Consider the following 53,774-nt stretch of genomic DNA (forward strand, 5'->3'; position numbering starts at 1 on the left):
AGGTGTGGAAGTAAATGGAAGGTTACAGTGTTTTCATGGGGCATTCATAAGTAGTAAGCTACATGACTGACATACTATTAGCCTACAACCTTCAATTTACTCCCACAAAAGGTTCAGTCTAGGACACCAGTGGAACACAGTTGAAAAGGGAATCTTTATTTGTTTAAGTACAAATGTTACAATTTCACAAAGGGGTCAAGGAATGAATAAATACAAATGTTTTGATCTTGGTTTTACAGTAGTTGCCATAACATACAGCATAGAGCCAATAAGCACACAGCGCGACTGTCAGCTGACTGTGCTTTTGGGGCCGAGTTCCTCCCTGTGGAAACAGACACAACACATCATCAAATGACATCCATTACAATAAATAACAATACTGACTCTAGGAAGCATGACTTTACAGTAACAGACATGTTTAGTGTCACACTGCAGCCACCCTTATCTTAAAGGAGAAAGGCTTAGTTTGTGTGCCACCTGGAAAGAAACCAGTCAAATGTGAGATGAACTCTGAATTTCAGGAAAGTTCAATCTAATCGAATTGTATCTCGTTCTCTCTATGTCTTGTTCTGTTTCTTGTTCTCTCTGCCTCCTCTTGCCTCTGTGCTCCAGGAGAACGTCGCCCTCATACTGCGCCAAGCCCAGGGCGTGTCTCTGCCCGCTGTCCAGCTCCGCCCACTGCTCCTCGGTCACCGCCCACGCCTGCTCCACACTCAGCCACGCCAGCTGGGCCTCACTGAACACAACCTGGCACACACACACTAAGCACTGAACACAACCTGGCACACACACACTAAGCACTGAACACATCCTGGTACACACACACTAAGCACTGAACACATCCTGGTACACACACACTAAGCACTGAACACAACCTGGCACACACACACTAAGCACTGAACATATCCTGGTACACACACACTAAGCACTGAACACAACCTGGCACACACACACTAAGCACTGAACACATCCTGGTACACACACACTAAGCACTGAACACAACCTGGCACACACACACTAAGCACTGAACACATCCTGGTACACACACACTAAGCACTGAACACATCCTGGTACACACACACTAAGCAATGAACACATCCTGGCACACACACACTAAGCACTGAACACATCCTGGTACACACACACTAAGCACTGAACACATCCTGCTACACACACACTAAGCACTGAACACATCCTGGTACACACACACTAAGCACTGAACACATCCTGGCACACACACACTAAGCACTGAACACATCCTGGTACACACACACTAAGCACTGAACACATCCTGTTACACACACACTAAGCACTGAACACATCCTGGCACACACACAAACACACACTGAACACAACCTGGCACACCCACACTAAGCACTGAACACAACCTGGCACACACACAAATACACACTGAACACATCCTGGCACACACACAAACACACACTGAACATAACCTGATACACACACGCATTGAACCCAGCCTGGTACACACTGATCATTGTATACTTACAAAACATGGCGCTATATTATGTTACTTGGAACCGGTTCAGCTCCAAACACTGTTTGAGATCCACACAGATCCACTCACCGACATCTTGGTTGGTGAAATGAGGGCGATGGCCTGAGGGGTGAGTCCCTCCACCTGCTGCTGCACCAGGGCAGACAGAACCATGTCCTCCAGGCCTGCTGCTCCCAGGAGAGGAGGAAGACACACACACCAGGGTAAAGATACAGGGAATGACAGGATGGAACGAAAGAAAAACAGACCAGGGGAGAATTGTTAGTACTGATTCAGAGGAGGGAAATAGAGAAGGGGAGAGGCATGTTTTTAATTCAATGTGTAACTGAGGCATCGCACAAGTGGAGAACCCTATTGGGAGCTGAATTGGTAGTGTTCTATAAAAACTCCAAGGAAGCATTGAAAATACAAGGGACAAAACCTTTAAAGTACAGTCAACAGAAAGGATGCTTGCATGGTACCTGCTAATGTGCCAATCTCCGTGAAGACTTCTGGGCCCCAGGCACTGACAGGACCAAAGGCCTGAGGGCGGGACAGACGAGCAGTCAGAGCTTCCAGCTGCTGGTCTGAGCACGGCAAAGCCAGCTCCCTCAGGAACAACACAGCCAGGCTGTCAATCACAAAGCCCAGGACTCATTACAACCAGAGGGAAGGAGTCCAAGCAGCCTACACTCTCTACATTCCTTCTTTCTATATTCCTTCCTTGTCTGGACTGGGTATGCTCTCATAGAATTCATGATGGAAGTTTCTTTGTTGAAAGAGTGGCCAAATTACATTATAAAACAAGATCAATGTCCAGTATGTTGATTTAGATGTATTCACTAATGCTTTAAGCGATCTCCATTCTGACGATACACTTACATACAGTAGAGCTCAAAATAGTATGTTGATCAAGAACCCGACTGACCTCAGGTTATAGGGGTCAAGTCTGTTGATTTCTGAGGGGTTGAAACCACAGATCAGGTGACCCAGGACTGCCATATCGACGGCTGCTAGCTGGTCCATCTTCAGCTTCCGTCTCCTCATCACTCCAAGGACTGCTGCTCGCACCTGGAAGAAGACACAGGGGGTGACAGCCTCCAGTTCAGACTAGGAACATTAGGACCTACTCAAGGAGCAGATCTGAACAAAGTGTAAAACACAAAGGCTCCTATTTATTCACCCATCAGTGCCAGCATCAAACCTTTCACCTTTTTAGTGCTCCAGTCCGTCAGCGCCCCCAGGTGGGCCAGGAGCCCTGGGTCTGAGATGTTGACCTCTTGGAGCTCTCTCTCCCCCAGCTCAGTAACGAGGCAGCCCAGCTCTAGCACCTGCTCTGGCCTCAGGCCTCGCACTGGACCATAGCCCTGGAGACACAACCAGCAAGCGCAGTGCATCCTTTTAATCCTTACTTTAACCGAACCATAGCCTGGTTAATCTTACTGATCCCTACCATCAGACTTTAGTTTTTTATGCAAAAAGGAATAACATAATGCTGTGTCATGATGTTCCCGATGTTACTGACCTGCCTGATTTTTATCCACAGTGCCCGGCGTTGCTCTTGGTTGAGCGAGGCGTCCTGACCTACGACTTCCACGCACTCTGCCAACTCCTCCCCCGACATCCGGCTCAGCTGATTGGCTGTCCATGCTGAGGGGAAGGTGCCTCTGATGTCAGCACAGCTTGGGACTGGAACTGATTAAGACCAAAAGTAACATGATGAGACTAAATGACTGGGTGGAAGTGGACACTGTTATTGAGATTCAGTTTGTTTTGCCTTTAGTGGTCAGGTTCCATTTGTAAAAGAGACGGTTTCTCAATGTATCTTTTCCTTGTTGATGTGAATATACAACAAAGTGGTTGTTATGCAATTAGCGGTACTAACTTTTTTTCCTCCTGCTCCGGGCTTTAACAATCCCTCTCAGGAGGCTCAGGGTCCTGTCTCTCTGGCCGTGCTGGTCCACATATCGGCTCACACAGGCCTGGCCCACGTCACTGTCCTCCCAGTGCCCCTGGCCCGACAAAACCTGTTCCACTGTGTCTACACTCAGCACTGCCTGATACACACACAACCACACAAAGACACACACTCACACATATGCATCGACATAGGTAGGTTGTGTTGAATTCTAATATGAGGTCCAAAAGGGATTGGAGTGATTGGTGTAATTCTTCCCTCACCAGTGGAATGGAGTTCATCTGCTTGGGGGAGAGAGTGAACACCAGCCTGCCTAAATGATCCACATCTTCTGCCGTCCATGTAGATGGGTCTCTATAGCACACACACAAATACATACAACACATGCACAAACACACACAAACTTACTTACAAACTCATTATAAATAGAAAGTAACAACCAGAACCCCCAGGAGCATCCCAGGCCTTTCTCTCTACTCAACTCTACTATTCAATCCCATTTTCAGACCCAGACTCAAATTGTTCTTTCTTTCTCCCCCTCCGCTCTCACCCTAGTAATGCTCTTTCAGTCAGCAAGTTAGCAATGTCCCTCTGTGTGTCCCTGGGCAAGCAATACCCCCTCAACTCATCCAGCCTCAGCCCCAGAGCCCCGCGGTCCACCAGGCCCAGTGTGTCCCGGTCCAGGAAGGGCAGCAGTGGCCCCAGGAGGTCCACCATGGCTCCATCTATCTCCCCTTCACCTAGGGCATGGGATGAGCTCTGGATAGGAACACATAGTCCACGGGCCAGAGAGACACATTACACATCTCACTACAAATACTGGGGTTATTAGGGAGCTGAATGATTTGTATGATGGTTACCTTCAGTGGTTCATGTTTTGTTATGAGAGAAAGAGATCAGTTTTAAATTTATTCTGTTATTGTGGTCATGCTGTTACCTGATTGCTTGAATTTCTTTCAGGATCAACAAAGTGAATCGAACTGAATAGAACATGGTACCATCATACACATTCATATCTTTCATTAGAACAATATTGAGCTATTCTTATAGCTTTCAATGGTTAACCAGCATCCTCCTTTACCAGCACAGTGATGGCCTTCTCTGCCAGAGATGTCTGCTTGTGACGTGGCATCTGGATGAATGTCACAAAGTGCTGTTGAATGTGATCCAGGATGGCCTTGAGGGACACATTCGAGAGGCTCTCTACCATCTTGACCCTGGGACAGAGGTCAGAGTTTTGACTATTATGGTATGCATACACAGAGAGATATTGTTGGTAAAAAAAATATATATTCTCCTACGGTAGTCCAGCTGTGACCCAAGGAGGCAGATCCTCCAGGTATTTTTCTTGTCCTTTCCTCAACTCCTCCACAAGACATTTCCGCTGTTAACAAAACAAACACTAAAACACTTTAATACTGTTGTTGGGATAGATTGAAATTCTACATCAGTTCCTAGGCTCCTCAACATAATTGATTGGAGGAGGAGGTGGAGGGCAAATGGAGGTGGTAAGGGAAATGAGGGGATGTAGAAAGAGACGGGGGTTGCTTGTTTCTTACCAAAGCAGGTCTGAGCCCTCCAGGTAGCTCACTGACAAATTGAAGCAACTCAGAAAAATTGGTGTCATTGTTCCAAAGCCTCAGCCAATCGCAGGTCATTCCACCAGCTATTTGGCCCAGGTTTCTGTGTACCCAGCAAATGATTGGGTGAATACATTATGACCAGATGACAGCATCAATGTCTGGTCATGTGACACCTAGTTACGAAACTCCATATTGGTTTAATGAGTTGTATGAATAACCATTGGATCATTATAAAATTGGACTTACTCCACTGTTGCTCTTGAAACATTGTCAAATTGGTGAATTTTCCTGAATAACATCTGAGCCTATTCAGATATAGAGATAGGGAGAGACACACAGAAGGGGAAGGGGGGGGGGGGTGAGCAGGTGGCGAAAGCAATCCAATACACCCTTGGCTGTGACAAAAATCTCTTTAAGGCAGGCATTACTAATTGATGTTTTCCCTCCAGACCATTGTACTACACGCAAACCAATTTGCTTGATGGCAGTTGATGTGTATGGAGTATGAGAATGTGAATGCCTCCTCCGATGCATATCCAATGATTTGGGCATAAAGGAGAGCCTGGATCAAAGCTGGCAACCCGTGTCTTTTCGACAGCCACAGCTCTGAGGCAGCCTGGAAGTCTGAGCCATAGGTGTGCATGCCTTGTGTGATTGCATCCAGATGGAGCAGGCTGGGGTGGGCGGAGGGTGGGGGGGGCTGTGTACCTGTTGGTGAGACCAGGGCAGGTTTCTGTACAGGTTGATATCCCCCAGGACTGTCTCCACATCTAGCTCCTCCAGCTGCCTCAGGGGGATGAACGGCAGGAGACACTGCAGCTGCAGGGTTTTATTCCCCAAGCTGGTGCCCAGGACCTGGGAATGAATAAAACATGACATAAACTGCTGAATTCAGAACCGTTTGTTGATGTTTATGTACTATCAATGTCTTTAACCCATACCACCAAAACGACTTATCCATCTGTCATCAGTGGGCTTAAAGCCTGCCAACAAACACCGGTGACAGACAGGGAGCGAATGCAATGGATGCATAATGAACAGGGCAGACAGAGAGGAGTGGAAACAATCTCCTGGAAGAGAAAGCTGAGAGCGGTCCCACCTCCTGCAGTGCTCTGTGAAGGATGGCTCTGTGGGCAGGCTTCAGTTCAGCCAGTAAGCCTCTCCAGCATCGGCACTGTGTGGCTGCTCTGATCTCAGACCAGCGCAGACCTCCCAGTGCAGAAGGGGTTTGGCCCAGGAGTATTGGCTCCAGCCTGCACAGGGTGTCCATGGTCAGCTGCCAGGGAGAGAGTAACCATGGAAACATGGCTCAGTGAGACAAACAGTTGGTGATACTTAAAAAAAATGAAGAGGGGAAATTAAACTTACATTGGTGTCTTGTGAAATTTTTGATAGAAGCTGAAAAGCCTGCCAACAGAAAGTTAATATGAAACCCAAAAAAATTATATATGTCCTGTAAGAGGTTTTGTACTGCTTGCTGTTTTTTTATAGAGTTGTCAACCTGTGCCGGAGGATATGTGGGCAGGCCTGGTTGTGTGAGCAGTTCCAGGAGCTGAAATGAGGAGAGTGACTGAAGAAAGGAGGCCCCTAGCTGGGGCAGCAGCCCCTTGAGTGTGGCTAGGGCTGGAGGAGGCAGGGTGCTGGCATTCAGTGGCTGGATCACCTGGACCAGCCAGTAGGACATCTGCACACAGGATCAGCTGGTTTCAAGTGTGTCGACAAGATAGTATGGCTATGATGCCCACTGAGTTTTTTTTTAATAGGGCTGGAGCCCAACACGCAAGTCTAGATTGTATATAGACAAGGAAGGCTTAGAGAGGTCATTGAGATGAACGCTGTGGCATGCTAACATGGTGCTGTATGGGAGGACACAGTCTCTAGTACGGTATGTGTATGTGTTTGTTGGGCTCACCCTGCCTGTGGCACTGACGAGTCCATCAGTCACACACTGAGCCAGCTGGTGCCACAGGGCCCAGGATGCTGGTGCTGTGTGGAGGAACGGACGCAGGTCATCTGGGTTCAAGTAACACGCCAGGACCCCCAGCCTGTGGAGAAAGACGTTCCTCATCTCTCTGTCGGGGACATATCTCCCCATAACTGTTTCTGACATTGTTTCGGAGAATGTACCTCAGAACGTCATCACTGGTGAGGTTCCTCCCATTGCTGAACAGACTCCGGAGAACATGGCGACCCCGGGTGCCGTCCAGGCTGCTGTTGCCTAGCAACTCCACCAGGGGACCAAGCTGAAGGTGGAACATATGTTGAAGGAAGCAATAATACTAAAACCCTAACTAACCCTAACTAACTCAGCTCCTTTGATCATAACATCTAACATCTTACCCCTAACGTTCCATCCCCCACACAAACTTAAATCTTCAAACACATTGTAAAGGGCTAATCTGTCACTTTCCTATTTCAGTTCTATTTACTGATTTGATCAAGGGACGTGAAAAGAAAAAGCAGCATTCAGGGCTCTGAGTGAATGGTGGATGTCAGTCCTACTGATATCACCTGTCCACCCTGGAGAAGGCGATCTTGTTTCAGTGGTGTAAAATCGTTACATCAAGGAGCTGCATCTGTGTCTGACCTGCTGTGAAGTCAGCTGTCGGAAATGACTGAGTGGGAGGTGGGGGAGCAGTGGGAGGATGGAGCGGAGAAAGTATGGTGGCCAGGAGGGGACATCTCCCACCATGCTGGACTGCAGAAGCCTCTTGACAAATGCCTGTTTCTGGAGAGACTTCATCTGGGAGCTGTTGTCACGTATGGCCATCAGCCTGTCCACCCACATACCACACAGACGCAGTCAACATGATGACACGCTGACATGATTAATACTGTGAATTTGTGTGTTGGAAGTCTCCCTAGCCACTCACACGCTGTCGTTCACCATCAGGGAGGCAGGAAAGCTCATTATGTCAGAGACCGACATGAAGGGGATGAACTGTGATAGGTCGACAAAGAGGTCAGGGGTCACACGTGGAAACTTGTGAATGAAGGCAGCCGTCATGGTCTCCATTGCCTGCAGCTCCTTTTTAGAGTCCTGAGGCAGGAGAACAAGAGATACAGTGACTGGGCAGGATAGGACAAAGCTATGGTCACATCATTACTTATGAAAGATTCATATTTCCCAGCGGACATGACCCTTGATAGAGTATCTGGAGATGTTCCAGCAACTAGAGACTTAGTTACAGAAGACACATCACCTGAGCAGGTTCGACCCGCAGCTGGTCCCAGCTCTGGTGCATGTGGGACAGGAATCTCTTCACCGCATCTTTTTCTGCTGACATCACCAACGTCCGGATACTCTCTCCGGGCATCTGTAGGTACTCCTGCACAGACGGTACAGCTGGTACTGCATATGAAATATAACCATCTAAGAAAGATGTGCTTACTGGTATGTCATTCAGGAAGAGTCGAGTTGTACTTCCTTCCCCAAAGGGAAACTGCACTGTTAATGTTAACCACATTGACAGGCACTTGACTTACTTAAGTGACTTTCTTCAAACTATATGTGAGCGACTGGGATTAAACCTCAGTGCCTAGGAGCGTATCATTGTGTGTTAGTGATATGAATGTTTCAGTACCGTACCTGCATTAGGACCCTGAGGGCAGAGGAGTTGTCTTCTCTCTGAATGAGGTCCCAGAGTACTGGCTGTCATGAGGAAAGAGTTTCACTTTAATGTTCGTTGTTAGTGTGCGTGTGTGAGAGAGACAGAGAGTAACAGAGAGAGAACAAGAAGCTTTAAAACTCACACTGAAGCAGCTGAGCAGGTCTTCTTTGAGGGCAGCGTTTTGCTCCTTGCGCAGGAACACCCCCACGGTATGGAGCATGCTGAGCGAGGCGTTTGGGCGCAGTGTGGCCCAGAACGAGGCATTGTCGCGGAGACTGGAGAGAAGGATGGCCTGGCCTAGCCCCTGCCTCACCTCCCCCTCCCCCTCCTCCAGTCCTGCTGAAAGCCCCACCACGAAGTCCAGCAGCCTCAGGACGTACTCCACAGCCCCCACCCACCCCTCACGCTCCCCCCCTTCCACCTCGCACACGCTCAGCTTATGCAGGGCCTCCGTCAGCAGAGGGCCCGGGTTCACACACAGTTGGGACGTGTCAAAGTCATACCGTGCCGGGAGCATGTCAAAGAACCGCTGCAGGAAGCACTTCCTGCCCTCCTGTTCTTCTTCCAGGTCGGCGCAGACTTGAGGGAGCTGCGGCAGGCGTCTGAGCAGGCGCCGGTAGATGGAGACGTTGTGGCAGATATACTCTCTGAACTCCTGGGTACTCCCACAAAGCTCCAGCAGGGTGGAGTTAGTGAAATGCTGCAGGGGCCATTTCCTGTAGTCACAAGTGCCCTCTCCTGGGATTTGCATGTGGGAGGAGTTGTGGACTCTGGAACAGTACTCTGCTGCCCAGCTGCCCTCTGGCAGGGGAGGAGGGGCATCACGGGACTCTCTGCCACACAAGGCCAAGATCAGGGCAGAGTTGTTGGGCAGGAAGCATCTCCTGAAGTCGTGGGCGCTGAGGGACCTGCTGCCTAGCTGAGCCAGGCAGGCCTCGTCGGGACCAGGAGCTTCTTCCCCCTCCTCAGACAGCTGCACACACAGGTCATCTATGCTAGACTGGTTGAAGTAGTGGTAGTCCTTCATCAGCACAGCCTGCCAACAGCCAAGACAGAGCACAGTACCGACCACCATGGGTTAAGAGTAAGAAGTCTGAGAGTAAAGCACAGAGGATCATGGGAACCTATCACAGGTATATATCATAGGACTGTAAAATAACAAAGGATTTAGTGACTTATGATAAATAAAGGAGGAATAGTGTGCTGTGAAGGTACTGTCTGACCTGATGGGCTCTTTGCAGCCAGAAAGAGGAGTTGGCACACACGGTGTTGTTGAACTCGTGGGCAAAGAACTCGCTGCAGATGTGGACCCACAGGAAGTCCTCCTCGGCCGCGGACAGATACCAGGCAGCGTCCGAGCAGGTGGCGTGAAGGTCTGATCCTACCTGGCCCATCACCGGGTCTGTCGCCCCTTCATCCCCGTCGAACAGATTACAGTAGAGGAACACTGTGAAGTTGGAGACCCCTGTGAGCCCTGGGATGGAAGCATTGCACGCTGCCTCCAGGATCTCCGCTGACGTAGAGTACCAATCCTCACTTGGGTGGCTGAAGTCCCCTTCCGCTGCCTCTGCCTGGGGCTGCAAGAGCCGGGAGCGCCGGGGGGCATGGGGCGAGGTCTGGGGATGTTTTAGTTTGTTGATCCTGCGAGGAGACCAGGCTGGTCTAGGACGAGAACGGGGTAGAGGGGGTCTAGGGCCCCCTCCCGTGGTGTCAGGGGGGCAGGACAAGAAGGGGGGGCTGCTGGGGAGTCCCTGGGAGCTGAAACCCAGAGCCTGGCTGTTCCAAGTCACATTGTGCCTGATTCCCCTTCAAAAAACAGAGCATTGCAGTTAAGAGACTCAGAAGTTAGAGCTTGCTTCCTTTCTACGATGATTTTCACAGTGTGAAATATTTCCTGCATTAATTCTGAAGTCTGATGTGGTATGGGATTTCAGAGCTAATGTATTTTTACGCTTTGTTCCTCTGTATAACTTACCATAAGATAAGCTGTCTCAGATCCCCTTTGAAAAGATGAAGAGAAAGAAGGAAATATTAATGGGAAATTAGAGGTTGGAGGAGGATGAAAGCAGAATGGTGGAAAAACCAACTGGGGGCCCTTTGAAACAGACAATTGATCTTAATGTAACACCATATCAGAGCTCACAATGACGGGGAGATACAGTTACTGGCAACAATGAGAGGATGAAGAGATTAGCCGGGCCGGGGGACATGGGGTAACACATATCCTCCTAATGACTAACAGTTAGGATTTACAAAGCAGCGTTCGTCATTGCACGCACCAATGTCTTAAAAGCCAGTTTCAACATTGAAAAAGAAAGTTTGAAAGTGTGAGCGTACAGAACTATATAAGAAGTACTTCTTATACATGTTTTGTCAATGCTTATTGTTGTGGTGTTGTGTCAGACAAAACAGCATGTGTTGAAAACTGGTTTCCCATTACGTGCTGTGCTTTACTGTCTATCACCCCACTGTCCTAGCAACATGGACTCACCCACTGAGCACCTCCCTTGATGATTGGGGTGTGGCACTTCCACTATACTGCTGACATCATCAAGCAGCACCATGGTGACCCGCGACACCTTTTTCCGCAGGTTGCTGTAGACTGAGCTGCCAACTCTGTGCAGCAGCCCACGCCTCAGACCATCCAATCCCTGCAGTAAGGCGGGGTTCCTCTCTGCCAGCTGGCCTGCCCTCTCCGCTCCACCAGAGCGGGATAAAATCTGCAAGAGTAATGTTTGTATTGAGCTCTGCTCCTCCCCGAAGTCCCCAGTGGCGCTGCCCAGGGAGGTGTTTCCAACAAGCCCCTCCTCCTTCAACATCTCTGGGGGTAGGATGAAGGGCTTCAGGCGTCCGAAAGCAGACAAGCCCTGGCCAGAATCCCCGCTCATCCCTGCAGGGTGGAGATCAATCACAGGCTTCCAGTTCCTGGTTTCCATGAAGCGCAGGAGCTGCTGCAGCCAGCTGACGCTGAAGGTACAGTCAATGCGTCCCTTCAGGGCGCAGATGAACCCCTGGAGGCCTGCACTGGCCTGGCCGTACGTCCCGCCCACAAGCGCCTGTAGGGCCGCCTCCATCACAGCGCTCACCGTCCGCCAGTTCTGGGACAGAAAGGCCATGACGGGGCGCTGTGGCTGCCGTTCAGATAGGGCCAGCAGGCTCTGGAGAAGCCCAAGCAGGACGTCCCAGTGGGGGCTGCCTCTCAGGGACAGGAACCAGTCCTGGAGCCTCATGCTAGGCCTGGGGGGCACCCTCCCATCCCACTGGCCCAGAGCACCACCGCCCTCTGACTGGAGGAAGGACTGCAGCACTTTCTCCCACAGCTGCTCCTCGTCAGAGGCAGGCTGACGCTCCTCCAGCTCTGCACCCATTTCCTGGAGGTAGAGGGAGATGTTGTAGAGGAAGCCCGATAAACGCTGCCTGTCAATGGGCTTGCTGAGGGAGGGGAGGTCCAGGCTGTTGCTGGGCAGGAGGCCCAAGGTCTTCAGGCCCCCCATGATGCCCCTCACCACGGTGTGGACCTGCTGTTTAGAGTCTCTCTCAGGGAGTGGGGGATCACCTCGGGGGTACCACCCCCCTCCTTTGCGCCATAACGACACCAGCTCCTTCAGAACGGGCTGTCTCTGTTCTTCTCTGTTGGTTCCTTGTGAAGAAAATGAGAAAAACTGATGAAGTGAGACATTTTGATGTGGTTTAGAACAAATAAGTGTGTGTATCAAATCATGGTCATTTTCCATATGATACTACCAAACGATAATACCAACACCATGCATTATGATGTGAGACATTGTGGCTGGATGGTTGGAGTGGTCTTACCAGTGTCATCAGCACATGCCAGTCCCAGTAGAACCAACAACACCATGAAAAAGAGACCCAAAGCTCTTCCCTGGGCCCTGCCGGGAGCCTGCCCTACCATCTCTGAGCCAGGGGGAAGGACGGCACGGTGAGGTCCCACCTGCCCGCTGAAGGGCCTTCCACACTAGGCCACTAAGATGTCGCTGGACTGGATCAACATAGATCCTCCAGGGACCCCTGTCCTTTTGTCTGGGTCTGGGTCTGGAATGATCCCAGGTCTGTATCACACGTCGTGTCACACCCACGTCAATATTAACAGGAGACCATAATGGACTGATGACGACGACTTCTGATGACAGTGTGTGAACAAGCCTGGAGTCTGTGTGTTTGTGATGTCATATCCGTCTGTCAGGTAGGAAGGATGAGTCCCATCCCCGTCAGCCTTGGTGAACGGGTGGACGTGGGGAGTAGAGTGTCTCACCTGGGTCAGTTACAAGGATCCATTACTTCATCAGAGTATTTGAAAGTAATTGAGGTTTGCGTCCCTTAAGTTTAAACTTAAGGGACTGATGTATTGGTTTTATTGAAGTGGGTTTCAAAAACTGTATTTATTTACAAATAACATGCAGGTCTGCTGCCCAGTGGACATGAAACCTTAATAACCAGCCATTGTCACCTGACCACCTGACCAAACATTTATTTCTCATTATCTCTTCTATCGCATAAGTATTGTTTGTAAGAAAAACTGTGTACAACTGTGAGACAATATGCAACACAAGAATTGTAAGTGTATTACATATTTTCTGACTTAATTTACAGGATGTTGTACATTATTGGCACATAAATTGTTTTAATAATTGGTTATGTAACAGACAATGGTTCATCCTAATTCTGAATGTTACTACAACTAGAACTGGTATTGATAAAGTTCAAATTTCAAAATAGGAGAAAAAATGCATATCTTACCAAGATTGATCAATTAGTTCATATCCCTGAAATCTCCTTTGACTTGAGCCTATCCATAACCAGAAGATAGTCAATGGTCATTAACAGAAGTTTATATGATGGCCCATCTCTCCTCTCTCGTTCTGTCTCTCACACTTTCCCCCTTTCTCCTTGCCCTTCTCTATTTCACTCTCTCCCTCTCTGCCCCTCCCCCCTGCTCTCTCCTCTGCCTCTGCTTGTGTTGCCCTCCAGGTATCCAGGGTTGAGCTGAAGGCGAGAGATTGACCACAGCCACAGCTGAATCATATTTCACTGTCATCCTCTCTTCATCTTGTTTTTTGAGTGAAACTGAGAAAGCGGTCAGGAAGTGGACAGTGGGCACAGCTCAAGCTGGGGAAATATAACCTTAATTCCTATACCACAGAGTAAAGCGCATTATCAACTGATAATCTATGTATCACAATTATTGCTTTTCAAACCAATTTATCCATGAAAGCTCTAGTAGGCCCAGCCACTCACTGATTTTGGAATCACACAAGATTACAATTTGGAAACGTGTTCCTAGCAATCATTTACGTTAACTGTCAGCTAGCTGCTCAAGCAGGGTGCAAATCTGGATGACACCAATCACACCCAGGCCATCCATCCCATTCTCATGTCTGTTAGCTCCCACTGACTAGTCCTCTGTTGAGCTGTCCCTCAGCTGGGCCTCATCCAGGGGCGCTGAGTCGGAGGGGGTATAGTCTTACCCTGCAGCCTCGGCCAGCATGTCTCTGTGGCCTGTCACTGTGCAGACCCCTCCTCCCCCTGGTCCCCTCTCACTCTGGCCACACAATCAGGCCCTGTGCAGGGCCACCAAGGCAGGCTCCCTGGTGTCAGACTGCTGTCTGCCGGCACTGAAACCCTAGAGGGCTGAGTGAAAGGGCCCCCCTCGGCCCCTGAGCTGCCTGTCCCAGTGGCCTGTGGAGGGACAAAAACTTCCTCTTGTATTATTGATGCTGCGGGGAACAGCAGTCACTCAGCACGGCAGGGCTCTGCTGGCCATAGGAATATTCAATGAGAAACTAAATACACCACCTTTCTCTCTCTCTCTCTCTCTCTCTCTCTCTCTTTCTTTCTCTTCCTCTTTCTCTCTCTCTTTCTTTCTTTCTCTTTCTCTCTCTTCCTCTTTCAGCTCACAGAGGGCGCTAGAGAAGAGATCAAATATTTTTCAACCTAGGCTTTCAACCTTCAGATGCAACTGAGAGCGGATTTGAGAGGGCGCAACAAGTAGCATTTATATTTCATGTCCTCACACTATCGCTTACCTTTTGGTCTTCATAGGTGTGGAGATAGCAGTGCAGATATGGATTTGGTTTGGGATTTATGCTTGGAAAACATGTTCTGCTAAAGGGAATTGAACTAAGAAATCTCTAATCCAAAGAATATAGAGTAAATAATCTTTCGTCTGAAATACCAGGGCTAGAACTTCTTGCATTACATGTTTGCATTTCTTAAGGAAAGAAATACATGTTTTTTTGTCATTACTCTAGCAATTTGCCCCAGGACTTTCCGAATTACTTTCTTGCATAAGTTACACTGAAAGTAATTCTACACATGATTTAGGCTACATAGAAAAACGTCTTTCTGGAGCATGTTTACTTTGTTCAGAGTCTTCATTTGTTTAGAAGACATCGAGGCAATTTGACTAACTCTGTCACATGTAGTCAAATGGCCTTTCTGAACTTGTAAATTATAGCCATATTTGTTTAGGTCATTTGTCAGGTTTATGACTTTGTCTCCCTCTCTATGCCTCTTTGTCGCAGCTGCCACAAGACTAATCTATTAAATAGCCTAACTTTGATCAAATTTACATCACAATTACCTTAATGTCAAAGAGAAAAATGTATATGGTATGAACAAAAAATGAGACGGACCCAAACAACAAGGGTGTACACTTCCCATGTAAAACATATGCAAATGATGTAAGTAATACACACACCATATGCTGTTCACATCCTATTTCATCAGTAGATGTTTTTATTGGCTTTCGTGCTTTGATACCAGGTTTCACAAGTGAGGTACAGGTTTTTTGATTGGTCGACCACCAGGTCAGGATGGAGAGAAAGGGTAGCTTCACCATGCTTCTCATCACTGCCCTGTTAGTGCTGGTATCTGCTCTACAAAGAGAGTACTTCCTTGTAACAGAACCAGCATCATGGAATGATGCCCAGCAACATTGCAGAAGCCACCACACCGACCTGGCCTTCATCCGCACCAAGGAAGAAGCCAACCACGTCTCTGCTCTTGGTAATGGGGCCTGGGTCTGGATTGGTATCCACAGAGACACCAAGAACCATACACTTTGGTACTGGTCTGGACGCAGGACATCTACATTCACCGTCTGGAAACCTGGCGAGCCTAACAATCATATGGGTAAAGAGGACTGTGGCAGCGCAGGAGCAGATGGACCCTGGTATGATTTACCATGCAATATCAAAATAAAGTTTGTCTGCTACCAGGAGACGCCTAAAATGGTCCTTGTGAAGGAGAACAGGACGTGGGAGGAGGCCCTGGAGTACTGCAGAGATCAGGACAGTGACCTCCCCAGTTTGCTCTCTGAGGATGTGCAAAATTCGGCCAAGAAAACAACCTCAGAGGCCCAGACCAGCCAGGTGTGGACCGGCCTGCGCTTCCTGGCTGGTCAGTGGCTGTGGGTGAACGGAGATAAAATGGAATACCAGGACTGGCCTGCGGGGGAGATGCCTTTCTGCCCTGCCCAGTACCTCCACTGTGGGACCCTGGACAAGGAAGAAGAGCACTGGGGGACCAGGGACTGCAAGGAGAAGCTCAACTTCTTATGTGTAAAAAAAAATTAAGACAGGGAAGTGGAACTAAATATGCTTGTAAATCTATCGTTAAAGTAGTTTATGCCTCCAGTTAGAGGACACATTCATATTTTCATTAAGACACCATTGTAGATTACTATATACTTGTATAATGTTGATAATAGATTCTCTTTTTAACTTTTTCAAACTTTAAGTTTATGTTAACAACCTATTGCGTACTAAATTAGCTTTGTTTGGCCATCATTTGTATGCTATGCCGTTATCTATAGATTCTGTAGTCTTAAAAGAAATTAAAACATTTAAAATACTCTGTTTAGGTCTCATGTTTTCTTGGGGTTTTCTCTGCCTTCTCTGTAGCTTTAGAGTTGATTATCCTGTCAAAGGTGTAGTATCATAGAGTATGGCCCGAATCCCAATACTCTGTCTTACCCCTACCCCTTACCCCTAGCCCTTAGTTTTGCGCGTTCCCGTGAGAGTAAGTGGTGTCCCAATACTCTTTTTGAGCTAGGGGTAGGGCTAAGACAAAGTGGTATACTCCCAACCAAGTAAGGTCAGGAGCTCACTTGAAACGTAGGGGTATGTGAATACTGCGCTACCTGCAACAATGGCGGACAGATCATCCAGAGTCCCATAAATGTAATATTTTCGGCTTAAATAATTGATTAAAAAATTATGACAGTCTTGTTTTGTGTTCTACACAGTCCTATACATTTGTATTTGCAACCATGTTCTACACATCCCAACCTGCAAAAACCCTGATTCTCCCGGAACTTCCGGGAGACTTAGGATGTCGGATGTTTTTAATTGAAACATTTCTAAAAATCGCTAGTTTGCTGCGCTAACGTTACATTGCTGATTTGCACAACAGTCCAGCATTTCTCTGATTAGCCTTGAATGGACTCCATGCATGTCTACAGTTTTAATTAAACTCCATTAGCAGCGAATTTCAAACGAATTACGTTTGATATCAGTGCATAACACTACTTGCTTTGGAGACATCGAACCGTAACCAAGTGGCGTCTTGGTGATGCCCAGCAACATTGCTGTTGCTGGGCATCACAGCCATATGATCACAACCCTATGAAATGAGTTTTACCCCTCAGTTTCGAGACATAAGGGCTAGGGGTAAACTAAGGGCTAGGGGTAAGGGGTAGGGGTAAGGGGTAGTATTGGGATTTGGCCTAAGTCAAAGTGTTGTTGGGTATGAAGAGAATTGCACCACTAGGGGACAGCAAAAACGTTCAATTAAAAAGATTTAATGAGCAAAACACAAGATAGTGTATTAGGGTATTTATCCTCAAATAAAACTCTTTAAGAAAGGGTAAAGGACAATTACAGTTACAGTCTGTTAATATGTCAGTATGCATATTTAATCTACACAATCAAATTATATTTGACACAAAGACCAAACAGTTTGAAACCCAGTAACAGCAACCCATCTATAGATATTCTCAAAGATACTTATGATCATGTTTCCTACAGAAATGCATAGTACAGTATATCTGTACTAATCTGACCACTTTTTGACACATAAGAAGTTGAGCTTCTCCTTGAAGTCCCTGGTCCCCAGTGCTCTTCTTCCTTGAGAGCAGATACCAGCACTAACAGGGCAGTGATGAGAAGCATGGTGAAGCTACCCTTTCTCTCCATCCTGACCTGGTGGCTAGTCAGTGTGGAATACACCTGGCTCTGTCTCTGCTAATATGAAGACCCAGTCGACCAATCAAAAAACCTGTACCTCACCTGTGAAACCTGGTATCAAAGCACGAAAACCAATAAAAACATCTACTGATGAAATATGATGTGAACAGAAGTGTACACCCTTGTTGTTTGGGTCCGTCTCATTTTTTGTTCATACCATATACATTTTTCTCTTTGACATTAAGGTAATTGTGATGTAAATTTGATCAAAGTTAGGCTATTTAATAGATTAGTCTTGTGGCAGCTGGGTTAGCAGGGGAGAGGCAATCTAAGTCAAGGCCCTTTCTCAAGAGTGTGCCAGCACAGAAGGGCCTCTGTGATATGATGATACTTTTCATCAAATACACACACCATCCAATATATACATTCATGAATTTGTGTAAATATTAAGACGAGAACAAGAAAGGCGACAAAGAGGCATAGAGAGGGAGACAAAGTCATAAACCTGACAAATGACCTAAACAAATGTGGCTATAATTTACAAGTTCAGAAAGGCCATTTGACTACATGTGACAGAGTTAGTCAAATTGCCTCGATGTCTTCTAAACAAATGAAGACTGAACAAAGTAAACATGCTCCAGAAAGACGTTTTTCTTTGTAGCCTAAATCATGTGTTGAATTACTTTCAGTGTAACTTATGCAAGAAAGTAATCCGGAAAGTCCTGGGGCAAGTTGCAAGAGTAATGACAAAAAAACATGTATTTTTTTCCTTAAGAAATGCAAACATGTAATGCAAGAAGTTCTAGCCCTGGTATTTCAGACTAAAGATTATTTACTCTATATTCTTTGGATTAGAGATTTCTTAGTTCAATTCCCTTTAGCAGAACATGTTTTCCAAGCATAAATCCCAAACCAAATCCATATCTGCACTGCTATCTACACACCTATGAAGACCAAAAGGTAAGCGATAGTGTGAGGACATGAAATATAAGAAAGGCCATTTGACTACATGCTATTTGACTGGTCTCTCCTTCAGAGGTCAGAGCACATATACCTTGTGCTGGTTGGCTGTATGGATACATTGTTTACATATTACTGACCTTTTTTTCAATCCAATATTAAAAGCCTTGTAGGACTGAGTACACTCTACAGGGACTGGGCAGTGGGACAAGATGGGGAGGAAGAGCAGCTTCGCAGGGCTCCTCGTCACGGCTCTGTGTGGGCTGGTGTGCAGCTTGTACAGGAAAGATATTTACGTGGCTGAAGCAAAGACCTGGTATGAAGCCCAGCGCTACTGCAGAGAGAAACACACTGACCTGTCCTATGTCAACAACGCAGAAAATGCAGATCGACTGAACACAATTAGTGGCAATAGAAATGGTGTCAATGCTTGGATTGGTCTACATAAGGACATTGCAGACGGTTCAAAGTGGAAGTGGTCTGGAGGACGCGGGCGCTTACCCTTGGCCATAACATGGGCTACTTTTCAGGCTACTTTTCAGCCTACTTACTCTGGAGGCAATTACAGCTGTGTTGCATTGTGGAACAATATAGCTTTTAATTACAAATGCGATACAAAACACTCATTTTTCTGCTATGAGTCTGATCTGGTCCTGGTGAAGGAGAACAGGACATGGGAGGAGGCCCTGGAGTACTGCAGAGATCAGTATGAGGACCTCCCCAGTTTGTTCTCTGAGGATGTGCAAAATTCGGCCAAGAAAACAACCTCAGAGGCCCAGACCAGCCAGGTGTGGACCGGTCTGCGCTTCCTGGCTGGTCAGTGGCTGTGGGTGAATGGAGATAAAATGGAATACCAGGACTGGCCTGCGGGGGAGATGCCTTTCTGCCCTGCCCAGTACCTCCACTGTGGGACCCTGGACAAGGAAGAAGAGCACTGGGGGACCAGGGACTGCAAGGAGAAGCTCAACTTCTTATGTGTCAAAAAGTGGTCAGATTAGTTTCTGTAGGAAACACTCTCCTACATAGTATCTACGTAATAATACAATATGTAACATGTACTATAGATGGGTTCCATGTAAATGTATTACATGTTAAAAATATGCATCAGGAATATTTACTTCTATTATTTTATCTTATTTAGGAATATGTCAAATAAATTCTTGTGTGAAACATGTTTACTCATGGAAATATTAATTGACCATATACAGTAATTATCAATAGATTTGTACAAGTGAGATCAACCCTCATTGGACGACATGAGGACAACGTCATTTCCTAAATGCTGTTAATGTTAAGTATACAAAATGAAATCTATGTCCAATCTAAATACAAGAGTATTGAGACAAATATTTTTTTTTTGCCTTTGACAGGACAGGCCCAAGAAAGAAAAAGCACAAAAACAAACATTATTTTCATCTAGTATCTTTATTCTGCCAATAATCTATCTGCAAATTACAATCCAGTGACACAAAACTGATCCTTTCTTCATACCTGAAAGTCTGGATCAAACAGGAAAATCTGGGTAGCGGCATTACAAGTACAAGTTCTCCACCTCTAAAACAGTTCACCCTGTCTGGCTTTTCCTGAAACGCACTCCCATGTGGTAGGGCTTAGGGGACTGCACTGCCCCAAAGATGGTACTGGGGTCCAGGGTGTCTTGATCCTTGGGCCAGACAAACTGGAACTGACGGAGCAAGGTCACCGTGATGAGGAAGAGCTCCATGCGTGCCAGACCCTCGCCTAGACACACGCGTGGACCTGAGGAACACATACACAAACAGCACTTACAGAACAGAGATTTAATCTTTCACTCTACCTGTTTGTTTTCGTCTATCTTTATATCGTTTTATTTACTCTCTTTCCCTCTCTCACCGGTTGAGAAAGGCATGAAGGCATCTGGCTTTACAAACTCCCCGTCTTCATTGAGGAAGTTTTCAGGGTTGAACTCGTGAGGGAACTTCCACTGGCTCTCTTCATGCAGCGCTGAGGATAAGTTAGGGATTACTGTTGTACCCTGGAGAGACGGAGAGGGAGAAAGATTGAGACAGAAAGAGATATAACACAACCGAGCGCTAAATATGGCACTTTTAACAAAAGATAAAGTACATTGATTTTGAAACTAGGTGGAAGGGGGTGTGGACTCGGTGACCTTGGGCAGCTCAAACCCCTGCAGTTGGGTGTTGCAGGTGGTGCAGTGGAACACACTGAGTGGCACAATGTCACCAAAGCGCTGTGACTCATGGATCACGGCCTGGACGTACGGCATGGCGTTCCGATCCTCGTAGGAGGGGTGTGGCCGTCCTTCCAGCACCGCCTCTATCTCCCGATGACAACGCTCTGGAGAGGATGCACATTTGAATGGGACATTTGGTGGGAGACCGGTGTGAATGTTTGTGTGTGCCGTCTATTCACCCTGTATGTTTTGGTTGTTCATGAGCTGTATCATGAGACAGCGGAAGGTGGTGGAAGTGGTGTCTGTCCCGGCTATAAACAGGTCAAGCAGCAATATTATCATCTGTGTCTCATCAAATGTTGAGTCTTCATTCGCTGTCTGCACATAGACAGATATACATTTAAATTCCTTATTTCCCATCATAGTTTACAAGGGGATACTTCCCGCTCTCAGACTCTGTACCTTATCCAGCTGGTCTAAGTAGCAGTCAGTGAGGTCTCTGGGCTTGCCCGGAACCCTGGACTTCTTGTGTTCCAACACAACCTTCTGGGTGTGTTCTTTGACGTTGTTGTAGATGGTGAAGGCTCTTCTGAAGGGGAGGGGCAGGTTCCTCAGGGCAGGACATATCTCATAGAGCTGAAACAAAAACACCTGGCAAATACTGTACTACTGACATAATGAAGATGTGTAGATCTTTGTGTGAGAACATACCTAAATTAACACCTAACCTCTCTCTCATTCATAAATGTTCTACCTGGGTTGTCCATTGCAATGTAAACCAGAACAGCAAGCAGCAAACCAGTGAGTATCTGTTTTTTTTGTACCCTGTGATCTAAATCAAGTTCATCCTGACGTATGTGTAGCATTATCCTAATGTGGCAGCAGTACTGGAAATGCTTGTTATTTGACTGACCATGGCCCAGGGTCCAATGGCCAGCGTGGTCAGTTCCTGCATCCCCTTGATCAAGGTGATGAAGACGGGGTCTTTCCACTCAAATCTCTCCCCGAATATAAGAGAGCAGATGATGTTGGATGCAGCTTGGTGGAACAACACCTGAGGGTCCATGGATCGCCCTGTCCAGCAAGAACAAGCATTACTGTTCAATAAACAATGACCAAACTATCATCACACTTGACAGATATCAAGTGTGTGTGTATAAGTGTATCTCTCTTTGTAAGTGTGTGTTTTTGAGAGAGAGAGTTTGTATCTGTGTGTGTTGAACGGTTGAATGGGACACTATACCATCATGTGACTCCAGCTCAGCGCTGATATGGGACACTTCTTCTAGGATACGTTCTTCCATGGAGCGTTTCCCTAGACCAAAGTTCCTCAGCGTAAACAGAGCGAACCGTCTGTGCTCCTTCCAGCTCGGACCATAGTCTGCTAGGATGACCCCTGACACACAAGCACACAAAGTATACACATAAAACAAAGTACATGCACAAAAAAGTATAAGCACAAGGGTTATTGGGCAGCCTTGTCTTCTCTTTGTCCATTGAGAATAATAAACTTACTATCTAATTAGTACTAATATAAAACTCCTCCAAGTTGCCAGTGCAGGCTGCCAGTCTTTACCTTTGCCCTTTGTTATGTGGCTAATCATGAGGTTATCTGGGCGTCCAGAAAACTCAGCGGCGCGTGTGACCAGTGCTTCACGGATAATCTCTGTGCCCGTTAACACCACAACAGGCCTCGAACCCAAGTAGAGGCTGAAGATCTTGCCATAGCGCTGTGATAGCTAGAACGGAGGAAGGGAGGGATACAGACAGAGTTGTGTCATGAAAACATGAACTTTACTCAACTCTGGACTTTGTACTACTATCTAAACTGATAGTCTCTCGGGGGTTCTCCTTTAGTAAGTATTTACAGATACCATAGTTTAAGAATGAGACTGAAGATCTGGAATGCAGAGAAGGAGGGAGGGACAGGTAGACTACAGACTTCTCAACCCTGTGAACTTGTTCTACTATATAATATGGCACTTTTTACAGATCTGAGATTGTGTAGTACAAAAGCAGTAGAGCAATTCTCTAATATTGTACAGATATTAAAAGAGACAAAGTATGACAGATAAACTAGCACTAAAACCTGCTAACTGTCAATCAGGAATTCCTATTTGAATGGCGACGGCAGAGGTAAAAGGGCTTATATTATCTTATTTGATCTTACACCATATTGCTTTATCACATCATCATGCTGTTAGCTTCTGCTTAGATCACTATATATATAGAAATTTGTATCAATTAAATGAAACTATATTACCCTATCCAGGTCGTTTAGAGGGTTTGTGGCATTCAGCTGCAGAATATTGCCTATAAACGGCAGCGGACGCGGTCCGGGCGGGAAGCCGACAGGCCTGCGAATCGTAATGAGAAAGAGGAGGAGAAAGAAGAGACACAGCAGCACCACTGACCCCAACATGGTTACTATGTTGACAACTGTTTTGGACGTGTTTATTCAGTGCTTCAATATTTATAGAGCACCAAGCAAGCAAGCGCACACAGATGCACAACAATGACATTGCAGTATTAACTGTACTTAGTAATTTAAGTAATAATAAACTAAAAGTAATAAACTAATTAATTTGCTTTATTAGTCAAAAACGAGAATGACATTTTTGAAATATTTCTCAAAAGAAATAAGTGGTTATTTTTATTATTAAATCGAATCAAGTGATGCAACAAAGTCTAAAAAAAACAAAACCAGTTATCATTGTAGAACTGAAGAACAGGGACTTTTCATAAAACGAACATTCCCTCAGCCTCTGCAGCAACATATGTATTATCTGCAGGTCTTACACAGAGAAGGTTAAGTCAGATGAGCACAGTGCTGTGGTTGCAAAACGTTCAACACAGTGAGATGCATGTTAGGGTGTTTATCAGCATCATACATAAACTACATATAGAAATGGCTGAAATTGAATAATAATTTTGGTATATTACAGCAATTATTTCTCACACACCAACCTTCTCTCCCTCCAAACACATTTTAAATGAACAAAATATTCTATTTTAAAGTAGCTAATATGAAACATCATGATAATCATTTACATATGTCTTCTTTCAGTCAAAGTACTTACAGTCTTGCAAGACAAGGCTAAACTCATTTATCAGTACATATGCATCATGCTGACCCTGTACAGTGTACTGACCCTGGTGAAAGATGATATATTATATACAATATAAATGACCACGCTGAAAAACATGGGACCCTGTATAAGACTGCTGATCATATGTATTCCACCTGAGTTCTCTGGCACATTTGTTAACACCATAGATTGCCCCCAGATAAACTGGTTCTTTGCTTGCTGTGACATTCGGTCGCCATCTAGTGGACATGGAAAGAAACTGCACCACTTGACATCAAAAGAAAAAAAAACACTTGAGCTTTGCAGTGTCATGTAGTTTTACTACAGTTTAACTGTCAATATACAGTTCCTTGTATATTGTCTATGGTAGCAGTAAAAAACTGGCATTTCATTGCCCCCTCCCCATCCTAGTGCAAGGACATGTGAAAACATATTTTCAGCTTTATAATAGCTTATCTGTAATGACAATAGTACAAATAAACAAACAGCCAATAAGATGGATGCTTGTTTACAAAAACTTGTCCTTTTAAGGTGTTAACTGAAAACTGAAACTTTACAAAGATTAAAAGAATAGTATAAAAATTGTCCAGACAAAAAAGGGTCCGTCAAAATCGCTTATATAAGAACACTCTAAAAATAGATCAATTATCTGTAACAAAAAAAAAAAAGTGATAAATTGATTCTTAAAAAAATATTTTTCACCCAGAAGGGTTTAAAGGTCAGAGGTTGAGTATGGGGATGTCAAAGAGGTCACAGAGACCCTCACTTTCATCCAGGTTATAGATATAGTCACAGTCTCCTGGTGGAGGAGAGAGGCGAAGAAGAGGAGAGAAGACTGGAAGACAAAGAGACAGGAAAAATAGGTAAGACACAGATAAAAACATAACCATATCTACAGTGTATAACAATATATGTATATAAATTACTAAAATCCTTATGATGGAAAACAACGTGATTATATCATCACTCACCTTCAGATGCCATGAGCTCTTCCAATAGATCTGCACTCACTATTTCTGGAGAGAGAGACAGAGTGGGAGAATGAGAGATGGGGAGAGAGAGAATGAGAGTGTAGAGGAAGAGGGAGAGAGAGACATAATACATATAATGAAATAGGAAATGCAGCACATCAGAAAAATGATATACCAGGTGTAACCACACCACACTTTTCTCTACCTTTGGTTGCGTCAAACACATCAGAGAAGTCTTTGGAGAAATCAAGCACTGAAACGAAAAAACATAAAAAAAGACCAAACCATCATGAAGTACCAAATGATATACCAGGAGTAGAAAGCCTGCCCTACACTACGAACAATACCCCAAAATACACCAACATCTGGCGCACACACTCAAGATCTCTGACTGAAGTATAACAGGGCCTTGTGAGCCCCCTGGCAGATGCTTCCTGTGTAACAGGGCATTGGGGTTGACAACAGTTAGACAGTGGAAACAGTAATTGGGTCAAAACGGGTATGCTAACTAGACAGATGAACTGTGTGTGTATGAGATGACACAAACCGTTAGTGCAGCAGCCCAGTGCCAAGATACCCAGCTGGCCTTCTCTCTCACACACACACACAGTCATAGCAAGTAAGAAATGTTTAACTGAAAACAAGATAACCTACAGTCAGTTGTGGTAGGTTCCTTATAAGGAGAGTTGTTGACCAATGAGGTTGACGACTGAAGAGTCTGGGTGTCCAACGAGAGGGTCTGTGTGTTTGAGTTGGTGGTCTCTGCTGAGAACAAGATAGAAGACAGAGAACGTGAGAATAAGGGAAAGAAAGACACAGAGTAGGACATGTTCCACTTGAGGCTTTGCAGGTACTCTTGATTTTTGGACTGTTAACATTCTCCTGGTGCCATACCTCTTGTTTTAGGGTTGGTCTTGCTAGTGGTCTGAACAGCGGCTACATTCTGGCTGCTGTCTGTTGCCCTAGTCCGGTTGGGTTTGGCCGTCTTTGCAGTTGCACCTGCAGAGGCCACTGCTGTTTCGGCGTTCTGAAGCATGTCCTCAGGGGGCGGGACTGGGACCACCGTGGGGGCGGGGTTAACAGGATCTTTGTTGATGAGCAGAACGTCTATGGGTCCAGCGGTGCTTTTCAGATGGATCTGGTACTTTCCCTTACCATTGACAACCTAGGATGATCAAACAAAAGCACTTTTTAAACAGAGAATCATGACAAACCATTATCATGCCGGCTTTGTTTGTTAAGACTAAACCAAGCCAGCATGGTGCTGCCCCATGTGTAATCTTAGATAGCATGCCGGCATTCTGGAATCAGAGGAACACAGATGTTGATTCAGTACTGTGATTAACTTGACTTGGACTGATTGAGAAGAATTCTAAGAACAGCCATCAGTGGAAGTGCGTGAGAAAGAGGGACAGTAGAAGGAGGTGGAGGAGGAGAAAGAGGGACAGTAGAAGGAGGTGGAGGAGGAGAAAGAGGGACAGTAGAAGGAGGTGGAGGAAGAGAAAGAGGGACAGTAGAAGGAGGTGGAGGAGGAGAAAGAGGGACAGTAGAAGGAGGTGAAGGAGGAAAAAGAGGGACAGTAGAAGGAGGGGGAGGAGGATAAAGAGGGACAGTAGAAGGAGGTGAAGGAGGAAAAAGAGGGACAGTAGAAGGAAGAGGAGGTTCTGGACTTACAGTGGCAGGTATGGGCACTTCCAGCTGAGTTCCAGATGGAGCTCGAACAGCCAGGAGGGTTTTCCCTGAGGAGAGACAGAGAGAGGGACCGTCCTTACAGGCAACATTCACCAGGGATCTCCCTCACAAACCCCACAGGACTCAACAGGAGAGATACAGAGAGAACCAGGAAGAGAGATGGATGGGGGAAGTATACCTTTGAAGCAGTTGCAGATGTCCTCATGGTTCACGTAGGCTAGAGTTAGTCAGAGTCAAGGTCTGGAGCTAAGAGCCATTACAGGGTTAGCAGAAATATGAGACTGTGTGCCAGTCAGGGAGCTGGGACACAGCAAGTTAGGCTTCTAGGCAAATGTGCGTGTATACGCCTGCATGTGTGAGCGTAGTAAGGATATGGCATGTTGTGCGAGTCCTCCGTCACGTTCTTGAGGCTTTGCTGGACCCACACCCTCTGACGGTCTAGCTCATGTTCCTTCTTCTCCAGATCGTCCAGCTCCGACTTCAGGTCTACAAGCCGATCACCGATCTCCCGTGTGTTACAGCCCGGACCCACACCTCTGTTAGACAAAGAACACAGTGTTTAAACACAACACACACAAACGCACGCACATGCACACACCCTCTCTCTACGCACTTCCACTGAATGCTGTTCTTGGACTTCTTCTCAATCAGTCCAATGCCCTCCAGCACGTTGGTGATGTCATAGATGCGTCTCTTCTGTCGGACAGCCAGAGTGTCTGCAGCCTGCAGAGAAGAAGCAGGAAGACACCTTGTTACTCCATGTGACTCTCTCTTCCTCTCCCTTTGTCTCTTTCTTTCTTCATCTCTTTTTCTCTCTCTCCGTCCACTGTATCTTTCCCTCTATCTGTCTCTTGGTCTCTCTTCCCATCTCTCCCCCTCCACCTCTCTCCAACACACACAACCTTGTAAAGATACTTTTCTTCTGGGGTGCTCCACCAGGAAGGAGGCCTCATCCAATGTGGATTTCTAGAACTGTCAAATCACAGGGGTCAGAGAGGTCTGTCAGCCAATTACTGGATGGGTCACAGCCCTCTTAGCCAATAAAAGGAGAGGTCAAAACCCTATGAGAAAATCAGAGGGGGGTACCAAAGACCTAGACAATAATGACAGACCATGACATAGCCACCCACTGAAGAAAGACTTCCTAAGACTTAACCTAAGCGCTCTAGCTCCATCCCTTTCTACTCATCCAGAAAATTCTTACTGGCAAAGAAAATGAGGCGTGCTTCCACTCTCTGCTTGCCAATTTAGTTCCGATTAAATCCTTTCTAGTAAAAGCCATACAAATACTTTGGCTAATGGAATATAAAACTTAACAGCATTGTCCTCTAACACTTCTTCTCATCAGTCAAATACTTTAATAAAACGTGCAAAGGAACTTTAGTAAAGAGGAATTGTGCAACGTTTAACACCCAATGATGCCATACTGTTCTGCAGCTAAAAGCACCACAGTTACTTTTGGGATTTTTGCATATTACTCAATTGATCAAGCTGCGGATCCGAGCTTAGTGCAAGCTATCTGATTTGGTGACGAACTAGCATCATAAATTCAGACATTTGAAGCGAGATCACTCACTACTTTCAGATCCAGCACACCGTCCTTGGCCTCTTGCAGTAACGTTACGAACTTGGTCGTGAGCAGGCCGAGACTCCTCTCGTGCCTCATCGCTGGAGTCTGTCCATCTGACATGGTCTCGAGCTCGGTTCGGCTCACCTCCACCTCCATGGTGTACCGTCTGGGCCGACTGCTACTAGAACGGGGCTTGTTTATGCTATTTCTGACCAGCACAAGCCTAAACTAGCTATTTGGCTTCTCAGGTGGCAGACCGTGAACTGGCACGGTCCTTCTGTTGAAACTTAAGAGTTGCAAAATCGTGGCTGTGTTTATTACAGTGCCTGTCTGGGATCGGTCCGCTTGGTGTTCCCGTGACAAGCCACTGCAGCCAGCTGCAGCCAGTCGATAAAACAGACAGATACTCCAACGTTGTATCTACAGCCGTTAGGGGCGCGCTGCTCGGTTGATTTGAAGTGTAGGGAGTATCTGCGAAAAGAAGACGGCCAGCACCCACGGGTGAAAACGCACCGTATTCTTTAAGATTTCACAATATACGAAGATATCTTTAGTTCGCTAGATATGTGTGGAGCTACAATAGCTAATTTAAGCAAGCAAACTTGGAACTTACTGCAACTGTTCCTTGCAATCCCAAAACCGGCCTCGCTTCTGGATTAGGGTAATGACAAAAAGAACTGCCTTAACATGCGGTTCAAATACAATTTGAATACAGTCGATTAATGGCGACCTCCGTTTTAGGTGAAGGCGATATGCAATTTAAAAACTCCCTCCAACTGCATCTGTCACCCAACAGTCACGGCTACGTCTTCCTTCCTTCCTCTTCATCCAGAAAACAAGACGACGAACACGAATGGCTGTCGGCAGCTCAGATCTCGTGCTCAGCCAATAGAATGACGCCTGTTCTAAGGGAGCGTCTCTATTTTATTTTTTACAACACACAGAAGGATGTCCTTTAACACAAATAAACCTGTGTCTGTTTTTCCATGCAAATAAATGGGAGCTATAGGCTATATCAATGAGTACATAGATATACGTTGCATTAATGTGGACATAGACATAGGTTTGGCCTACTAAAGGTACCTTTATGATGGTTTGGCCATGATCCATCAAGAGTTGGTTTGTTGGTCAACCGTGCTTTTTAACTTTCTTTATGACTGCATTGTCTGTTCGGAGCTTTAAGTGAGGATTGTTATTTAGTTTGTGCTTGAGATAATACAAAGCTATCAGGACTGAAATGATTTCTGCCATTGTCAGTGTGATTTTGCTAGCATGTGTATGAGAAAGAGAGTGAGTGTGTATACTTATCCATGCGAGTTGGGATTTGGGTACTAAATACTGCAGGTCATGCTGGACATGTAATGGTCAACTGCACAGAAGGGAATGTGCTGGGTCGAAGGACCGGAGCTTTCCTTCTATCCAAAATTACCAACTGACCTATTTCTGTCCACCATGGTTACCAGCCCACAAAGGGGTCTTCCCAGGAGGTCCAGACTGGACAGTGAGGTCTGTGGTGGCCCATCCTATAGGGGAGCGTCCCCCAACTCCACACCCCACACACCCCCACCCTACCAGAACATCAGGAGGATGCAACCATTCCAGTTAAGGAGCAAGGTCCAAACACAGCAAACACTAAGTACCAGCAATCTGGTCTGGACACTATAAGCTTAAGGTGATCATAATAGTATGTGGTAAGACTCAGACTAAGTTATATTAGTATACTAGGAGGGGTGCACTTGACTGGAGAGACTAAACCCTGATATAAAGGGTGTGTAACAAGAGAGACAGGAGAGAGATGCACTTGGGTCTCTGTGGCAGCTATATGCTATGAATGCACAATCACTCACATGAAAGCCTACAGCTCTCTGTCCCTGTCCAGCGTTAGGAGAGGGACAGAGGTCATTGTTTGGTGGACAATGGGCTAACGGTGCCCAGGACGCCCCTCTATGCATGTGGCCTCCAGGAGAGGATGAGGCAGGGGGGAAGGAGTGTCCAGACTACAGCCATCCATACCCTCTTCCTCCTCCTCCCAGTGCCAGAATAAAAATTTCCCATACCCTTTCAGACAAAAGCATAATGTAAAAGCGTCTTCCTCTTATGATATGTAAGAGCCGAGAATGAAGGTTGAAGACAGTTAAAATGAGAGAGGGTGAGTAAGGGGGGTGAAGGAGGGAACCATAGTTTCTGTGATCTTCCCAAAACTGCTGGGGGTGACTAATAGCCAAAGACAGGGAGACAACACACAGTAACAATTAATTCACACACACACACACACACACACTCATTCAAACAGTCTGACAACTGCATGCTGAGGGAGAAAGAGTCACTCTGTCCCTCCATTCTCTCAAGGCAAAGCTATGGGACAAGCTTACCATGAAAGAGAGAGAGAGATTCTGTAGCACTATAGCGTAACCCCACAGGTCACAGTCAGACCTAGAAGCTTAATAATAGTGCAAATGCACACACTCAACACACATCTCATAACAGCCAGGTCTGTCGATACTAAAATATCCTATTTTGAAAGATTGTCTTAAACATGCCTGATACTCACTTATTTTTCTTAAATCTTTTTTCTTTTTTACTTATATTGCTGTTTTTCCTTTCAGACAGGCCTCCCCAACATTTGACCACACCCAAGAACAACAACTAATGCATTATGTACATTTTGTACAATAAAGGCACGTTGTTTTCTCAGTTAAGTAACATCAAAGTCCGATGCAATTTTGACTTTATAAGGTAGCGCAATGTAAGAATGTATCCATCCCATTAAGCCCACTCGCTTTTTGAGCATTTTTTTTCTCTTCTGAATTCTGCAGATCTTATATCACCTAATAATGTAAACTACTCCACATATTCTCTGTCATCGTAAAAATATTTTGATAATAATAAACCCGACAAGTTATCCATAGCTACTGCGTACGGTTATATTAAGAGTAGTCTATGTAATGACCGCGGGGACACAACCGTGCGCAAAATGATAGAAGCCACGTAATAGAATCACGTGACGGGCAGAGGAACCAGGCTGAAGTCATATGACCTCCCTTGTCTGACTACAAGATGAGTGCATGAGATAGAAGTTTGCGTTTCAGACAGGGAAAGTCACTGGAATCAGGTCTGTGTATTATTTTTCTGACTTTAAATGAAAACCCTAACCTCCGGTATGTTTTGGTGTTTTGCCGTGTATATCCTCGCTGTGTCTTGGCCCCCCACATGGGCACAGTACGCTCCGGACGAGGTGACTATGCTGCCTGGGATGTCTTTCAAACCAAACTACCAACAATGGTCTGGTTATCTGAAAGCTAGCCCCGGGAAATACCTTCACTATTGGTAAGTTGTTACTTGCAGGACGAAGGCTATTAGATATCAGTGTAAATGAGAGGTTATTTTGCAAACGCACAACTGTTTGTACTTCCTTGTTGACTTCCTCGAAGCCAAAAGAGTAGCTTCACAATATGTCCAGGGTGATGTGCCGTGGACATTTTCACCATGATATATATATATATAAAACGGTATGCCTCGTCAAGGCAGGTTCTCCAAACGCTCTGTTTAAAATCTCTCATATATAATAAAGGTGCTTTGTATGAATGTGGAATCCTTAGTTTTACAAACGCCTGCTCTTCCAGCCACCCTCATACCCCCTACACCTCCTGTTCCCATGCTCCCTCAGGTTTGTGACTTCCCAGAGGGACCCACTGAAAGATCCCCTGGTGCTGTGGCTGAACGGAGGCCCAGGATGCAGCTCGCTGGACGGGTTCCTATCAGAGAATGGCCCCTTCCATGTAAGCAGTGTAGCAGAGTGACCCTGTCTGCCACCAGAAGTGCCGAAATATGGATGTCTAAATCGTGTTAGTCTAATTGATGGGAAGTTAAATCTCTCACACACATATGCAGAAACACCATGTATTGGGTATCTTTTTTTTTGTACGCTGTTCAAAATGTTGATTGTGAAGGATGTGAACATACTGAATGTTGTCTGTTTCTGACTCAGGTGAATGATGATGGTGCCACTTTGTATGAGAACGAATTCAGCTGGAATAAGATTGCCAACATCCTGTACCTGGAGTCTCCAGCTGGTGTGGGCTACTCTTACTCTGACGACAAGGTGTACAAAACAGATGATGATCAGGTAAGAACTCACTTGTGTTTAAGGATCAGAGATTCTCAAGACTATAGTCCCATAGCCATATTCTGTTAATATAGACCCTTCTTCCCTATATAAATCACAGATCTTGCATCTGAAGATTGGTGATGGCTGTATAGCAAACCAAATTTTTGTACCTACCTAGTTGAGGTTTGATCATAGATTGCGAGGAAGGTTATATTTCAAGATAATCCTAACTAAAAAGTGGTTTCTGACAGTAGACCTGGGATCTAGTATGGCAGCTTTAGCAAACGTATTTGCTAAGTATTATTATTTGATTAATTTATTATTTATCCTTGACTTCCAGGTTGCAGATGACAACTACCTGGCCTTGGAGAGCTTCTTTGCTAAGTTCCCAAACTTCACCCAGAACGAATTCTTCATCTTCGGAGAGAGTTACGGTGGGATCTACGCCCCAACTCTTAGTTTGCGTGTGGCTACTGGGACGGCCAAGGTCAACTTTAAGGTGAGAGGAGGTTTAGCAAACTGTTCTGTGCACATTCAGCATGGGTTGATAGTATGTTCCAGCCTCATGTATAATTATGTAAAAACATGTGTGTTGTGTTTGACTGTGATGACCCCTGTATATTCCCAGGGGTTTTCCGTGGGTAACGGTCTTAGTAGCTTCAACCTGAATGACCAGTCCTTGATATATTTTGGTTACTACCATGGCCTCTTTGGAGAGGAGTAAGTAAAACACACACTTAGCTGCACCTATAAATGTCCTATGAGTGTGGTGTCCATTAGTACAATGAATTTGTAATTCCCAACCCACTTTCTTTCCTTCAATTTGCAGATTGTGGCATGATCTAAACACCAACTGCTGTGACAAACAAGGCTGTAACTTTTACAATAACAGTCGGGACACCTGCACGACAATGGTATAAATCAACTCCTTTACAGTTTGGATTTGCTTACACAACAGTAGCAGAATAACAGACCAAACCTGCTGCCTCACCTTTACTGGATTGCTTTTTGCCTCTTTAAACTCCATTTCAGTTGGGTCAAGCCTTCAGCATAATTTACCAGTCCGGACTAAATGAGTATGCACTGTACCTGGATTGTGCAGGAGGTGTCAAGTCTCATAAAGGCTATGAGAGAAGCATGCACCATCTCTTCAGGAATTACAGGAAAGACTGGGAGACCTACCAGGTAACCTCCCTCCTGTGGACACATGTGGTATTACCTAACATAAGCTATTGCTGTGGATTTCAAACATATTTTTTTAGCTCATTGTATGATTTCAACTGGTTATAATGTAGGGATTATTCCCTACAACTAATTTCCTTTTGTAAAGGACACAAAATAACAGGCTTGAGGGTTATATGTTTGTTAATGTTGTCATTTTGTGTCGTTAGTTGTTGAAGTTTACATCTCCAGTGTCAGCCCCGGCTTCTATCATCTCGCTGGGGGAGGTCCCTCCCTGCATCAACAGCACTGCTCAGATGAACTGGCTAAACAGGGGTGATGTGAGGAAGGCTCTTCACATTCCTGACACTCTGCCTCCTTGGGACATCTGCAGGTAAACTGAATTACCCACAACTCGACATTACCCACCACGCCCCACATAAACCGGAAATGCTAGATACTGGCTCATCTCATGGCCCAACTCATCACTGCCCTTTCTACTGGTGTACTAGAGTAGTTACAGTAGGACACTAGCCTACAATGTTTTCTCGAATGTAGTTTTCTACACCATCTTTAACCAATTCAGTACTATTATATCCAGGATCTTAAAATAGTGAGACAAAGAAAGTTCACCTCAGTGTCTCTGTCTGCTTGTGTAGTGATGAAGTTGGGAACCAGTACACCAACCTGTACCCCACAGTGAAGGATGTGTACCTGAAGCTGCTGTCTGTGGGCCTCCGGGCTCTGGTCTACAACGGAGACACTGACATGGCCTGCAACTTCCTGGGAGACCAGTGGTTCGTGGAGCAGCTGGGGCAGAAGGTCAGGCTGCTATGGGTTATGTCATGTTGTTTGGACGGTAAAGTCAATGGATGGGAGAAACTATAGACTTTGGATATTTTCTGCCTACTTTACAGTAGAAGTGTTTCTGTTGTCTTGTAGGAAACCACCAAGTATCAGAGTTGGATCTTTGATAACCAGATTGCCGGCTTTTACCAGCAGTTTAGCAACCTCACCTTCCTGACTGTAAAGGTAAGGCCTGACTATTAGTAGGGTAACATGCTGTTAATTGTCAGATAAAGTGATCTAATTGAGGTGCATCCCTCAGTTGTCAATGAGCGAACAGTGTTCCAATTCCACTGTTGTCCCTGTTTCAGGGTGCTGGTCACATGGTGCCTCAGTGGGCTCCAGGCCCTGCCCTGCACATGTTTCAGGCCTTCATCACAAACGGATCCTACTGAGCATGCTCCAGAGCTTACTTCCTGTGACATCACGGCACCTGTCAATGGTCAAGGACATGGCTCTGTCCCTCAGGGAACAGATTATGATGGGATAGAAATGTACAGTTGGGATTAAGTAAACCACTTTATCACATTCAAAAACAGTGGAGGTTTCTGGGGTGTGCTCAGTCCTGGGCATTGTTTTGGTAACCCTACAACCTACTGTTTGTCACTGAGCAAAACAGTCCTGTGGTGAAGTGTGGTGTTTGAAACCGTGCCTTTACTCAGATGTTTCTTTCAAATCAGCACTTTAATAACACCGTACTTTTTATGATCGTTTTGAAATTGTAATAAATACTTGCATTACAACCATGAAAATCATTATTGGTTGATTTATTTGGGTGGAAATATAGGATGACTGGAGCGTTGATAATCGATTTGGAAATGTACACAATAGTTTATGAAGGAATCTAAAGATTGAAAACTAATTCCATTTCTCAGCCACCATGAGATGGCTATCCAGACCAGGATCCTGTTGAGAATAATTGAACCACAGTACAAATATATATTTATACATATCCACAAAGGCTGACATGTTTTAATGAGGTTGGGAAGGACCATAACAACAATGACAAGTACAGTTTGATCACAAGCTCTGTCAAAGACGGTTAAACATGTTTCTGTACAAAAGTATGTCAAAAGCTGAGGTATCGCTACGATTATCTCTGTGGGAGACGGAAATGGTGTAATGACGTGGAATAAAACCAGTGAAAGATTTACACAGGAGCTTGAACTTTCATCACAACAATGATCCATTGCAGAGGACTTAATTACTAGATGGCTTATTGATCCAAACAGTTACTTCTTATTATGGTTACAAGTGAGAATAATAGCATTCATCTAAACAATTCATTGCATTTCAAGCGTTTCCAGTCTCATTCAAGTCAAGATAAAACCATAACTGCTGTACTAGGAACAACTCCTTTCAACTTGATTTATTTGTATCCCTTACCACTCTGTACATCTTTGAAAAATAAAAACATTTCTTTTGAAACCAGGTCCAAAGCAAATAAGTCTGTCCAAGAGTTTAAGAAAAGTATTAAATTATACAGTCCTGATTATCTTGCCACATTATTACACGTGATTGTTGGCTGCGATCTCAGGCTGCCTCTGTTAAATCACTGGAATTACTCAAGTACTATAAACGAAATATATTTGGCAGTAAACTTAAAACGGAACCCCTTAAAATTAGTGTCAGTGAGAGAGGCCTCCAGGTCATCTACTGCTGGCCAGCTGAACTAGTGTCAGGGAGGTCCTCCACACCTGAGCTCAGGTAAACAGGAAGTGGGTGTGACGCCATGTAGAGCATGCTGGGCCTGATTCAGTCAGATAGTGGTCAAATCTAGACTGCAAAACCGAGGCTAAAAAACATCTAAACCATAATTAAAAAATTGGCATTGGGATCTAAAAAAGACACAATGTGTTTCCATTCAATAGGTCCCTTGTCATTGGTCACTCTTTGCGCCCTGTCGAGTCAGAGGGCTCCATGGCTGAGGAACAGGACAGGCCATGCTGCATGCAGAAGAGGCCTTTATAAGGAGCCTCACGAAGGGTCGAAGCTCATGTGTGCATTGGATCCCCAACATCCTGCTAAGTTAAAAAAGACAGTGAAGACCTGTTCCTCCCCCCTCCTCCTCCCCCTCCTTCCCCTCCTCCTCTTGACAAGACTCCTCTGGCTCCCTATTAGCTGTGGTTGTTGATGTCTTGGTAGATGGCATTGGCAGTGGTCTGGCCAAAGATGAACGCTCCGATGGTAACCATGACAACACCATAAACCACCATCCCATGCCAGCTGTGAGTAGAAGAGGTTAAGAGGCATTAAGAGAATCCCCTTAATCGACCATGGGAACATCATGGTCCCAACAACTGCAGTTCAACTGATGTCAGTAGATGGGGTCTGATCTTACCTCGCTGATCTGTTCTCCGTCTCTGACAGTTTGGCCTGGATCAGACAGAGACCTTGAAAAGTGCACACACCATGTTTACAGCCGTTAAAAACATGAGTACGACAGCCGCATCGACAAGAAACAACCAAGACGATGATTATGATACCTGGAAAGACAAAGATGAAGCAGGCAGCGAGCCCTCCAATGAGGGCGATGACGCGGCCAATGTCGGGGATGAAGAGGGCGAGGATGAGGGTGATTGTGAACCACAGCAGCGTCTGCAGGACCCTGCGCCTCTGCTCACGACGCACGCACAGCTCCACCTGCTCGCCATGGAAACGCAGCCAGAGCCCCTCCAGCACAGCCCTGGAGAGATAAGAAACCACTTTTCTTGACGAACCCTAAAAACTCGGGATACCAGCAACCATCCTCACAGCGGTGACTGTATACACAGGATACAAGGCGTTCCAGAGTCTCACCTGCCACAGAAGTGCAGGATGGGATAGGAGGTGACGACGCAGACCACGATGAAGGCTCGTGCGATGGCCACTGCAATGTCATTCGGAGGATATGACATCAGAACATCTTGGCTGACATTCGAGCCAAAGGACAGGAAGCCACACACGCCTAAAGGGGAGATCACAATAACTGTTCTATAGCAACAGACCCGTGTGTTCCAAATATGTTTCTACTATTCATAATATAAGTCAGCCCCGGCCCCCCACTCCACACACATTACACACACAACACAAACACACACAGACCTGTGCCAGTGTAGACAAAGAGGCAGATGATCATGCCAAAAGTCACTACACCTCCCCAAGGCTTGATCTCACTCCTGCTCATGCTGTTAAACACAGGCACACTGCTGACATGACACTGCCATGTGGAGGATAGAACGGGAGGGAATGAAAGAAAGAGGGAGAGGGAAGGAGGGAGAGTTTAGGACAAAAAGACAGTACCTCCGAATTCTCATCGATTCTCACCTAACGCTTATTATGTTACATTACATGTACATCCTTACAACTATTCTCAAAATATTAAAAGACAAACACATTACAAACAGGTACCTGGAAGCCAAAGCATATGGTGGGGATGGCATTGAGCACTGCAGTCCAGGAGGATGGGCTGTAAAACCAACACAAGCTCATCAGCACATGAAAAGCATGATAGGATTTGTAGCTCCTGTCTACATTTGGTGAATTTGCTACGGTGCACAATACTCAAATCTGTACTTGTGTAAGGTCACCTGGTTGGGATGTATCCTGGAGTCATTTCCTTATCCGGCCAGATGTACTTGACGATGACAACAATGGTGACATACCAGGTTCCCACAACACTCAAAGCACTACAGACAAAACAATGCACAGTCAAAGTAGGGCCTAATGTTGCAGTAAAATTACATGCAGTTCAAAGAGTGAAAGGATGTTTCCAGAGGCTTAAAGCACAAGACTGAAACTGTGGTTGGATGAGGAAGGGTTTACCTAGCGTATTTCTGGAAGCCTATCTCTTTGGGGATGGAGAGAGGAAGGATCACTAGAACGCCAGTGACCACGATGGTGAACTTGCGGTCGGTGTACCAGGTTTTACTGACCACACTCTCAGGATCATGGGCCATGGCCGCTATCACTATGGAAACACAGAAAGGAAGATGAACAGGCTTTGTTTGAAATTTGATGGAACAACAGTGAATAGGTGACAACAAAGGCCTCTCCACACAGCTGTCTGCCCCCCAGCAAGTTCAGATCTGTGACTCCTCAAAGGAAGAAAGGCTGCATGGAGGGAAGTTAGGTGAGACGGGAAGATGAAGAACTCAGAAAAGAGCAGAGATGAAAACCCGGAGGTAGAAAGAGACAGGAGCATGGGCAGGCAGATTCATCATCATATACTGAGTAACAACTACTCACTTCACTTTTAATAGTAACTATTGACCTACCCATGGGTCATAGTCCATGTATGCAAGCATACCCAAAGAATGTTTCCGCTTACTGTCAGCACTTTTGATGTCATATGACATCAGTCATTTTCAGACAGCTGAACCACTGACTTTATGTCCCCCTCACCCTAAGCCAGGCATTTCCCTTAACTCCAATGATATGACCTAATATCTTCCACACTCTAGCCAAATACTACTTAACTTCATAGCTTAATCACTAACTCACACCACAGCCAGCACTGAGGGTTAGCTACAGTATGAGCAGGGTTATGCAGAGTCTGGAAAACGACAATGCTTTTACTTTTACTTTATCATTTTACACTCACATCTGTCCAGCTGGTCTCCGATGACGATGAAGAAAGCAATGCAGGTGCCGAAGGTGTAAACAGCGATGGCGACCTCACAGATGACCCCCATGACCTTCCCACACGAGGCTCTCACAACCTCCTGATAGGTGCTCTCGTTACTGACCTAGAGATGGAAGAGAGAGAGGAATGGAAGGAATGAATAGAGGGAGAAAAGAGAGGAACTGATGAAGTAAAACAGTGTGTGTGGGGGACAGAAAGGGTGCCCAACACTCACCTGAGAGCAGTACGCCAGGATTACCAGTCCACTGATGATGAATGTCAGCATAAACTGAAAACGTGCAAGGGAAACAGGAAGTGTTACAATGATGGCGCCTCTCGCTTCCCCCTAGATTGTCTACACACACATTGCTGTGGTCAAATTCTTACATGCAAGCAATATGAGAAAAACATGGATATGAGCAATAATATATCAAAAGGCTTGCATTGTTCACTTCTAACTATGAACTTCTATGTGCCAGTGAGGGCACCATAAATTAATGAATGAATAATGAATAGAAGTCATAAAAGTCCTTTTAGATCTGATTCTACATGGTCCTCCAGAGTAAGATAGTAGCTTCTAGGGGTTCTGGGCTACAAGATGCTCTCACCATCTGGAGAACCACACCCGCTGTCACTCCTCCCGCCATGTAGAAGGCAGCGGGGAAGTTTAGAAGCCCCGCCCCGAGTGCCGCGTTGACCACAATGAAGACCGCCCCAATGGAGGACACCCCTCCGCTCCTGTCCCGGGTTGCCTCCATTTGCCGTATAGACTCCACACTTGGACTCTGCAGTAGCCATGCTCTTTCACCCGAGTCCTCGCTCCCTGTGGCACCCCAGTCTGCCACGTCACTGTTAATTGCCATAGGATACCACCCAGTTGGGAGTTACACTCCAACCCCACTGACTATTGTCCTTCGTAGGGCTTGCTATCCACTATCAAAGAGCCAGGGGGAGGTGGATGGGAGAGATCAGGTCCATAGACAAGGGGTCCAGTTGCAGCTTAAGATCTGAGGAACTCAGGCTGTAAACCTCCGAGGACACGGGAGGTGAGGTGCTCTGAGTCTTGGTATGTATCGTCTTCAAGGAAGGGGAGGAAGCCGTGTGTCTTTCTAGGACCTGCAATGACAAGACAGAAGAATTTGTAGTAGAAGAAAAACTGACCAGGCCCTTTCATGCCCCACTTTAATAACCTTTAACAACCCCATCTCTGAGTGAAAGCTTCTATGTAAGCTGGGGGAGTCAGGTGGCTGAGCGGTGAGGGAGTCGGACTAGTAATCCGAAGGTTGCCAGTTCGATTCCCGGTCATGCCAACTGACGTTGTGTCCTTGGGCAAGGCACTTCACCCTACTTGCCTCGGGGGAATGTCCCTGTACTTACTGTAAGTCGCTCTGGATAAGAGCGTCTGCTAAATGACTAAATGTAAATGTAAATGTAAGCTATAACACAGGCCTTCTCCGCTACACATACCAGTCGAGTCAAGGCTCTTTGAGAGTGCACCCTGTGTCGCCGATTGACCCCCTTACACCTGGCTGTGAACATGTCATAATAACCTCCAGAGATACCTTACCAGTCCCCACAAGACTTTGGAAAATAAATGTTCCCCTTGACATGGCAACAAACAGAATAACCTATTCAGAATATGAATAATGTTGCCTTCGGTGACTCCTAAAGAACGAAGCAGCAGCACTTGTAATAGGAGGTTACATGTTCACTCACAGAGCAGACGTCGGACAGGTGACCTGTGAGATCCTACAAGTGAGGCTGACATGTTATCACTGTGATTGAATCACGAACAGAACCTCTGCATGCCTGGTTCTCACAGGCATATAAGCCTGTCAATATAGATATTTGAAATACACGGAAACACTCAATACCTACCATACGCACAACACAAAATTGTATCTTACTGTCTTCAGAATTGTTTATAGCAGATGGCATTCTTGATTAGCTTAGATTTTTGACACCTCCAGACAGCTAAGCAGATGTAACGTTACAAGCTCACAAGAGAAATTCCCCTGAATGGTAGAATAAAAAATTGAGGTCGCACCGCTGGAATATTCCTGGCAACACGGACAGCTGATTAAATCACCGCTGTTGATGGCTCACGAGCGCGCTAATGTTAGCCTGCAGTCACTAAACATCAATGTCCGTAGCTACAAAGACGAAAAACTTCCTAGTCCCATTTCTTTCATGTGATTTTCACAAGTGTATATGTCTGGTTTGAAAATAAATGGAGGACAATTAAATAATACATACAATGTTCTTCTTATATTACCTTTCTGTTACTCCCATTCAGTCTGTTTGTGTTTTGGCTGCACCCGCACGCGCAGTCCGATACCTGCTGAACAAGCAATGAGGCATGTGATGTGTGTACACTCGTTTTGTATTAGACAGAGCGCCGATAGCCAACAGTTGGGAGGAGTATGGGCTCACTGATTTAATCAACAACTACAATCGACACATGGAATATCCCGTAGTTTTCACCATCTAATCCTTCTAACTATCAGGTTAAACTTGTTATTTACTCACATATTTCTGTTTTAAAATAGGATGGTCACCCAATCCAAACTCCGAGTGTCGGCCCAGATCTGGGTGGCCTCAGTTGAAAATAATTGCTAACGTGTTGATCACATGGTATTGCGTTGTTGTGACCGTTGAGCATTTTGGGAATTAGAGTTTACGCGAAGAACCCGCCTTCATGCCACTGCTTTTTTTATTTTATGGTGGATGGTTCTCACCGGTAAAATAGTTCTTATTGTTGTCTATGTTATATCAAGAGGCATTTTCTTAATATTGTATAACAAAAAAAAATATAAGGCATAAAATAAGAAATATGACCGTACAAAACTAATTTATTTTCAAGATGCAATGCTTGTGGTTAGGTCATTGAACATTGACAAGTTTTCACTCTATGTAGCCTAGTTGGGCTTTTGATTGTTTTTTTATTAATGGGCCACGGTAATTAGGATACAATCAATCTTCACATAGGGTAGTCCAATCAAATCCAACAATTTTTTTTTTGTATTGGCCTTTTTACAAACAGTATAACAGAGTACTTAACAGTTCATTGTTACCCATAAATTCCATTAACAACAATAAAATAATTCGGCCAAAGGTGAGAAGTAGTAGGCCTAATAGTCTTTCCGATCAGCCTTCATTCGGATTTCCAACCTAAACTTTCAAAGAAGACTTTAAAGAAACTTGAATTAAATAATGGATTTCCTGATCTGCCACACTTTACTTTAGGGGACCTTTCTCTTCCTCCTTTCCTTTCATTTGTGAGTTTAATTTCAATGCTACCTCAGCTAAAAATAAATCCAGCCTGGCTTGCAACCATAGTAACAAGCTTCCTGCTAGTTTTACTTCAATTAAGGGAGCCCCCATCAAACAGCCGTGGGACGATCCTCCTTCACAGTGGGGGCATGCATGTCTATGGTAGGAGCGCAGCAGGACTTTCCACCACTGCCGCTCAGGGGTGTCCCCTCATAGCAGTGTCCCTAATGCCAAATTAATGACAGTAAAAATAATCGCTTAAAAGAAACCTGTCAGATTGGTTGTTCCCTGTGTCTTTCATTAGTCTACTCATTGTTTATTCATTATTTTGATTATAAGGGAATGCTCCCTTCATGTTGTGCTGCAACATTATGTGACAGCATTCATGGCAGGATAAATGGGTATGTTTAGAATTTTATGTACTCTAGTTAATCCACCTATTATAAACCATATTTGATGTTCATATTCGATCTTCGTGTTTGGTGTTCTTATTCATGAACGTCAATATGACGGAATCTAAACTTGATGACTTACAAACTGAATGTGATTGACCATTTTGTATTCCATGGTCAATAGCAATGTATATCTGGGGAAACCTGTCATCATTGTAATGCAGTCCAGTTCTTTCAAGTTTCACAGACAAGAGCTCTCAAGATGCTATATAGAGCTAGATTGAGTGCAATCAGAGAGGATGAGGCTGGAAAGGATTGGCACAGTTTCAAATAATGATGGTCTGTCTGGTGATTGCTGCAAGACAGGTCCATGGGTTTAAAGTAGAGAAAAATAATAACTTAAGTTACAACTATAAATATTTAATATCCCTAGTCCTGCGAGGCAATGTTCTCTGTGTATAAATCTCTCAACAAGGCCCACATTAATATGACTACAATTGGTGAGCTAGATTTCCTGGACTAGTCTCACCACTTCCCATGTAAACTGAACAATGCAAATATCCTTCACCCTCAGTTGTGTAAACCTAGTTTGTTTAGAATATCTTTCACCCTCTATTGTACAGCCATCAGCCCTCCAGTTTAGACTTTTATGATGCATTACATTTGTGGAGTGTATAAGACCACACTTATGTTGGAAATTTGGGACAGAATGATGACCAAGATTTGGTGGAGGGACTTTAGAACAACATCTGTTACAGTAAGCATTAAAGATGGCCTGATGAATCATTTTCTAGAGGCTCTCATGAATAAAAGATCAGTCTGAAAGGCCAAGCCTCTCACCCCAACCCCCATGGACTGTCATTGATCAGCTTTCTCTCATTGTTCATCCGTTCGACCAGTTAAAGAGGACTATATCTATGTCTGATCCTTATGTGCTCTTGTGCTTATTTAAGGTGGATGCATGTCACCATCTGCCTCACTCCTCCCTTCCTCACCCATCCCACTCACCCATCTGGGAGCATGTGTGGGCAAGTGAGTAGGTGGATGGGAGTGTGTGTGTGTGGGGGGGGGTGTTGGGGTGGGGGGGTGAAGCGGATGAAATTGCGCTGCAGACTCAGTGCTGTTGCAGAGGTGCTCTGGATGGTCTCCATGGCAACAGGCTTGTGTTGTAGGATGTGCATGGTACCTACCTGTTTTGTCCAGATGTGAGGATTTCTACAGGGAATCCACCCCCCCCCCCCCGCCTAACTTAACACCCCCCCCCTCCAAAAAATCACACACACCCCACCACACACAACCAACACATGGAAAATAACCCTGGAGAGAAATAAAGGTATGTTCATTGAAGTGTTTGATGTCACAGTTAGCAAATGCAAGAAAATAATCTGGAAGTTGCATGTAAGGTTTGGCACACAAAGCTTTGGAACTCCTTGAGCAGTGTTTTCATACCTTGAGGGAAACACCATAAAGTGACAGGTTTCGAAAAGCTTATTCCTTATTTAATACAAATCTCTTTCTGCAGTGGTCATGTTTAATTAATTACCTTTATATTTTTGGATATCCAGGATGCGCCAGGCTCTCAATGGGTGTAAACCTGTTATGAATACCAAGTGGTTGTGACTCATTGGTAAAAAGCTTAATGTCTGTGTGATAATGAACAGAAAAACAAAATTCAACCCATTCATTTATAATGACAGTGTGACTGTGTAATGTGTCTGATTTTGTCTGGATGACAGCACCCCTTCTCTCTGAGAATGATTAACATTAACCATTTTTACAGTCTTTCATGTTATTTCCTCCGGGAAGTTACGGTCCAGACAAAAGAGAATCAGGAAGGAGATTTATTGTAAGGTATGTCCTAAACGTATTAGAAATTCAGTTATTTGTGAATCTGACTATGCCTATAGTGAACAAAAGGCAAGAATAATACATTTGAATGAACCTGCGGTTGTGCATTGTTTGCTACATATTTTGCTCCACAGGAGAACCTGCAATTCCCTGTGGTGTAATTTTCACATGCATGAAGCTGGAGACTTCCTGTAACCCAGCACCTCATCCGAGATCCTCTCTGTAGCTCCCTTGGCTCGTGCATTACAGTACTTGTTAAACAGTTAGACTGAATTTGACAAATGATCCTTTCACCTCCATATTTGGCCTCAAGGCAGAAAATACACAACAAGGAGCACTGCCCACATCAATCAATTAGGTTCTTAAAAACCTTCTTGAAGTTATCAAAGATATTTCTACTCTATATCGCTACTGAATAGTTGCACTTTGATCTTGCCTCTCACTGAGCTAAATTGGTCTGATAATCTGTGTACTGACATTTGGTCTCCTTACACTTGATTAAGTGTTAGTCTCTTTTTATCATATCTGCTTCCCTCTCTCCTAATCTTCTAATCCCACTTTCTCACCTCCCTCTCCAGACCTCTCTCAGCCTGCGGGAACTCAGGCCATGCACCAACACCAAGAGTCAACTTCAACCTACTGTCTTTAGATCTCTTTAAAGATACTTAAAACTAACCACATTAGGAGACCATTGTAATGTCAATTGAAACCAAAAGGTTTGAGGTGCATCTTAAAAAAAAAAACTATTAGACTCCTTTCAAATGAAATAATAATGATAAAATCATGATTTAATTCATGAAAATGAACTGAGTAGATATTTATGTATTAAAGTAAACAGTTACATAAGGGTTGATATTATGCCATAATTTTTTACATTCAAGTTAGACTTTTGAAACATGAGTCTGTGCGTGATCATTTTATTATAATAAATATACTCCATTGTATGTACACTATTTGAAACAGTAGTACACTGTACAGTATTTACAAACCCACTATGCAACTCTTGCACTGTGTACATTCACTGCTCGAAGCTCCCCAGACATAATCGAACAAGCATGTCTTTAGATGCATTGTGAACATCTGAGAATGTGACTGTTTCTGGAAGTCGCTTTGGATAAAAGCGCTAAAAGTCGCTTTGGATAAAAGCGTCTGCTAAATGCGTAAATGTAAATGTAAATGCAATGTTTCCATAGAATGGCATAACACATCTATAAGTGTAGTTAAGAATGCTGCTGTCTTATCAAGTTAGTGAAAATGTGTTTGGAAACACTGACAAATATTCTAGAATAAATGTATGCTTAACCTGCTATAAATCTGCATTGACAATGCCAAGCGGAAAAAAATGATGCCTTATTTCGCCAATTTTATTGGACAGCGCCACGACGGTAAAAATGTTGTCAACCGAGCATTTATGCGTATGAGGTTTTTCCATTCGGATTAAGACAATGCCTACGTTATTCAAACATTAGCAGTAGACACTCATTGTTTTTTTTTTATTTTTATTTTTTTTTTTTTTACATTCATTAACTTACCACAACTACCTGTAAGCTACCTTAGGTATTACTTAAACCACGCTCATTGTCGCATGGAGCAATACTCTCAAGTGATTACCTCATTGACAATTACGTCTATGACAATGTAGCTACCAAAGCCACAGAACACATTCTGCAAGCCTCTACGAGACTGATCAGCCCAGTATGTCCCGTTAGATTCCAAAACATCATACCGTTCTCCCCGGTGGAGACGCTGAACTCTTTGCCTCCTACAGTGGTGTTCCCCTGGACACATTGACTGACTAGTGTTCATCAGGAAATGTTGTTTGTGTGTTGCTGTCTGTAAATCAACATTTTAATTTCCGATTCAAAGGTTAATTACTAAGTATCCTAGAAGACCAGCAATTAATAGAATAGCCATGAAAATAATCCCTGCAAAAATTCTCATGACGCCACCTTCTCCTTCCACCCCGTGTTCTTTGGGTTCTTCTTCGCATATGGAGATGACCCCCACGGACGAGTTTCCCACACTGAGACTGGACTTCAGCTCTGCGCCCGCCTCTTGCTTTGCTTCAACCGCCCAGGGCGCCACTTGTACCTTCATTTCCATCTCTTCCATCATCTGCCCCACCTGCGTGATCTCGGCCTGCAGCTCTTTCAGGTCCGCCGTATCGATGTTGGCGTCTGCCTCGTACTTCATGTTCTGCACGCTCATGGCGCGGGCCGCCACGGTGGTGGTGCTGCCTGTCATCCCGGTCTGGATGAGGTGTCTTGTCGGGACTTTTAGGGGGAATTCCTGCCCGATCTCCAGGGATCTCTTCATGTCCACTTCCAGCAGCTCCATGCTGCTCGAGAACAACACCCATAACCGTTCGTATTCTGCCCGGTCTTCTTTGCTGATGGTCTTGTCTTTGAGCAGTGCTGTCAGTTTAGTCCTGTTTGCCACCGCAAGCTCCTGGGCCTTTTTTCGGGTCTTCTTCAGCTCTTCACGCAGATTCTGTGAATCCGAGGTGCTGCCCAAAGCGACGACCAAGTGTCTGTAGCAGGCAGTCACTTTGTTCAGAGCATCTAGCATGGTTTTGCACTCGTCTTTGCCCATGGTTCCTTATTATATGTGGTATTTATCAGCACAACAATAGGAAACTGTATCAATATATCAATGATGCGTAATAGAGATTGTGACCCGCGCGATGCTGATCTCAACAAGGTCTTTTTTTAGTTTCCACTGGAGATCACCAGCCATACAAATCCACTCAGCGCACTCGTCACAGCAAATTCCTCTCTATCCATGTTCTTTCCTGTCTATGGTCAGAGTCGAGAGGCTTAGATATGAATGGATCCTGTAAATGGATTTACCTTGGCGCTTTCACGTTGGAGATTAGTCCACTGCATAGATAACAGACCAACATCCAAAACGGTTACTTGTTCTTCTGGAACGTGAAATAGTCATACACATCGGAACAATGTTTTTTGGGTTGATTCAGCCACAGGTGTCACAAATCAGCGGCTAAACTCCGAGTGGGGAATAAATAGTACAGCTCAGCTTTTCACAAGCATAAACGAAAGTCCATTCATGTGTTCTTATCCGCGCCTGATTGACGATGATGTTAAAAGTCAGCTATCAGAGCACAAGAGATTGGCCCATCTTGGCAATTGAAATGAATCACCGTCTCATCGCCGCCGTATATTTTTTCCTTGGTAAGGGAGCTGTCCACTTCAGCACCTTCGCTGGTTGATGTTTAAAAACCACTAAGCGCCTTCTGCGGTCACATGCGCGTACAACAAGATGGAATCATTTGGCTGTAGGCTGTAATAGTTGACGAGTAGTGCTTGGGGCTTCCCTGATTGGTTAGTCACCCACCATTTCCAACGAATATACCTCGTGATTGGTTAGTTCCTTTCTCAGCCAGGGGATACCTATGTGATGGTGATGATGCTGATGATGCTGATGCTTAGAGCTGCAATGAAAAATTCCTGTTCTGACAGGGGTCATAAAATAAAATAAATCTTTTATAAGACAAATATCTGGACAAATACTTTTTATTTTATGCACTTTTGTAAGATTTTTCTTCAATAGACAAACTTTTGAGAGACAACTGTTCTTATAAATAAAGTTGTAAAGACGTTTAAAAAATAAGAGAAGAAGAACCTGCACTCTTAATGCCCAAAGTATTGTATGTGTGGGTATGTGCGTGCCAGGTGTGTGTATGCTTAGAGGAGTGCTTAACAGTGTGTGTACCTAAATGTGTGCTTGCATGCATGAGTTCATGTGTGCGTAGTGATGCCAAATGTTATCTAGACGGATATCAATACTGTGTTTTCTTGTCTGAATCCTGCTGTGTTGAGAGGTGAAACGCAGATCAGACTAAGCTGTTTGCCGGATTGCTCTTTTTGCATTATTGAAGCGGTTGAAGCCTAATGAGGTAGAGGCTGATGTGTTTGGCTGATGGCCACTAGCACAGAGACACGCTGAGAAGCGGCTTGACATTATTTGTGTTGCATAAGACAACACCAGCTGTGGTGGTGTTCTGGACTCTAGTCCTGAAATACAGAATATTATTATTTGTGTGTGTGTGTGGAGTGGGAATTAAAGATTCACCTTTCACATTGTTTGTAGAAAATAATCACATGAAATGATGTGCAATAAAGATATGGTACAATAAAGGATTTGCAAGGATACAGAATTCTGAAGCAACGAAAGAATGAACTTCATCCCTTGTTCTCATTCCTAATATGCTAGACCATAACCTATCCTAAATCATCTCAGGGCAGCAAGTAAGGTGGTAGCCCACTTTGCTTAGAATTCAAGTCTTAACATTTGGTTGAAACTGGGTACATGAGACAACACAAGAATATTGTCATCATGTTTAGATATTGTGCATTAAGACAGTGATGGAGTAAATAACCATTTCTAATCAACAAAGACCTGGTTTGCTTTTTGACTGAAAACATTTAAGATCATATATCACATTCCTTCTTATCAAACAGATGTGATCTGAAATGGTCCAACACTGCATGTGTCCAACACTGCATCTCACTCAAGCCATTAAAGCCTGTTGGGTGTGGAGTGACTGCCAACTTATCCATTGTTGCTGTGCAAAGGTTAGAGATCACCGTCAGTTTGTGTGTGTGACAACAACAGAACGTGTTTATTGTTAGATTGGCATCCACCCCAAGCCTTCTAATGGGCAATCCTGGGTATTTCTGGGGAGGCTTTCCATCAGCGGTGTGTACTATGTTGCATGTCTGAGAGGTTCTGGTTAAGGAAAACTCCTGTTTACATCCTGTCACTCATCAATTTCAACTGAAGATCAGTCTGGTTATTTTCACCCTTCTTTCCTAATCACGTAAGAAGTCTGTCTCGTTTCCCAGAATGCAGTTCAACTTCTTCACCTCATCTGTTTGATACTACCCACTCAGTTCGGAGGACATTTTCTGAAGTGGTCCAGCTTAGCTCCAAATCTCCCTCTCTGGCTGATTGCTCAGTGCCTCTTCCTCCCTACGCATAGCCGCTCTATCTGTTTCCAATTTACACCATCAACCAGACTGACTGTGTCCCCCAACGGACGCTCTTAATGTTCAATTCAATCTGCACGTAATCATATACTCATACACCCCATCCTAGCCTGTGCTCGTCCTTGACTTTGAGCCCATCATGAGGTCCATGATAAAGAGTGGTTGGGTAGCTTACGTAGCTTACGTGAGAAGGTCCTTCTCATTGGGTTGGCAAGGTGTTTATATTTCCAGATGATGCCGGCTATGTGACCTTCAGTAATGAGTACATGCTTTTTTCTTGGTTTCACCGTTTTCAAGGACCCTGCTTGGTGTGTACTCCATCATGTTCAATCACCATTTGCAACTACTCGTCTAAATGCTTGCTCCTTAAAAACTTTTTTGGGGAGATTAATTATGACTCCATATAATTTTGAGGCTTCTCACTTACCTCCACAATAAAGCTTTTCAGTAATAGTAAAAAGCTGCAGTAATGCTTCTTAAAAATCAGGTATGTTTGTCTCTTGTACTGCAAATGCCGTTTCAGAGCAATGACCAAACCTAGTTAGCTGTAAATATTGGCATGTACGAACCATACACTTTTGTCTTCACTTCAAGAATATGGGCTACCCCACATTGTCCACTATACACAGAGAATGTTGTTGAACCACCCTACATAAACACACTGCTTAATCACTGTTTCTTTTCTCAGTCAGTGGCTGTAAACCTTGATAGGATTACTATTTTCTGATTGGTTGTGTCTTATTGCTGTATTCAGACTGGTAATGATGCAGACTCGCAATGATGCATAGCATGTTCTCTGCATAGAGAATGAGTAAGACATGCTGGAGATGTGTTCCACAGGGTCCGGGCACGAAGGGGTCACACAGCTCCTCTAATGGTGTGTGTTTGTGTGTGTGTGTATGAGAGCTTTTCATTCATTCTTTTGGATTTAGTAATTTTTGACAGTGTGCAGTTGATGAGGCTAACTTGAGCCCTACCGTCTAAATTGGATCAACTCTTTTGCAGCTGCATATGGTTTGTGTTTAAAACCCCCAGTGAAACATTTCAGTGGTTCCCTAACAACTCTATCAAGCTTGTCATCAGCAATTCTAATCATCAAGGAACCAAATGTATGTATTTATTCAGTCAAACGTTTCATACATATTTATGCTAATTTTCTTCTCCTCTGTTATACAGTAGATGCTTGTTTAAACCCCTCTTACCAGCTTTGCTGGCAAAAATAATATACAGATGTTCAGTACCACCTATAGCACCCAGTCGCTTTTAAGCGTCTTCCCTTTTTATGTAGCACCAGCTTGGAAAGGACAGACCTTTATACGTATAGTTACAACCAAGCATAGCTATAAAGATGGGTGTGGGCTCACAGCTGAGTGGAATAGGACAGAATGGGGTATGGGGTAGCTAGCTCTGGCTGTAAAATGATCTGCAACCTCCATGATCCAGATTAGTGGGATCAGCACCATAATGCCCACTAATGCCCCTTTTAATGGAGACAGTCTTTCCTGCCTCTTTCCTTCTCACTATGACCCGATAGATGCTTCAGGAAAGTGCTTGGAACTAGATTACCACACTCTTTTTTCCTTTACTTTAGCACCCACATTCACACATCCTCCACCATACAAACACAGACATGCACTCACATACTGTACACAACACATGTTGACACAGATTTCACAGTTACAAATATAAGCCCTTGTGCCACTCCCTGCATCAGCACTCAATCACAGACACAATGATATTCCCCATATGATATTCCCCTTAGACAGCAAGTGAACCAGTGTGTGTATCTGTGTGTCTGTGTGTGAATTGTTTCAGGATCACATGACAGAGACAGCACTACAGTAAGATAATCATCACAGTAACATTTATTTCAGTCCTGACCATCCATCCTTCCAGCAGGATTACCAAGCCTTCAAGCCTAATCTCTCATTCAAAAGCAATGGCTGGATGTCTTGTTTCTAAAAAAGAAAACATCTTAAAAGCCCTCCATTACTTTGGCCTGTTCTGATGTTAAAAAAAGAGGTTGCAAATATTTTTTGATCGTGTTAGTGTAAGTGGTTGAGTATGTTTTTGTGTGTGTGTGAGTGTGTGTGTGGTTTCAGGTGGATTAAGAAGCAGAGAGCAGGATTTTTCTGGAGCCATGAAGGTTCAGTCAGTCAGAAAGAAAGAGGACAGTGCATCAGGGAGAGGGAGAGAAAGAGGGAAAAAGAAGAGGATGAGAGGGAGACAGAGGAAGTCTGTCTTTATTGAATTATTGATGTGATTTCATCCACTCTGGAGATGCACACTAGGTGGCCTCTCACACGGCAAAGCACGCAGCTTAGGGTGAGCCATGAGTCACACCTTTACTACGCCAAGGTCTTGACTGAGGAGTATCCTTAGTCGACACTTGGAACACACACACACAGGCACACACAGGCACACACATTCTGCAGTGCCCATTCCTCCTGTAAAAGCGGAAGTCTGGTTGCCCTAAAAGCTCCATAAACTTTGTATCGATTGTAGGCAGAATTTCATGCAGCACTCGGAACTTGGAAGATATAAAAAAAAAATACCCAGCTCCAATGTTGGTTTAGAGCTTCACAGACCTGTATCTGGTTGGTGAATCTCACCCCATCCAACCCTCATATTCTCTTAGATACTTGGCAAGGTCTACAGTATGGAAGCAGATCTCCAATGGGGTTGGCTGATTTCCTCACTCTTGGCCTCTTGGCCTTTTTTTTTTTGAGTAAGCTTCTCTAGTGCGTTAGGAGCTTTCCATGCTTAGCAGAGATGAGCCCAAAGGAGCTGGGGCATCTGCTAGTAGATGACTTAACTCTAATCCTATCACATCTTTCACCAGTGCCAGCTATAGAACCTGAGGTGAGAGTAAGGAGGTATATATCCTCCCACCTACTCCTTCCCTCCATGTCTTCCTCCCACCATCCCCCCTCTTTCTCTTATCTCTTGTTTGGTAGTTTGGGGGGGGGGGGGGTGGTGGTGTAGGGAAAGAGGGGCAAGGTCATTCTTACACACAGGCCAGCATACTTCATGAGATACAGAGAAATTATGCATCTTTGTCATCACATGCAGCAGACTCCATAAACGTGCCTAAAAGTGTTACATTGTGTTTTAAACAGCCTACATAATCTCATGTGCGACACACACAATTAATCTGTGATTATATCCCACCATGTTCTTTGACACCCAAACCATTTCTATGTCTGATTATGTATCTGGAAGCATGCCTAACAGCAGCTCAGGACTGGCCGAGCTTGGCTCAGCCACTGGAGATGTATTTCCTGATGACAGGCCTTTTTGTGTGATAATTACACTGACTTTAGTCTGGGGAGTGGCCTCTTCCTCATGTGCAACTCACCCTCTCTGATGTAAGCCAAGCCTTTCATCTCCTCTCATCCCTTACACACACACACACACACACACACAGACACACACACACTAGTGGACGTGCTCTGGTCACATCACATCACAGATTCACTCTACTCCACTCAACGATGCTCAACTTCAATGCACTCCTGGCCCGGATGTGGCCAGCGTTATAATGCACAGATGCTGCAACATGAGCACTTTGCATTTATTATTTAATCAAAAGCAGAAATCTGATTGAGTCAAATGTCCAAATCAAATACCGCTGCATGCCTTGGTTGCAGAGAAAGGGCCTACAAGTAGGTCCTTGATGTGAGGTACAGGGCTGTTAGGCAGGACGAGGCCTATGGGGCCATGGTAGTTCTAACTGTTCATACATATGCAGCTAGTTGTTCATCTCGCAGTAATGGAGAAGATGTCAATAGAAAGGCCTCCAGCCCTGCTTCAGCCGTTAAGCTGCTTTGAAAGGATTGCTAGGCGGGCAGACGGCTGGAATAGATCCTGGAGCAGGACAGGGGAGGACAGAAGCCCTCAGGTCCTAGTGCCCAGCTGCGAGGTGGGAAATGGAAATGATTTATCCCAGGTCTTAATCCCCCTCAGGGAAGGCATGTGAGGGGTTGGGTAAGCCCAGCATGCTGCACCCTACTGGGGAAAGTCTGCAGCCTCACCGAGGCATGGAGGTATGATAGTACCACTCACAGGAGACTTGGAGGCCTTCACTCAGGCATTAGGTCTCAGAAACGACTGTACACAGCTACATTAACACATTCAGGAAATTACAAAAACAAGATGAGTATGATAGAGCAATAGATTTGTATTATAATACAAACAAATTGTCAGAATGTCAGAACAACAGTGTAATGTCAAACTTGGACACTAACACGCTATTAACAAACT

General features: G+C 44.9%; 6 protein-coding genes across 9 annotated transcripts; 1 reads left to right on the forward strand and 5 right to left on the reverse strand.

Moving 5' to 3' along the window:
- Nucleotides 1–233: 233 nt before the first annotated feature.
- On the reverse strand, nucleotides 234–12,104 carry LOC136954963 (stereocilin). Its single transcript, XM_067248499.1, has 29 exons — nucleotides 11,102–12,104; nucleotides 10,586–10,610; nucleotides 9,834–10,416; nucleotides 9,223–9,646; nucleotides 8,753–9,189; nucleotides 8,589–8,651; nucleotides 8,203–8,328; nucleotides 7,873–8,039; nucleotides 7,587–7,773; nucleotides 7,127–7,242; nucleotides 6,912–7,044; nucleotides 6,501–6,683; nucleotides 6,368–6,406; nucleotides 6,091–6,275; nucleotides 5,708–5,840; nucleotides 5,246–5,304; nucleotides 4,976–5,099; nucleotides 4,718–4,800; nucleotides 4,498–4,633; nucleotides 3,967–4,175; nucleotides 3,680–3,770; nucleotides 3,384–3,555; nucleotides 3,024–3,193; nucleotides 2,710–2,865; nucleotides 2,427–2,569; nucleotides 1,981–2,129; nucleotides 1,589–1,686; nucleotides 600–747; nucleotides 234–322 (listed from the first exon to the last, which is right to left on the reverse strand). The coding sequence occupies exons 1-29, from the start codon at nucleotides 12,102–12,104 to the stop codon at nucleotides 234–236; spliced, it is 5,631 nt and encodes a 1,876-aa protein (XP_067104600.1).
- Nucleotides 12,105–20,212: 8,108 nt separating this feature from the next.
- Nucleotides 20,213–22,658, reverse strand: LOC136954964 (cytochrome P450 2D3-like). The gene is made up of 8 exons (XM_067248500.1): nucleotides 22,526–22,658; nucleotides 22,193–22,345; nucleotides 21,863–22,023; nucleotides 21,412–21,585; nucleotides 21,189–21,327; nucleotides 20,926–21,113; nucleotides 20,649–20,790; nucleotides 20,213–20,534 (listed from the first exon to the last, which is right to left on the reverse strand). The coding sequence occupies exons 1-8, from the start codon at nucleotides 22,551–22,553 to the stop codon at nucleotides 20,341–20,343; spliced, it is 1,179 nt and encodes a 392-aa protein (XP_067104601.1). The 5' UTR covers nucleotides 22,554–22,658; the 3' UTR covers nucleotides 20,213–20,340.
- A 912-nt stretch (nucleotides 22,659–23,570) lies between these two features.
- On the reverse strand, nucleotides 23,571–31,183 carry LOC136954987 (transcription factor E2F4-like). 3 transcript variants are annotated; one of them, XM_067248526.1, is made up of 12 exons: nucleotides 30,823–31,183; nucleotides 28,885–28,922; nucleotides 28,278–28,742; nucleotides 27,315–27,424; nucleotides 27,076–27,237; nucleotides 26,880–26,923; nucleotides 26,684–26,748; nucleotides 25,904–26,174; nucleotides 25,664–25,774; nucleotides 25,215–25,262; nucleotides 25,010–25,054; nucleotides 23,571–24,873 (listed from the first exon to the last, which is right to left on the reverse strand). In XM_067248526.1, the coding sequence occupies exons 3-12, from the start codon at nucleotides 28,425–28,427 to the stop codon at nucleotides 24,758–24,760; spliced, it is 1,122 nt and encodes a 373-aa protein (XP_067104627.1). In that variant the 5' UTR covers nucleotides 28,428–28,742; nucleotides 28,885–28,922; nucleotides 30,823–31,183; the 3' UTR covers nucleotides 23,571–24,757. The 3 variants fall into 3 exon arrangements, with proteins under 3 accessions (XP_067104627.1, XP_067104629.1, XP_067104628.1); XM_067248528.1 differs by lacking the exon at nucleotides 30,823–31,183 and having other exon boundaries at nucleotides 27,321–27,424; nucleotides 28,885–29,111; XM_067248527.1 differs by lacking the exon at nucleotides 30,823–31,183 and having other exon boundaries at nucleotides 25,664–25,771; nucleotides 28,885–29,111.
- A 94-nt stretch (nucleotides 31,184–31,277) lies between these two features.
- Nucleotides 31,278–35,141, forward strand: si:ch211-122f10.4 (cathepsin A-like). Its single transcript, XM_067248523.1, has 11 exons — nucleotides 31,278–31,598; nucleotides 31,939–32,050; nucleotides 32,260–32,397; nucleotides 32,720–32,878; nucleotides 33,008–33,099; nucleotides 33,209–33,293; nucleotides 33,412–33,564; nucleotides 33,771–33,934; nucleotides 34,200–34,362; nucleotides 34,483–34,572; nucleotides 34,698–35,141. Exons 1-11 carry the CDS (start codon nucleotides 31,411–31,413, stop codon nucleotides 34,779–34,781), a joined length of 1,428 nt encoding a protein of 475 aa, XP_067104624.1. The 5' UTR covers nucleotides 31,278–31,410; the 3' UTR covers nucleotides 34,782–35,141.
- A 154-nt stretch (nucleotides 35,142–35,295) lies between these two features.
- On the reverse strand, nucleotides 35,296–41,549 carry slc38a7 (solute carrier family 38 member 7). Of its 2 annotated transcripts, none has more exons than XM_067248524.1 (13): nucleotides 41,519–41,549; nucleotides 41,265–41,330; nucleotides 39,598–40,105; nucleotides 39,225–39,278; nucleotides 38,969–39,113; nucleotides 38,191–38,335; nucleotides 37,956–38,054; nucleotides 37,777–37,834; nucleotides 37,471–37,585; nucleotides 37,186–37,333; nucleotides 36,873–37,072; nucleotides 36,728–36,779; nucleotides 35,296–36,612 (listed from the first exon to the last, which is right to left on the reverse strand). In XM_067248524.1, the coding sequence occupies exons 3-13, from the start codon at nucleotides 39,850–39,852 to the stop codon at nucleotides 36,504–36,506; spliced, it is 1,380 nt and encodes a 459-aa protein (XP_067104625.1). In that variant the 5' UTR covers nucleotides 39,853–40,105; nucleotides 41,265–41,330; nucleotides 41,519–41,549; the 3' UTR covers nucleotides 35,296–36,503. The 2 variants fall into 2 exon arrangements, with proteins under 2 accessions (XP_067104625.1, XP_067104626.1); XM_067248525.1 differs by having other exon boundaries at nucleotides 41,265–41,327; nucleotides 41,519–41,545.
- Nucleotides 41,550–45,686: 4,137 nt separating this feature from the next.
- si:ch73-167i17.6 (regulator of G-protein signaling 9-binding protein) lies at nucleotides 45,687–47,658 on the reverse strand. Its single transcript, XM_067249389.1, has one exon. It carries the CDS (start codon nucleotides 47,092–47,094, stop codon nucleotides 46,363–46,365), a length of 732 nt encoding a protein of 243 aa, XP_067105490.1. The 5' UTR covers nucleotides 47,095–47,658; the 3' UTR covers nucleotides 45,687–46,362.
- Between the last annotated feature and the right edge of the window lie 6,116 nt (nucleotides 47,659–53,774).

The sequence above is a fragment of the Osmerus mordax genome, chromosome 13, assembly GCF_038355195.1.
Source record: "Osmerus mordax isolate fOsmMor3 chromosome 13, fOsmMor3.pri, whole genome shotgun sequence".
NCBI classification, from domain to species: Eukaryota; Metazoa; Chordata; class Actinopteri; order Osmeriformes; family Osmeridae; genus Osmerus; species Osmerus mordax.

What these genes read in the sequence shown, in the direction of transcription:
- LOC136954963 (XM_067248499.1), bottom strand. Translation starts at nt 12,104, where the DNA reads ATGGGGGGCCTGAAGACCTTGGGCCTCCTGCCCAGCAACAGCCTGGAC. An exon ending in CCCTCAGGGTCCTAATGCAG is followed by an intron (nt 8,329 to 8,588) that starts GTACGGTACTGA and finishes CCGTCTGTGCAG; the next exon opens with GAGTACCTACAGATGCCCGG. An exon ending in CCGGAGCAGGAGGAAAAAAA is followed by an intron (nt 3,194 to 3,383) that starts GTTAGTACCGCT and finishes GGTCTTAATCAG; the next exon opens with TTCCAGTCCCAAGCTGTGCT.
- LOC136954964 (XM_067248500.1), bottom strand. Translation starts at nt 22,553, where the DNA reads ATGATTAGCCACATAACAAAGGGCAAAG. An exon ending in CCATTGGACCCTGGGCCATG is followed by an intron (nt 21,586 to 21,862) that starts GTCAGTCAAATA and finishes TTTTTGTTTCAG; the next exon opens with CTCTATGAGATATGTCCTGC. An exon ending in AGGGGTTTGAGCTGCCCAAG is followed by an intron (nt 20,791 to 20,925) that starts GTCACCGAGTCC and finishes CCGTCTCTCCAG; the next exon opens with GGTACAACAGTAATCCCTAA.
- slc38a7 (XM_067248524.1), bottom strand. Translation starts at nt 39,852, where the DNA reads ATGGCAATTAACAGTGACGTGGCAGACTGGGGTGCCACAGGGAGCGAG. An exon ending in TCCTGGCGTACTGCTCTCAG is followed by an intron (nt 39,114 to 39,224) that starts GTGAGTGTTGGG and finishes TTCCATCTCTAG; the next exon opens with GTCAGTAACGAGAGCACCTA. An exon ending in CGGAGACCAGCTGGACAGAT is followed by an intron (nt 38,336 to 38,968) that starts GTGAGTGTAAAA and finishes GTGTTTCCATAG; the next exon opens with TGATAGCGGCCATGGCCCAT.
- si:ch73-167i17.6 (XM_067249389.1), bottom strand. Translation starts at nt 47,094, where the DNA reads ATGGGCAAAGACGAGTGCAAAACCATGCTAGATGCTCTGAACAAAGTG.
- LOC136954987 (XM_067248526.1), bottom strand. Translation starts at nt 28,427, where the DNA reads ATGGAGGTGGAGGTGAGCCGAACCGAGCTCGAGACCATGTCAGATGGA. An exon ending in GTGTGCTGGATCTGAAAGTA is followed by an intron (nt 27,425 to 28,277) that starts GTGAGTGATCTC and finishes TCTTCTCTGCAG; the next exon opens with GCTGCAGACACTCTGGCTGT. An exon ending in GGAACCTACCACAACTGACT is followed by an intron (nt 25,263 to 25,663) that starts GTAGGTTATCTT and finishes TTTTCGTTTCAG; the next exon opens with TGCTTGATTTCTCCAAAGAC.
- si:ch211-122f10.4 (XM_067248523.1), top strand. Translation starts at nt 31,411, where the DNA reads ATGAAAACCCTAACCTCCGGTATGTTTTGGTGTTTTGCCGTGTATATC. An exon ending in TGGAGCAGCTGGGGCAGAAG is followed by an intron (nt 34,363 to 34,482) that starts GTCAGGCTGCTA and finishes GTTGTCTTGTAG; the next exon opens with GAAACCACCAAGTATCAGAG. An exon ending in TCACCTTCCTGACTGTAAAG is followed by an intron (nt 34,573 to 34,697) that starts GTAAGGCCTGAC and finishes TCCCTGTTTCAG; the next exon opens with GGTGCTGGTCACATGGTGCC.